Genomic DNA, 60948 nt, shown 5'->3' on the forward strand with positions numbered 1-60948 from the left:
CTATGTCCAGTTAAATGACCAGAGGAGTAAATGGAAAGCCCAAAAGAACGGCCTACCACAAGGTAGCCTGCTCGTCCCCTCCTTTTCAATATCTACACAAACGTCCAGCCACTACCCAAAGTAGTAGTACTGGAATGAAATGATAGAACACCTCACACACACATAGTTTCCTTTCGTGGCTGTTTACATTCGAGGGTCGCCGGTCCTCTCGAACGGAACAGTTTAACGTCATGCCCAGGACGAAAAGATATAGAGAACACCAACATGACAAATAACAGCAGGAAGGCATGGGCCACAATCCACCGTCTTGGGGGGAAAAAAATAGCTGATCAATAAGCCCCAAACGCGTTGCACTGTGACCCGTTTTGAGCTTGTACATCGGCTATTTTTGCTACAACAGCAATATGCAACGTGGCCCTCTGGAGTGAGAGTGGAAATATAGTGGAAATATAGTCTCCATCGTCAAAGTTGCCCACCCCCATTCTAAACACTACAACATGCAGAGGAGAAGTCATAACAGAACCATCTAAACACTACAACATGCAGAGGAGAAGTCATAACAGAACCATCTAAACACTACAACATGCAGAGGAGAAGTCATAACAGAACCATCTAAACACTACAGCATGCAGAAGAGAAGTCATAACAGAACCATCTAAACACTACAACATGCAGAGGAGAAGTCATAACAGAATCATCTAAACACTACAGCATGCAGAGGAGAAGTCATAACAGAACCATCTAAACACTACAACATGCAGAGGAGAAGTCATAACAGAACCATCTAAACACTACAACATGTAGAGGAGAAGTCATAACAGAACCATCTAAACACTACAGCATGCAGAGGAGAAGTCATAACAGAACCATCTAAACACTACAGCATGCAGAGGAGAAGTCATAACAGAACCATCTAAACACTACAACATGCAGAGGAGAAGTCATAACAGAACCATCTAAATACTACAACATGCAGAGGAGAAGTCATAACAGAACCATCTAAACACTACAACATGCAGAGGAGAAGTCATAACAGAACCATCTAAATACTACAACATGCAGAGGAGAAGTCATAACAGAACCATCTAAACACTACAACATGCAGAGGAGAAGTCATAACAGAACCATCTAAATACTACAGCATGCAGAGGAGAAGTCATAACAGAACCATCTAAACACTACAGCATGCAGAGGAGAAGTCATAACAGAACCATCTAAATACTACAACATGCAGAGGAGAAGTCATAACAGAACCATCAAAATACTACAGCATGCAGAGGAGAAGTCATAACAGAACCATCTAAACACTACAGCATGCAGAGGGGAAGTCATAACAGAACCATCTAAATACTACAGCATGCAGAGGAGAAGTCATAACAGAACCATCTAAACACTACAACATGCAGAGGGGAAGTCATAACAGAACCATCTAAATACTACGACATGCAGTCATAACAGAACCATCTAAACACTACAGCATGCAGAGGAGAAGTCATAACAGAACCATCTAAACAATACAACATGCAGAGGGGAAGTCATAACAGAACCATCTAAATACTACAACATGCAGTCATAACAGAACCATCTAAACACTACAGCATGCAGAGGAGAAGTCATAACAGAACCATCTAAACACTACAGCATGCAGAGGAGAAGTCATAACAGAACCATCTAAACACTACAGCATGCAGAGGAGAAGTCATAACAGAACCATCTAAACACTACAACATGCAGAGGAGAAGTCATAACAGAACCATCTAAACACTACAGCATGCAGAAGAGAAGTCATAACGGAACCATCTAAACACTACAACATGCAGAGGAGAAGTCATAACAGAACCATCTAAACACTACAGCATGCAGAGGAGAAGTCATAACAGAACCATCTAAACACTACAGCATGCAGAGGAGAAGTCATAACAGAACCATCTAAACACTACAGCATGCAGAGGAGAAGTCATAACAGAACCATCTAATCACTACAGCATGAAGAGGGGAAGTCATAACAGAACTATCTAAACACTACAGCATGCAGAGGAGAAGTCATAACAGAACCATCTAAACACTACAGCATGCAGAGGAGAAGTCATAACAGAACCATCTAAACACTACAGCATGCAGAGGGGAAGTCATAACAGAACCATCTAAACACTACAACATGCAGAGGAGAAGTCATAACAGAACCATCTAAATACTACAACATGCAGTCATAACAGAACCATCTAAACACTACAGCATGCAGTCATAACAGAACCATCTAAACACTACTCTGTTCACCTCTAGTCGATTATTTATTCAGCCACGGACCACCATTTGAGGCCATTTAGCCTCTCAGACCCATTTGAGCCACTGACCACCATTGTGAGCATAGAGTATATTATGAATAGAGAAAAGGCACCCAGAGGAAACCCTGAGGCCAAATGGACATAGTGGCCGAATGAAGGTATTGCAGCCTGGCCCCAAACACATGAACGCGCTGGTCCGTTGACTATCATTGTGCACGTTCACGACGGCAGCACGCTAGCTAGCTAACGAACACGCTAGTTCGTTAGCTAGCTAGCGTGCTGCCGTCGTGAACCAGAATGCTCTGTTCCTACTGTGTTGTGTTCATATATGTTACTAACTACATTATAAAACCATGATCCAGTAGCCCAATGGATACCGTCGATGGTAATAATGTGAACAACCGGGCCCGGGTTCACTTCCCAGTCGTTGACCGAGTTTATTTTCTTCTTAACAAACACAACTGTTTGTTTGCATCAAGGTCCTTTATTCATTCGGTATCTGAGCCACGGGACCACCATTTTTAGGCTCAAATACTGAATGAATAATGGACCTCGACGAGAAAAGCTAAAACAATTGTGTTAGTTTGGTAAGAAATGAAGCTAAACTCTCAGTCCTCGATGGGGACTCGAACCCGGGCCCTGGCCGTAGTCTACTAGGCGCCGACGGTAACCATTCAGCTACTCGAACACGGTTTTACAGAGTGGCACGAACATAATATATAAACATCACAACAAAGTTATCATAAAGTGATCACAGATGTTTGAACAACAACAACGTTAAGTATTAAATAACATTTAACGTACCTGCTTGCTGCGGACACGACGACGCCACGGCGGACATGGTGACGTGGCAAAATCAAAACAACACTGAGCAAAACCCCCCTCCACGCGTCTCTTCCGTATTTGAGGGGTTGGCGTCACTTCCTTCCGGGTGTGACGTGAGGCCACGCCCGCGAGTCTTTTGCCGCGTCTTTCTTGTAGTCATATATTATTGTAGTCCTCTACGTTACATCCGGGTCCCGTCCGCTTCTATAGCTACATATTATTATGATTCTGAACGCGTGAATCTTTTTATTTTTTACAATAACGTTATTTTTCAGAAAGGAAGCCATTGAGGGTTAAAATGTGTCTTAATGCTTCCAACTCGAGTATAATTATTATTAATGTAAACTGTAAAGTGTCCACGACAAAGAAAATGTATAGCTTCCTTGAGTAAGACCCGGAAGCGGGTTACGTCACGGCTTAAATAGTCAATACAGACATGAGTCCCTTTCCTGGCAGCGTCCTCAGTGGTCTAGCGGTCTAGACGCCCGACTTCTTAATACAACTTTATAGAACTTCACGGGTTCAAACCCCTTTGATGTTTTTCTCAATCATTGATTCACAATATACCAGAATGCACGTTTAATCATAATACATAAAGCAGACAGCCCTGTGATTAAACCTTCAGCATTACATTACACTGCAACCCCACTGTGGCTAATACCTTTTTATTCACAATGCCAAGTTATTGTACTCCTAATAATATATCATGGTGTAGTCTAGCTCTGGTTTGATTGATTGATTTAAATATTTTATTAATAGTTTGTAGAATTACAGTACATTTCAAGCACAAACTCAATACAAAGACTGTTAACTGTGAGTGGACGACCCAATTAAGCATTACACTTGTTTAAGAGGGTCCACATTGTTCAATTCATCAAAAGTCCACATTGTTCAATTCATCAAAAAACTACATTATTACAAACCTACATTATGTGGGATCCTTTAGCTTACAAACGGAGTGACATTTCTGGCCACAACGTGGGTGTCGCTGGGCTGTGGCGCTGCCAACTGACTTTTGTGTTTCCCTCTGCTTCATCACCTTTTAGTTCCTTTATTACAGCGAATCAAAGGTGTGTGAAATACTTCTGTAATTAATGACTTGCTGACTATCTCGCGATTTTAGCCTGGATTTAGTGTTCACGCCACATAGGCTATACATTGAAGACCACATAGGCTATAGCCTACATGAAGACCCGACTCCAGCAGCAGAACTGACAGGTAGGCTACAGTAGCCTACCAAAAAAAAGCCCTATCTTGACCACAGAAACGCCCCTAAAAGACACGGTATCCTACCGTCGGTATACGTGTAACATAGTGTGTATAAATTGGCAGATTTTATTTTTTATTTTGCACGTCACTTTCTGACTTTCCAAAGGAAACGTTTCAATGCCTTATTGCTGTGTTGTTGGTGATTTGTGGATTCGTTTTTAGATCAATCAGGGATCTGTTAATAACTTAATACTGTACTGCAGTCTGCAGTTGTTCCCAAATCCACATTTGTTGAGCCCCCATTAGACCCCCATTAGACACTACTTGATATGTATCAAACAAATTTGGCTAATAATAAATTAATTAACATAATTTCAAACATTAAACCATTTAAACTTCTTCACCTGAACTGAACCAGCTCGGTGAAATAACTCAGTACTCAAAACATGTTAATTTATATCAATTTTATTTATAACTGCCAATGTCATGTAAATGTACAACGCACAAAATGTATGTCACCATAACCAAACATGTATTTCTACTTGATAAACCTTATTTATTGGAAGACGGAGCACTTGCAGCATGTATAGATTTTGAGTCTAATTTTGTTCTAAATACCTGCAAATTGACAAATTGTACATAACTCCTGTACTGGACGCTTTATCGTATAAAGTAAAGAAAATAAAGAACCAGACCACGTGATTAGACAAAAAGTCTCTGCAAGCTGATAAAAAAAAACAAAAAAAAAACAGTTTCTTACCCAAACTTACAAGTGAAACTTCAGTAGTATTTAACCCATTCTGACCTGAGATCAGATTCATACGAGGTTTCCACATGGACACACACTGGTCTGATTAACCCATTCTGACCTGAGATCAGATTCATACGAGGTTTCCACATGGACACACACTGGTCTGATTAACACGGTTCTGAATGTGAAAATCTGACATAACATTTCTATGTTCCGCATCTAGAGCCATACTGTAAAATAGATTCCAGCCTCACAAGAACTATGCATAGCCTACATTTCACCTAGGCTGGTGGTGATTCACATTAAATGCCGGCAAAGCCATCCATCCTTTAATCACTTGAAACATGTGAAATTATCCTTTACAAATGTTCAAAAACAGCCTCACAATGCTGTGTTGTGAGTTTGTAGATCAGCCATTTTTACAATTGAACATTGTTGTGCGACTAAGTGTATATATTATGTAGGACTTAAGAGGTTAATTACAAAATGATGTAACAATAACTGAACGACTTCTACAAACATCTGTCAAAGGCATCACAAACTAGAAAATTCGCAATTTAAAAAAATTGCAGAGTGTGGTTGCCGCAGTGGCTTACATATGCCCCTCCCACTAGTATTGCCAGCCAATTACAATTTCAAGTCACGCCTTAGATCAGGGATGTCAAACTCAAATACACATTGGGCCAAAATAAAGAAATTGGTACAAGTCGAGGGCCGGACTGTGTTTCAACACACGGGCCATTTTTGGGGAGAGGGGTAGCTGAAAGTTGACCACAAGTTGATATACTTTCACTGCTGATTAATAGTGAAGAGAAGATGCATGCTTGCGCTTGCGGGCCCTCGATACGTGACAATGCACTCGCAGTGCATTGTGGTACTTGTAGTATTATGGTGGTCCGTGCAGTATACCAGAGGGCCAGTTCTAATACTAATTAAATATCATCCCGCGGGCCAAAGATAATTCATTCGCGGGCCTGATTTGGCCCCCGGGCCTTGAGTTTGACATATATGCCTTAGATCATGCGTAAGTAATTCGGAGGGGATTTAACCCCCGAAATTCATGTTTTTGCGACAAACGGTTACATTTCTCGCATTTGCGGCGCCCCCTATGGATGAAAATGGAATTGCTTTTAGAACTTGGTTGATTGAACCACCCCGGACATGTGATTGAAATGTGGGATGGATTGGACATTCCGTTCGTGATTTATGGCATTTTTTGTGATATAGGCCCCTCCTACTAACTTAGGAAGACGATTACGGCCGAACGATACGCACTTTAAAAATCCTGCAGTTCAGTTTTAATTGGATGGGTCCAGAGATCACGTGTGCCGATTTCTGTGAGATTTGGACAAAATCTGTAGGAGGAAAAGCAAAAAGTGTGTTTTGGACAAAATTCAAAATGGCGGAAAATCTATCATGGCGGAAATGGGCGTGGCCTATATGGGGAGATGCGTCATGACCCAAGGAATCCAGGGAAAAATAATTTAGATTTTACGACCTACGGTTCAAGAGTTATAAGCCAAAAGGTAAAGTGGGCTGTTATAGCGCCACCATGAGGCCGACTGATAACATTTTAGGGTTAAATAATTTTAGGGATAATGTTGAATTATCCCTAAAAGTTTTGTAACTATAGTGATTACAGTCTCCGAGGAACGAATACTTGAATGTGAATTTTTGCCTTTTCCCATTCATGTCAATGGGGAAATTTAATTCACTAATAAATTCATATCAATTAAACTATACAACATTTCTCTTAACAAAATACAAGCCCACGATTCCCGATTTTTTCGGTCAATTTGACATATGGCTCAAGTGCGTACAGCGTACAGTGTGGGAGGTATAAAGCGTCAAAATAAAGACTACTCCAGTGAAATAATAAAGTGTCACAGTTACAAGAGTCTGGTTGCCCATTCGGGCAACCACACTAATAAGAATAGAGATGGGGAGGGTGTGATGTTAACTTGTAGAATAGTCGAAAGGTTAGTAGCAACCAAATTCCAAAATGTGAGGACACTCGGACACTCCCACACCATATGAAAGAATGTACCTATGGCGTTTGACGTGCAGAAAGTGCAGTTGTGATTATTTAAAATCCGCATAGCACACAATCTATGGGGGGTTAAGTATGTCCTATGAACAAAATTTAGATGAATTTGTTGATGATCAGGATTCCTAGAAGACAGGACAACATTAGACCACACTGTATCCCAGCTCCAATCTGGATCTAGATTTGGTATGTCATTCCTCCATACAGTATCGACAAGCAAGGTCCCATAACTAGATTCTAATAAATAATCATACAATACGGAAACAAAACCTCTTGACCTAACATCACAGATAAGTCTATGCAAAGATGATGTTGAGATTGTTGAGAAACAGTGCTCTAGAGTCTAGAGCAGTGGTTCCCAAACGTTTTTATTTAGCTGGAGACCCAAAAGAGAAATTTGATGTCTCCCCGGCCCGGGAACCAAATTAGTGAAAAGTCACAATGCGATGTGTTGTGAGCTTGTAGATCTGTCTTTAAGGGACCAAGAAGTCACTAAGTGACTTTTGTCACTTATTGTTTTTTTTCCCTTCTTCTCCTTCTCCTTCTTCCACCAAAAATAGCAGTTCTACACACAATCTATGGACCATTATCTGAAATTCCAGTTCAAGAGAACTTTGTACGTGAAAACATGAACAGCGAACGCACTGTAGTAATGGATGACATGCCCAAAACGAGGACACACATGACTATCAAACACAGGAATGATTTTCCTGTTTACATTGTAGTCACTGCTTGTCTCTGTGTAGCTCAGTCAGTAGAGCTCTCACCCTTCGACCACAAGGTTGTGTTCAAATCCAGATACCGCCAACTCAGCTTGTCAGTCTTATATTTGTGCATATTGTTCTTATTCCGTATTGTCTTCTTTCTTGGTCCCGCCTTATCGCTGCTTGCAGCTATATTTTCCCCTATAATTGTCTCCACCTGGCCTGGGGCATGGGGAGAGAGTATGTTTTGCATTCCGTCCGTCCGTGTGTTGCGTCTGTCCGTCTGTTACCAGCTAATCTCCAGCCCCGTTAACCCGGTCGATGCCAAACTTTGCACACACACTCCCTAGATGCCAACGATGAACCTCTGGCCACATTTTTCAGAACGGCCTGTTATAGCGCCACCAGGAGGCCGACTTTTGTAAAACACATTTTATATTACTCCACCAGATTTTGTCCAAAATCCCACAAATCATTACACAGTATCTCTATAGCCATGTGCTCAAGACGGATCTGTCTGATATTTCATATTCCATCGTAATTGGCTAGCATTGGCTTTCAAAGTTTGCAGGATTGCCCCGTTTTGAACAAAAAGCCTCAAATCATGAATGCAGCGTGCAATTTACCCGAAATCCTTCACGCACTTTTCTACTAGGCTGAGGAATATATCCCACCCTTTTCCCATTGGTCATAGACCGGGAATTTCTTTCAAATGCAATTTAATCTTTTCTTACTGTAAAATGCAATACATTGTCTTTTTTGTGAGTATTGAGTTCCAAATCAAATTGACATTGCGTTTGTGTGAGCAGACTCACTAATGCCGTCTCCCAATATCTTACTAAAAATCTGCATTGTTCAAAACAAGTCCCTCCAAAGATCAACCTGGATTCAATGCAATCATGCTGGACCATTTTATCATTGCGTTGTTCTTCCTGGTCCCATATATTCATTAACAAAGTATGTGAAACTACAGTGGCGCATTGATAAGAAATTACTCAAAACACTGTAGATATTTAGCAATAGCACTTTATTGAACACAAACAACCCTAAGCCACAATACTGAATGACAAGACCAATTGGCTGCAGCAAACATTTTATAAAATAGATTCAGGTTTTTCATGTCACTAAATTCTCTTTTTTTTTCTTTTAATGTCAGAAAGACAGATGCGGGTTTTTCCAAAACAGTGAATGATCTTATACATATTTAACATTTTTGTAACAAATTATCATTCACGTGTTCACACAAAGGAATAACAAGGCAAAGTGCTTTCAGGATTGCATTGTTGGGAAAAAAGAAAAGAAGAAAAAAAAAAGAATAATAAATGAATGGCTTGACGTTTAGGTGAGCTAGTGGGTGAAGGAGAAACAGTGGGGTCCTGTCCTAGAGGTGGTGTGTGGGCATTGCCTGATCAAAAAACCTCAAGCCTTTCACCCATGTCCTGTACCCCTTGAGCGATGGGGGGGGGGGGAGGGGGGCAGACACCTATATAGCAGAATTTGGTTTGGAGTAGACGGATGACTTTCGAAGGCATACGGCTTGAGGGTCAGGGGACTCACCCTCATACAGGATAGGGAAATCTACCTCACGTATTTACCGCACGACAACCTGTGGTACAGCTGCAGGGCGAATGGCTAAGCCAGAAAACATGAAGCTGTAAACGTCCTAGTACGCTGTAGGGTGGTATACGTGAGATATATATATATATATATATATAGATATATACATATATACATACATATACACACACGCACTGTATTCAGTCAGTATACACACACAGCATATGCACAAGAGGAATTCTAAACAGATGGTAGTTTAAATAAAAGTAAAAGTAGTTATTTTCAAAAGATGGTTCTTGTGGCCATGCATTACCGAATGTTAAAGGGGAGAGACTATCATCAGAATCTGCATCATAGCATTGTCTGGCTTCACATTCCAGTGGTATTTCTGTTGTATAAATGCTTTTCATAAATATTTTTTTTTTCTCCACGTCAAATAGACATATACACAACATACAGCACAACCAAGCACACTTCATTATGTGTAACTACCATTGCTTATGATAGAACTGTATTCCCACACGGTGAATAGATTTGCTTTAAGTCAAAAACAGGTGGAGACAAACAATACACAAGGCTGCAAAACAAGGAGGTAGGAAAAAATGCTACTGAAAACAGCAAGTGATGCTAACATGATCGTTTATATAAATAATTCACCTATGCATCAGGCTTAAGGCTTAAGTCATACTTTGTGAAACGACAACAAATGAGCCTTTTAGCCTGGACTTCTTGAATGCACCCAAGCACATACAGTCTCTATCCTGGTCAACTGTTGAGAATAATTATGGTTACATCGAACAAAACGTTAATAGGTCAGGAAGAAAACGCACCAGACAGACACTTCCTATGTGGCTTTCACACATTGTCCTGACCCAGAAGACTAGGATGCCAAACTGGGGTGCTTAGCTGCAGTATCCAAGAAATATTACAGGGTGCTGTCGTCGGCCTTACAGAATTTGAATCGATTTGAGTCATTTGCCTGCATCCTTAGAACTGATCATGATTTAAATGGGCTAACTTAATTAGAGTAAGTTCCTTGGTCCTGTCGTCATCACAGGTCTACAGACCATGTTGCTGGTGATGGCATCGACTCCTTTACACACAGTAGACTAGTATATTTGCAGATTTGTAAATGAGGTAATTAGCGTTAGGCTAAATAGGGAACCCTGTCATTAACGAACATATGCCCACTCCATTCACTACCAGCAAAGCAAAAGGGGTTTCTAAAACCAATGGGCCAAGATTGTGAAAACAAAACTTAAAACATAACAACTTTGGAATGTTGGGTCGACAAGCCAACTTTTTGTGAAGGTGCACCAAGAAATTATTTGATTGTAACTCATCATATGCCCTGATCCAGAGTCCTTCTACTCATATAAAGGGCTCCTTGGTATTATTCCCCAGATAAGCCACTCAATGTAAAACAGGCAACAAATATCTATCGTTTTTTTCTTCCAAAATCTGTCATGAAGTAAGACTGCCTCAGTGGCAGACTTATGCCTGTTTCAGTCCAGTTGTAATAGGATTGTTAATAGCTTTGAGTCGCAATAAGGGATCAACATCAATGGTGAAGCGGAATAAACAGAAAGAAAAACAGCTAGGGTACTACATAATGTCAGAACATGCAGTATACATCCTTTCCTACAGTAAGCTATTCCTAATAGCACATTCAAGGGGGCTCCTAAAGGCTGTTCTATAATTGAAAGACCACCAGAGTCCAAAACAAGTATAAAACAGCCTTTAGTGACATTTTGTCTGATATGGCTCTGCTTGAGTATGATCAAGCTTGGTGTGAGACTACTTCCACTGTGGGTTCACAGAAAGAGCAAGTCAATAAGGTGCTCCGTCAGAAGATTGCTGCCTTAGTTCACCTGAATAAACACCTGGGTGTCATTCAGCTCAGAGGGTCTAGGGATATACATTGGGGGAAACATGTTTTGAACATTTCAGGGTTTCTGTTTTTTTTTCTTTTTCTTTGTAGTTTTTTTACTCCTTGCAAATATATGTTTTAGTTTTTTCTTTCCCAGACATGTCCTCTGCTGGTGAAAACAAACGGCACTTTCAAGGGGAATGTTACTCTAAAACCACAATCACAGGACCTCCAAGTAACAGATTCTGAGAACACATAGGCTATACAGTAGATATAAATCTCATGAGTTTCTTAACTGTACAAGCTTTAGGCTACACACTAAAAAGGGAGGGATACATAGGAACCCTTAATGCTCAACAACGAAAACAAATATATTATAAGGCATTTCATAATTCCTTTTATCCGCATACTTCACTGACAGCAGGTCTAAAATATTTGAGAAAACATTTCATTCAAGGAGGAAAAGGATGCATATACATCTACACATGCAAATGAACATGTCTATCAGCTATTAACCAGATTCAAGGAATTAGGTCTAAGTCCATAATACAATACCATCAAAGCCCATTTATTAAAATAAAACACGCGGCCTACTCAAAATCTATCTTCAACTTGTGCACAGTCCTTTCTCTGAGCAGGCAGCGTTAATAGTTGAATATCGATCACAGTTTTAATAATGTAATATCACACACTCCACTATCAAACGTCACTTCTCTGAACGCAAACACAAGGATTGTTTTGAATCCCCAATTTTCTACAGGAGAGTGACTTTTGGTGTTAACAAATAAGGGCATATTAAATATTGAGTTTAACTTTTCCAACTGAGGAAGCAATGATAAACAAAAGGTTATTGCACTTTTATCTTTTGTCTATTTAAAAACGAGGTCAGCGATAAAGATGATTCATGCCTAAATAATGCCGTAAGAAGACAACAAATGTTACACTACTTCTAGAGTATGATCACACTGTTATTAACACTGCACACAGCTAACTACTGCAACCCTACTTTAGTTTAATCAGTCTACCCTAATAACACAAAACAATCTCCACAATCAATTTGCAACACAGTCACGACAAACAGTTATCCTAAACATAATCACTTGTATCTTGTATGAATGTACCATGTGACAACTCGGGACTGCGTTGATAAATCTGTCTTTTGACTACCAAAAAGAGTTGAGAACAATCAGAATTCATATGCTCTGGTGTGAGACAATTGTCTTTCTACAGTTCATGTGTTGCGACAATCTAATCTCGTCTTCCCTCACTTCACACAAGTCTCATGCCTTTCTTCCCCTGCATGCCAAGACTTCACACAAGGCTCCTTAAAACTCCATGGTTTTTAGGAGCTTGGCTTAGCCTCGAGGTGCCATCTTTGGATTTGTGCTTTTTGTACACTATTAAATCCCTCACTCTTCCAATGTTTGATGTGCCCAAAAATCACATCAGGGTAACATGCCCTTCATTTTGCCACCCTAACGGAGCACTCGGCCACCACAGGCCAACCCATTGGAAATGCAGACTATTACAAGAGGGAATTATTTAGGCTCTTCGGACTCATGTCGCGTCGAGTCGAGTTCAGAGGGAATATGAGCCTGTCAACTGTAGTCTTGTACGTTCATTGTGTGTATATATTTGTTTCCCATTATAAGGCTTCCGGGAAGAACAAATGGAAGACCGTACCTTTCGGTAGTAACAAATAAAAGGCACCATATGCCACCACTGCGCTGGATATCACACTGGTTCTACTGGTGGGCGGGTTGGTGAATAAACATGGATGTGGGTGGGGAAAGGCGGTCAAACTAGCGTTAGCCGTACAGTAAAAATGTTTTACTTAACCCATTTTGACCTGGGAACGATTCTGCAAATGTCTTCTAAATCCTGACTGTTTTCTTGAAAAAGCTGTTTTTCTATGTCAGTCGTTCTCAAACACTTTCATGTCACTTTTCACGATTCTTCAAAAATAGCAGACCTACAAGCTCGTGGCGCGCCACTCGGTGGCGCGCTATGAGCTTGTAGATCTGCTATTTTTCAATAGCTAAAGCATAGCATAATGCCAACACCAAAAGGGGTTCCCGGCCCAAAATGGGTTAACGTGTAGAGGTAAGGTTACATAGCTACCATCATCTCCCTCTTTACACTGGGCTGTACCCTAATCATTATGACTTTGCCCTGGATTTACACTCATCTGCTTCGTATACACAGTACAATCCGTAGTGCTCATTTAACTTGTAGTGTCAAAAATGACCTGAAAGGCTCAATTTTACAGCTAAATTAAATTTACACCGGATTTCACCGTGACACAAAGACACGAAATGTGTTAAAAGAAAAGTAAAAAAAAAAGGATTACTATTCTCTTCAATATTAAACAGGGGACTTGTGCAACATGCATCTACAGAAAAAACACTCACGCACACTAGTAGAGAAATCTAAAACTACTGGCATCAGGAGAAGACAAAACGGGAAAATAATAATAAAATAAATCACAGAGAATCGATGTCAGCGTCGTCACACAAAGATCACTGATGAGGTAAAACCGCAGGTCCAATAAAAACGCAAGGTGCATTAAACTGCCCCCTTTGTAAGGTAGGAAACATTAGACATCTGCCGACACTAATCTAACACTTCTGCGTAGATACATTTCTGGTTTAGGCTGGTTTAAGCAATTACGCTACCCTTTACAAGATGGATCAAAGAATTAATTCTTTGTTAACATAGCCATACAAATGTCCTCACTCAATTTAATTTCTCAGAGGTACTCCACTTTTATTCTGTATTATTTGGCTCTGGACAGACCAAAGTTTGATTGTTTATCAGTGAATTATGACCGATTCTTTCACAGTGGCAAATATGGCAATATCCTAATCCTAAACCTCTCAGAACAATCTCTGCAACCATGGCAACCTTGAGCTATGTGCTACCTCATTGATTTGTGTGCTTTATGACACCCACAGATGCCTCTATATTCTGATTTATACTTTGTCACACAAAGGTGTTGCTCACCGAAAATAGCTGATCTATAAGCTTGCAACGCGTTGCAGATTCGCCAAATTGTGATCTTATAGATTAGCTTTTCCGCATGCAACAGTCATACAAGCATAAATTAAGCATTAGATCAAAATTAGCCAAGAATTTAGCAATCCAACAAAGTAGCATAACTCTGGGGGTGATGCAACTTATCAGGTACTGCCAGATATCACTTCCGTTTAAGCTTTTAAGGCAAAAGGCTCAACAGTGGATCAAAGAGTTGAATTGAAATTTGCCATTTATGAGCATTATTTCAAGTAAGAACCGAGACATCCATTGAGGCAACTCAATTTCATTTACACCATGCTTTAGTGGACATCTAAAATTATATTTTTCTCCCCTGGTAACACACATTATAAACCACATTGTTATACAAACAACCCTAGGGATTGCTTTGCCAATACCAAAAGGACTGACTATATTTCTCTGAAAGGTCCAATTATAAAACAGCTTTATAGTAACATTAAATCTTAACAGAATACTTGCGCTAAATGACTACTATCCCATGCAAATGTCTTCTTAGATTTTATTTCCTTTTTTTAAACTTAGTTTATTACCGTTATACCCGGCAATAAAGGACATGCAGCTCCAAACACAAAATAATCCTGACTATCTACTTAAGTTACTGACCAAGTTAATGTTTTATGTCTAAAGGCAAATAAAGGTTTCTATGGCACTAGATGGGTGTAGCTTAGGTGCATTTTTGTCAAATATAGGCTATAAAATGTGTGTGATGGCATCTACTGTAGTCCTTTTTTTATATCTTGTTTTCCGAACTGTAAGGCAATCTCAATGGAATGGATGAACACAAACTTTACTATATTTATCTGACCTCCTGTCATCGGTTTACCTTGTAGGCTACGTTTCACACAAAACAGAGGGGTAAAGAAATTAGTTAATATTACACAACAGTTGGCCTATACTCTCAACAGAAATGCCAAAACCTACCCAGACCCTAATCGCAGGAAGACTAATACACAACTAATATGCAAGATAATTATAGGTTTTTCCTTTTCCATGCTACCTGTATAATTACATCTACACAACACAAATGAAGAGCAATATTTTTAAAGTCAGGAGAAAGCAAATTGTCCTGCTCTAAACTGACCCTACATTCATTTCAGTCAGTAAATTCATGGCTCAGATTTGAAGGTCAGACTGTAAACTGCTTGAACATATGCATAAATCCATTGCTGCTTTACTAAGGGGGATCATCCCCCTTAACAAATTTTGGCAAAATAGGCCTCATTTGTGACCAAAGATTCACACATCTAACCCGCATTTAAATCTTCCATTGGCATCTATGCTATGATTTACTGAATTGGCCTAAATGGATGGCAGTGCAATATTTGTGCTGCACACGATTACACACTCTCTCTATTGCTACAATTGGACCGTTCACTGCTTTTCATTACTGACTCTGGATATACTGTATATGCTCCTTTTGTTTGATCCATTTTTACAACAAAACTGCGATCTACCTCCATGCACAAGTACTCATCTACCATTGGTACACACAAAGAAAAGCACATAAGAATACTGTGACACAAAAAAGTTCGGTTACAATTTGTATATTTGCAGGGGGGCAATGGCTCCATTTACTGGCCATACATGGACATCACAAGAGCAAGATCTCTGCCCATTCCGACCTGTCCGCGAACAGCTGACGGCAGAGGAAATATGTAGGCCATTTCTTTTAAATTATTTTTTGGAAGAGCCTGAGGTGTTGTATGACTTTCACCACTTTGCCGCTGCCTAAAGTCAGTGCCTGCCTTTATAATAGGAGGTTGGGTAATGTGACCTAGTGACATTGTTAGACTAGTCGCCCCAGAAAAACAAAACAAAATGTCTGGGTGCTTGCTACAGCTCCCCAAGTGCTTAGAGATGACACTTCTGTTTTGTCAATGATGCATTGTCAGTATACAGTTTAGTTGCAGCCTTTGCTTGTCTTTCGCAAATCTCTCTTCCGCTATTCGGCTGAAAAAACTCATGCATGTAAACATAAGTACATACATACATTTGCTCCATTTTACACACTTAGGACCTGAATGTACTAAAGTGCGTGCTTGACTATCTAATTAAGTGCTGTAGGATCAAGAAACTATATATCATGGACCATCCCATAAAAAAGACTAAATATTTTTTTCCATTAATATTTCTGATTTGATAAATGAGTTTTGTCTGCTGCATTAACACAGATCCTGAGACTACAAAAATGTATCTATTCCTACACAGATCATATAAAACATTAGAAATCCCTTTGTTCCACAAACCAATTTGACCCAGAGAACAAAGGTTGGGAAGGGGAATGGGGTCAAATAAGTCCATTTCATTTCAGTCAAGTTTCGTGATCATTTGAAATCGTGAACTAGAAATTTTAACTTTCTGAAAAACACTAAACTGTTATTTCACTGCTCTGAAATGGAGTTAATGCCAATCTTAAGAGTATCCAGTAAAGTACAACATGAAAGACTGTTTGCAGTATTTTCATGACAGTCTAGTTCCTCCTCTCTAACTCTAATCCAGTCAAACTCCAACTAACGCATGTAATTGTGCCATTTTGTCATGAGTTGATATGAAATATCTAGTCAGTGACAATGATCCTTAAAACTGTTGTTATGAACGCACCAATAGATGGCAACAAAGCGCAGAATGGCTAGGAATAATGTCCAAGTCATAAAAAGCTCTAGTGGTCTAATACAATCATCTTTAGTATGTTAGTACCAAACATCAGGTGAGGCGACGACAAAAGGAACGCCAATGAAACAATTATTTGGATTTTTGCTATTCCTGAAATAAATAAAAAAAGAAAACCGGTATTGGCCATAGTGGAGCGTCACCAAATTTCTCTCTCAAGTTTTCTCTTAGCCCTATATTCATTTTTAGTTGAGGGTTAGAAATTCACTCTGGTCTCTTATGACACCAGGACACATAACATTGCATTTATTTATTTATTTTTCCACTGGAAAACTCTGGTTCAACCGTGTTCAAAGCTGTCGCTAGGCTATCGAATAGTTGAAAGACATAAAGGAATCAAAGCTAACTAAAAGTCTCAGGACTGGTCATACTCTGCTATAAAGCATTCCAACTGAAATGATGATGCGTTACAGAAGGCAGGGATCAAAAGGCATTTCATGAGATGCCATGAAGGTGATCCAGTGCATTTGTATTGACACTGACAGTAAAATGCCCGCTGCACAGAGCCATTCGTTTAGTCTTTAGATCAGTTTTTTTATGAACTGACAAAAAAAAAATTAAATAATCAAAAACATTCCAGGGAAACAAAAGCCCTTGTGACAGTGATTGTCTATATAATAACGCTAAAATCAAAAAAGGCCAAAAAGAAAATATTGCTTGAAAACTGCCAAACCAAAAATAACTCTCCATCTTGTCAATTCTATCAGAGCTGACCACCAGAGAAGTCAAGATACAAGCTATTAGATGGAGAAAATTAGATCACCGGCTCCAAACACGGCATTAAGTATGAGCTTGTTAAAGTCAAAAACGCTGACACTTGGTTCAACTACAGACAACAAAGACGTTTTAAGAGACTTTAAAAAAAAAAGAACTTGATTGCTCTCTTTCGATATTTAGGCCATTCTAATTATGACATCTAATAATGGAAAAATAAAAATACTGTTCATTAAGTCAAGAGATGGGAAATAAATTGAAATGGCTTGTTCATTTATGTGCTCAGATATATGACGTTTGGATGAGGTGTTGTTGGCAGATATTACTAGTAAAGCCTCTTCATCTAAGAGATAAACAAGGCCTCAGTCAGTCACTATCCTACAGTAGTTCTCTTGTCCTACGGAGAGAACGTTAGGCCTACGGACCCTGGGTGAAGATGAAGCAGCTGCTAAACGAGTTGACGAGGTATATCAAAGATCTATTGTCTTTCTCTGTACAGTACAGTTCATCTCAAATAAATAATTTATAGCCATAGTAGTGTTGATCAACTTTGGTCATAACGTATATGCTTAGAAACATTCTAGCTTAACAAACACTTATGTAGCTTCTTTTTTTTTTTTTCGTTATGAAGAGTCAGCACTGAGAACAAAATCGATGTTAGAATGCCGACCCCAAACATGGATCTCCTTTGGAAGGAGACCAGCGTTACGTATTCAGCAGCATTAACGAATTCTCTTCTGTGGAAAAAAAGCGCTTTTCTAGGCCGTACATTAAAAGTATACTACGGAAATAACCTCTTTATGACCCTTTTCCAAATTTAGAAATTGTACTGTAGTACACTGGCATTGCACTCTCAAACAAATTTGTACTTTTCCCTTGTATGGTTCCTTCATAAAAATCTAGGCTAATGGACAAAAAGAAAAAGAAAAGAAAACCTCTTTGATCATTCTTTTTGGGGAGGCTATGCATTCCTCTACAAGGTCACAAAGTCTGATCCAAGATGATATGACTTTAAATACTTGAACGATATGGAACAAATGACAGACAAGGATATACAGGTCTCCATGCTATTAGTTGTCAGTTATATAATTATGCCAACGTGATTTTAAAGGGCTTAATGATTCGGGGGGAATGGCCAGATTGCCAGGCTGTTTCAGGCCGCCACAGCTCATTTTGAGTGACCTTGTAGAGCAAATCAGACTCTTAAGTATCGAGCACTACTGGGGACATGGAGGAATGGGATCTAATTGCATATTAGGTTTGACTGCACCTCAAGAGAAGACCAAACACTCACACGCGCGCACATACAAACACATACACACATACATACATACATAGAGAACAGACAGGTGGGGGTGGGTGCTCTCCTGGTCCTCTGGGCTGTGTTAAAGGGAGTCGCCCCCTGGTGGTGGTGACGGTGATAGCAGCTGACTGTTGGGGGTGGGGTGGACAGGGGGCTGGGACGGGGGTCGGGGGGGGGGACGGCCTCACTCAGACAGACACCCATCCAGGCCGACCGGCGCTCCGTGGCGGTCCTTGACGTAGCCGTTGTGGAGGCTGCCGTTGGGCATCAGCGGCACGCAGGCGGCCGTGATGCCGCAGTGCTTCAGCAGGTTGAGGCCCGGGGAGGGGGAGACGCTGGGCGACGAGCAGGAGCAGGAGGAAGGGTCCCCCCGCTGGGGGAAAGGCTTCATGGTGGAGAGGATCAGAGCCAGGCAGTCAGCCACGTCCTTGTTGGGGGCACAGGCCAGGGCTGGGGTGTGGCCTGTCACAACAGCACGCGGCAACAAAAACAACAAACAACAAACACAAATCAGCCAATCAGCGGTTTTTCCACAAGCAAGATTTTAATCCATTCTGACCTGAGATCAGATTCATACGAGGTTTCCACTGGACACACACTGGTCTGATTGACCCATTCTGACCTGAGATCAGATTCTAAAAATGTCAGTCGTTCTTCGATTTTTCAAAAATGGCAGACCTACAAGCTCGTATCGCGCCACTCGGTGGCGCGATATGAGCTTGTAGATCTGCTATTTTTCAATAGCTAAAGCACGACATGATGCCAACACCAAAATGGGTGCCCGGTCAGAATGGGTTAAGGTGTGACACAAAATGCGCACACATCCCACAATAAACTTGAACAACTTGAACCGCAGCATCCATGATCTGGGGGGGGGGGGGGGGACATTATCCAAAAATAGAAGCTCTACAAGCTCACGTGCACCCGTTTACAAGGTCGGGAGTGTTTACAAAAAGTATGTGGTAATCTACTATCATGCTGATGTAACTAAATACTACAGCTGTGGCGAGAGTGAATGACTGGAGCAGGAAAACAGAATGGAGGAGGCAGGATGTGTGGGTTCATCACCTTCCTCGTCCACAGCCAGCACGGTGGCTCCTCTGCTCAGCAGGGCCTGGACCACAGTAGCCAGGCCGTTGCGTGCTGCAAGGTGAAGGGGCCTGCAGGAACACATCAGAGACATGGATCAGGGTCAACATTCTGCCACTGCGGTGAAAATCCAACATCCAGCTGCTAGGTGCGATGGAATACCTAAATCTCTTTTTCTTTTCTTTACACATTTTCAACATCAACATCTCCAAAATAAAAACACACATTCCCAGGTTCTAAAAATAATGTAATCAAAGAAAAATATAAGCCCAACAAATAATCTGGCAATTTCATAGTTTTAGACTTTTAGATAATATTAGTAGGTGCTCACATTTGCAGTGTACTGTTGGTGGCATTAATGAGAGTTGGATTGTGGATCTCTCCCAAAATAAGCAGGGCACACATCTCATGGGCCTAGAAAACAAATCAAAAACAGACAAAATCAAAACAACAAACATTAATTGATGTTGGTTTCCATTCCTGAGAAAATGAGCATTCTGGATTCCATTACGTCTACTTGGTCGTCAAGAAGAAACTAAATGTTTTGCTCAGTTTCCTGCTGGTGTTTAGCTTTTCGTAGGGGGGCAGAGATTAAAATAGGGTGCATTTTGCATCCCAAAACACAGCTTATAGTTAAGGGACGCAATAAAACAAACAACGGGATGCACTACTGTACTCAGCATGTACAGTAAAAATACACAAAATCATGTCTTCTTCTGTTCTCTACATGAATATAACCACATTATAACCATATAAAATGAAATGAGAGTTAAATGCTGCAATTTGTAAAAAAAAATAACAAAATATGACTCTTAACGTCGCTGAAGTGGGACTCATCAAATGTCCCTGGGACCCATCTAAAAGACCATGCCTGCATCCCGGGACTTATTACATTGAAAACCTATTTACATCACTGGGGGGGTGAACAACAGTGATGCATATGATGATAACCTTGCTGCAGGCCAGGTGAAGGGCAGTGTTCTTGTTGTCGTCCAGCAGTGTCAGGTCAGCTTTGGCCCGGTGAAGTAAGATGGCTGGGTAGCAACACAAAGACATGTTATCTCCTGCAACCCTACACTTGACCACAGCATCCACAACGGTTCTATTAGCTCACCGACAACTGGGCTAGATTTAGTGCCTATGCATCCATGCGTGTCTTGATGAAGATGTGAATTTAGTGCAGGTTTGACTGATGCATGTGTGTATTTATGCAGGTATCTGCCCCCTCAAAAGGAGACCAATCACAGCTTCATAGACAAATTCAGAAACGGGTCTCATGGTCGCAGCAACTCACAGGTCTTCTACTACAATGCATGGTAGAGTGACTGATGTTAGTCTGCTCAAACGTTACTCTTTTACCTGCTTTTTACTAACACTAACTTTACAAAGATGCCCAGAACATCGCGATGAACCTGTGTAGTTTATAGCTGCTCCAACAGTAGTGGCAACATTCAACTTTGGAATGTCAAAAAGTACAACGCGGTGGCTGAGACCAGAGCCATAGAGTAATGGTTGAGACGAAGCACTCATCGAAGTCACTGAACGGCCCTGCGTACCACCTGCAGCAGCGCGACCCGTTAATAAAAATGAACTCCAAACTCCAACACTTTGAGAAGTGAGAAGAATTTCTTGACAGAAAGTAGCTCATAACATGTCTACGGTGGATTTTTATTAAACAAAAGCTTGGCAGATTGAAAGAGGATAATTCAAGCTTTGCCTACAGCTGCAATGTTTGTGAGTTTAATGTCGTTTAATACAAGCAGATTGCAAATGCAAATTGGATGAATGGGGAGTCAATGGAGGGTATTGCAACTCTAGATTCATCCCATTATAAAAAAAATCTAGAGTTGCAAATTGCGGCTAGGGCATTGGTTAAGACTGACGTTATGTATCTTTCAGGACCTTTCACTGCTCCGTCTCAACCATTACTCTATGGCTCTGGTCTCAGCCACAGCGGTGTATTTTTTGACATTCCGTTTCTCTCCAAAGTTGAATGTTGCCACTACTGTTGGAGCAGCCATTAAACTACACAGGTTCATCCCGATGTTCTGGGCATCTTTGTAAAGTTAGTATTAGTAAAAAGCAGGTAAAAGAGTAACGTTTGAGCAGACCAACATCAGTCACTCTACCATTCAATGTAGTCGAAGAGTATGTCGTCTCCGTCTACAGGAAATACGTTTGCTGCGACCATGAGACCCGTTTATTAATTAGTCTATACGAAACAGTGCCATTTCTGTGTGGACATACCCACGGTGCCACTCTGCCCCTTGTCAGCTGCAACCATTAGGGCAGAGCGTCCACTTTGGTCCACTGCATTGATCTCTGCTCCATGGCGAAGAACCAGCTGAAGTCCTGCCACGTCCTCAGCAAACGCTGCCGCATGGAGCGGGGTCCTGCGGGCAACGCAGGCAACTCATGAGCTCAGCATTACAACATCTGGAGGTATTGTTAACACAAAAACTTCATTCCGCCAATTAGAATCCAACCGGCAACTTCTCCTGGTGGAACGCTCCGTCTTTATTATTGATATCAAACGGGATCGCTGATTTCTTTTTTTTTTGCTTGGCCTTTCCGTCTTCAGTGATCCTAGACCGCACCGCACACTGCCGTTCACTTCTTGTATACATGCTGACTAAAAAGCTGAATAACTCCATGGTCTCCATGGTTTTGACAAAACACTGATGTTCGGAGGTCTCTTCTGATTATCCGGTGATCCTGATTGGAACATTGGCGTTTTCTAGAGCAAGGATGGCCTCATTTTAGCTCGCTAGAATTGACGCTAGTATTTTAGCATCTAAAATGGACACCCAAACCAAGTAGATCTTGGTCGACAGTTAAGCGTTGGCACTTGCATCCACCAGGTGGCAGAAATATGAAATATGAAGATCACAAGAGTAAGTGCTGGAAACATTACTGAATATTTCAATGGGCAAAAGCTATGGATCAGTGATCTTTTTTTATGCACTGGGGAGGAGGAAGGTCATTGACCGTGCCCTGGTGCTGGGAGACTGGTGCAACGCACAGGTCCTGGACCTGGTGAGAGCAGGAATGGACAGGAATGGACCTGGTGAGACGTAGGAGAGGCCCGGACAGGAGTCAACCCACAGAGCCTAGTCCGTCCACGTGGCAGTTCCTTTCACTCCCAGTTCTGGCAAAGTAGTTCCGGAGCATCGGATTGTGTGGCCCCGTCTTTCCCTAATGGGACTGATCGAGGGTAGTTACTGGGACGTAAGTCGGGACTTGATCACCCCCGGCCGGGTCACTTGAGTGAGGGGTTTGATGTTGAGATACCCGAAACCCAGATGACCTTAGGGATACATCACTGAGGATACGTCCCAGGTGCATCCATGTTATGTATTTTTGTTTCAGTTGTTCTAGTGACTCATAGGAATAGGCTACGTGACAACCAGGAATAGTCTGGTGACCACCGGAGAGACGGGTGGCAGCCGGAATGTAGACGGCACCCGGGAGCAGTTTGGGTTGGCGCCCCAGGCTGTGTCTTCCGTGAGGAGGAAGCCCAACAAACCCACGGTGAGGCCTTTAGGAGGCTAAGGTACTCCATAGACTCACCTTCCTTTGGCATCTCTGGTGTTTATCATGTGGACCCCCGCCGATTCTAGCAGTCTCTCTGCAGCACCGCAGTGGCCGTTCATCCTGCAACGCAGAGGATTAAGGTTGTTTATTCTGCAAAAATAATAAGCTCACAACCCATAACAACAGGGACCTATGTAGTATAGAGCTCTTGGGGGCCGCAGTCAATGAAGTCGATATGGTTTAAGTACTCACAGAGCACAGTGCAGTGGGGTGAAAGGGTTGCCCTCCCCGTGGACAAGTGTTTTGTGTTCAAGTAAAACCTCCAAACAGTCTTCATGCCCTGCGAAAGAAGTCAAACAGGCATAAGAAAAGCACAAGTGACATTCACATTTATTGCATTGTAAGAAGAGCCTGAATGCAATTGTCCAAATCAAGCCTGGGACAACCTTTGTAAGCGGCCCAGTGTAACGGGGTGTAGTCTTTGTTGTCCAGCAGTTTGTCTAGGGGGTCACTGGCCATGACGGCCTGTACCATGTTGGCCAGGATCTCCGTGTGTCCTCTGGAGGCGGCGTAGTGCAGAGGGGAGCTACCCTGGGCATCCCGACACAGAGCAGACGCCTTGTGCTCCAGCAAGGCCGTCACACAGTCATCGCGACCCAACACCGCCTGGAGTAGGAACCCAACCCATGTTCATGAATATGCTTTGTTCCGTCAAAATAAACAAATAAAGTAAAGTAAACTGGGCCGATTTCAATTTCATACTGGTGTCAGCTTCTGCTGCACATATAATAAAATTGGAACGATACAATTTCATACTGAAGATCACAGCTTATAAGAAGGTACTGGCAGGAGACACTGATGTGGAAAGTTGGGATGCGACATCGATTTTTGATTAGTGTTCTAATTCATTTTTTAAATTAGATAGCAGTCGAGAATGCGAGAGTCTATCCCGGTTACAATGCGCTAGACCTCTGCGAGATGGATTGCAGAGGTGGAACCGCATGACTTGCCGCACTCAAGCCCTGCTACTCATATGCCGAGTTGGCAGGCCTGGTTTCGAACCCATGACCTTGTGGTCCAAAGGCATGAGCTCTACCAACTGAGCTACCCAGACACCAATACCAGTATGACTAAACATTGTATTGGCCTATTCAAAAACATATTCAAACGTACTTACTGTTTTCCAAAATAGCCGGTGGAGGACATGAATGTTACATACTGTAGTGTAACTTTAATTGAAAATAAATAAAATAATAAAGAAATACTAAAATTTGATAATTATTTTGATGAATGCCTCTGATTGATCGATTTGCTAAATCTATTATATACTACACAATAGCATTCAAGGAAGACCTGTATATTTGTTCCACATAATATCTAACTTTTGACCATTGCACTTATAATTACTTGAACTTAAGTCACTTTGTATAACAGTGGAAGTTTAATTGTCACCCATGCTTATACAAAATAATATCTCACTTTATAAGGGCTTAATTATAATAACAATTGTAATTAAGCTTTGTACGAGACATTGAGGCCCTGCTGGAATGATAAATAGTGAGGTGTAGCTCTGAAACTCACCCCTCTGTGCAGGGCGGTGCTGCCCCTCTTGTCCTTAGCATCTGGTGAGGCTCCCTTCTCCAGCAGGAGATGGACACAGTCAGTGTGACCTCCCAAGACAGCTAGCATCAATGGAGTCCTGATGGAGACAGGAAAACCTTTTTAAATAAACCTTTTTTCCATCATTAAAAAAACGTTACGGTCACTTCATTTTCAGGAAACTTCCATCAACATTGACAGAAAACTACTCACTGGCCAAATGTGTCGGTGACATTGGTGAGGTCCCCCTCCTCTCCATTCTCAATCATCATGAGCAGGCAGTCTGTGTGACCACTGGCAGCTGGAAAGACACAGAAACATACCAGGACCTTTTCATGTTTGTCAAAACCCCAAAATGTAAGATGTAATTATAGTTTTCGCTAGAAACAAACAAGAATGGGAAAAACAGTCACAGGATGGAAGACAAAAACTTGAAATGTCATGTATAAAAGCTATGCGTTTGGGTAGATTCCAGGTAACCGTGACGGAGGCACATCCTCGTTTCATTTGATTTACATTTCTGATTTTATTTTCCACTGTAATGTGCAAGAATATTTTCTCCAAAACATGAAATAAGACACTCGTCACCTCCGTATTAAAATTGTCCATCTTTGTCCAACTCTGAGAGCATTACAAATATGACATAACACTGGAGGATTGTACTGCATAGATATGGGGGAAATAGCCGCTATGTTTTGACACAGTGGTTCTAATTACGGGTCTCGGGCGGTCTCATCCAGAATTCATAGAGCCTTAGTTTACCTGCGACGTGAAGAGGAGTCCACATGAGCCGGTTGTCATTGAGGAGACAGGACGCCCCCTGGGCCAGCAGGACCTCCACACAGCGGACGTAGCCTCGCTGGGCCGCCACGTAGAGCACGGAGCGGCCCGCGGCGTCCTGCACGTCCACGTAGGCCGCGGTCTCCGTTAGCACGCGCAGCGCCTGCCAGTGGCCCTTATCAGCCTGTGAGGGAATGGCATAGTCTTAACTCAGAGATTGTACAATTGTTAAGGAGGAGACCCTGTAAGGGGTCCATGTTGCTCCATGTCTTACACGCTCTTGAGTTACAAAAGCATAAAGGATTTGTATCGGACGCTATAAACGCAGACTCACAGCGAGATGCAGCGGACTGACGGGGATACTGCTCTCAATGTCTCCTAGGGCGTTAAATGACATCTCCAGGAGCTAAACAAGAAAAGAAAAAGATTACATCTCAGTATGAGTGAGCTGTGACTCGAGCAAAGCGTGCACACGTGTTTTAGTGGTGAAACTCACCAGCTCCAGGTTCTGTTTGTTGCCGTGGTAAGCTGCATAGTGAACTGCACTGTAACCCTTCGAGTTGACCATTGATGGATCGGCACCATTATCCAGAAGGTGTTCCAAGCAACTGTTAACAAAATCGATGAATGTAAGTGCACAGGGAAAGAAGAACACAGGGTGCTCGTACAAATAATATAACGATTTCACTCCAAATTAGTCGTCATGATAATGAATTTCCCATCTTTTTCAGCCAAGTAGTATCAGTGGTGACCGACTACTGACCCCTCCCTAACCCATTCTGACCGGGCACCCATTTTGGTGTCAGCATCATGTTATGCTTTAGCTATTTAAAAATAGCAGATCTACAAGCTCATATCGCGCCACCGAGTGGCGCGATACGAGCTTGTAGGTCTGCTATTTTTGAAAAATCAAAGAACGACTGACATTTTTTAGAATCTGATCTCAGGTCAGAATGGGTTTAATCAGACCAGTGTGTGTCCGGCGGAAACCTCGTATGAATCTGATCTCAGGTCAGAATGGGCTAATGGTTGGGGCTTGGGGAATGCTGCAGAGAACCACGTCTCTGCTGATACAAGTGAAGTCACCAGTCACTTATTTTCCACCCGACAGCTAAGGTTAACAAATAGTGCCCTCCCACTGGTGAACACGGCCAGTTGTGTTTGTTGGAGCGCCCGGCCAAGGTGGAAGCACCACGGAGGATCACATGAAGACAGAAGAAAACAAACAAAGTAACAGTAAAGTAACTCACAAGTATGACTCTTTCGCTCCGTCCTCATCACTCTGATGGCTTCCAGAAAAATGACGGTCAGCTCTGCAAAAAGGAAGGAAAATCATTCTTCTAAAAAGGACCGTTTACCCAAAAGCCTGGTTGAACCAACATTTACAATAATTAACTTTCAAGTGGGGGATGAACATTATAATTTATTTTAAATACAAAAGTAAATTTGTATTTCCTTTTTCCTTCTATACCCAGTGTATGTTTGGCAGAAACTGCTCACATAAATCATGACTTTTCATTCTTTGCTATACTACCACCACCACCACCAGTACACAGACGACTATGACAATATTAGCACACCAACATTCCACACTGGAAGCATCACGAGGGACTGGACCTGCACTTTAACTTTCTAAAAATGTAGTCATGTAAACACTTAATGTAATCAAATTACATTCATTAGATTAGCCTCATGATCTGAATTGATGCACAGTGGTAGTAGGCCTGTCACAATCACTACATAATCATCTAAATGCAATTAGAGATAATCGCAATACTTTAAGGTTTCTATATTGAAAAAGGTTCATACATATTCATACAGCATATCCATTTCCGCTTTTTCAATACGAATTAACAGAAATGTTTATATGGTCTGTGTTCAATGCCAAAACGGGGGGTCGTTCGAAACGGTTGAGAAGTTACCGTGTGGGGGTCCCTCTACTGTACCCTCTACTGTACTGTCAATGTACTGGCACACCCGAAATCACTATATATACAGTTAATATGTGCGTGTGTGTGTTAGGTTGCGCATAGGTGGTGAAAAACAACCATGCTGTTTTCGTGCTCAGACGCACGTGGTTGCACCACTCAAAAAAACAACTGAGCTATAGCTTGCATTGTGAGCTAGTAGATGTCTGCTGAGCTAGTAGAAGATATGGCCTAAGTTGTTACGTAATCATATATAATATAACTTTGTAATAGCTGGTGGATATTGACATTCAAACTACAGTGCTGAAATTAATACATTATTCAGACTATGATTTAACCCATTTAGGTGGGAACCCCTTTTGGTGTTTTAAACATTATGTTCTAATTTAGCTATTGAAAAATAGCAGACATACAAGCTCGTAGCGCAGAGCTTGTAGGTCTGCTATTTCTTTTTATCGTGAAAATATTTATTTCAGAAAACTGGAGGATTTAGAAGATTTTTCTTTTATTTCGACGTCAGGCCTAAATGGGTTCATCCTGACTACGTGTGTGAGTGTACCACAGAGAGGGCGGGGCAGAGTGAGCACAGAGTGCTGAGAGAGAGCCTACCTGCAGAAGGCTTGTGAGGCAGCAGAATAGTGCAGGGGAGTACAGCCTGTCTGGTCAGGCTCATTGACCTCAGCGCCAGCGCTCACCAGGGTCACAGTGCACTGGTACCTCCCATTAGCAGCCGTATAGTGCAACGGTGTCCTACGGGGGACAAAATACAAAGTGACCTCAGACACATGCTAGTGAACTTAGACAATTTTTTTTATTTTTATATAAGGGCGTCATTAGGCTAGGCTAAAATACAGATATCTCATGAGTCAGAATCTCTTGAAACAGCAGGCCACTTACCTTCCCATATTATCCCTCTTATTCAAGTCGGTACCACTACTTAAGAGCAAGTTCAGACATTCAACATTTCTGCAAAGAGATATAAACAAGATGCAATTCTGTTAAAAATTAAAATCAGTACCACGTTCTATCAGACTATATTGGGTACTTGAGTTCTTGTTTGGTCAGTCTAACAGGTCATTTGGGGGGTGTGTGTGTGTGTGTGTGTCTCACCCTCCAGAGGCAGCAGCGTGTAGACAGGTCCTTCCAAAGTTGTCAGGGGTGTTTATGTCAAACCCAGCTGACAGTACATGCTCCTTACTCATAGATGAAACTATACTATACAGCTGACCTGCACGTGGGGGGGGGGAAAGACCACTGTGAGTGTGAGAGAAGACTATGTCCAAGTGTACAGAAGCTGACAGATCAAATGAATTACTGTTGTAACACACAATCGCAGCAGGGTCACAAACCTGAAGAGAGTAATTTGCGACAACAGTCTGAAAACCCGTAGAGCACAGCTAAGTGCAAGGGAAACATTCCGTGGATCCCACGTCTGTAGAGATGAAGATAAATCAAATGTTACTGTAACCAGGTCATCTATCAGAACCTTGAAGCAATTAAACTGTTCACTGTAAAGAATATACACCAATACATTTCATAGTAACTAATAACGCATCAGTTATCATGTTGAATTCAGTGATGAACGCCCAATATTCATTGCCAGCAATGACAGTGAATATTGTTCCCATGGTGTACCTGACTATCAACCTTACTGTATGTGACCTTAGTCGGTCAGCTCTCGTTTTCTATCAATATGAAAACATTTGGAAGAACCATATTGACAACTAATAATAATAATGTATGCGGTTCGAGTTTTCTGTTACTCTTCTTTTTTACTTATTTTATTATTATTATTATTGTGTTATTTTCTTAGTTTACTGTCCGACAGTTTTGTCAGGTCTATTATTATTATTTCTTTTTTTTATAAACAAATAGGGTAGGCAATTACAAGCTTTTAGCTTCAGCCTACACCTTTTCGGGTCACTCAAGTGTCTGTATAATGTATTATGTATTGTTATACATGTGAAAGGTTCGAAATAGAAATAGATAAAATATAAACATTTGGAAGAAAGCAACTGGAGCGCACTGCCCTCCTGCCCCTGTGCCCACCTGGCTGTGTCTGCTCCGTTGGTCATCAGAGTGCTGATCAGCAACTCATGGCCGTACTTAGCAGCAACGTGGAGAGGGGTATTGCCATAGTTATCCACACAATCAATCTCCCCACCTGGCGGAGAGAGAGCAAGGAAGCACAGAGACAATCAAAAAGCCGGTTGAGAGGCAAGATAAGCCTAATAACATATACATGTACACATGGTTACCATTTTGAATGAGGATCTGAGAGCGTGTGAAGCGTCCATGAATGGCTGCCATGTGCAAAGGGCTCTTCCCTTCTTTACTCTGAGGAGGGTAAACAAAAACAAAAAAAAGGACAAATCAGTCTCGGGTGCATTGTTACATTTAACAGGGTAGTGACCTTTAAGAGATCAACATGGCAAATTACCATCACGTGAGTCAGCTCACCTGCTGGTTGACATCTGCCCCGTTGTTGACCAATAGCTCCAGGCAGAGAGCACCATTGGTGGAGACGGCAGCCAGGTGCAGAGGGGTGTAGCCACTGCGGTTGGGCTGGTTGACGTTAGCCCCATGGTTGACCAGCTCGGTAGCCACAGCCTCCTGCCCCATGTAGCAGGCCACGTGCAGCGCCGTGTTCCCAAAGCCATTGGGCTCATCGATCTTACACGGGGGGAAAAAAAAACACAGTAGTGAACATGACATCCGTGTACCTCGTTATGGTGTGTGGGGGGTGTTTAATCATTAGATCTATTGCATCCCTGTGGCATTAAATGGAATTCGGCCAATAGATAAGTCGCAAGGACATGTGCAAGTTTGACATAACCCTTCCTTTTGCGTTTTGTCTGCCTGACTGCTGAGAACTTTGCTAGAAAGATCACCGTCAGAGACATCGATACAGAATTCATTCCAACAATAACAATGTCAATCATGCATCGGCCACATGAGCACTCACCTCTATCCCTAGCCTCAGGAGGTACTTGACAATTTCGATGTGACCACTGGCAGCCGCAGCATGGAGAGGCGTGTAGCCCTGTTTGTCCTTGCAGCTCTTGTCAGCGCTGCGAGAAACAAGTAACTTCACGACCTCCACATGCCCTGCAGGAGATGAGAACACACACACACTTCTTTGAGAACTGTGAGAAATGTACAGTATATTAAGCTGGAGTTACACTTCATAAAATGCTGCAGCTGCACTGTAATGCGTGAGCTTGTAGATCTGCTATTTTCGTATGTGTGACACATGTGCAACAACTAAGACGGGTATTACTTGTCAGACGTCACAGAGCAAGAAGTCAACAGAAATCAGAGAGGATTTACAGACAGAAGGATCACAATAAAGTAATTGTCCGGTTGGCCGGCCGGGAATGCAACAAGGGATTGGCCTCATTGAAATCTATTTCAATAAGGATCCTATGCCACAGAGAAGAAAGGTGCTTACCCAAGTAGGCTGCACAGTGGATGGGCTGTCTCTCCCTCTTGTCAATGGCACTCAGGTTGGCCCCTTTATTCAGCAGTAGCTTCACCATCTACACCATAAAGGAATGATAAATACGACATTGTAGTCGTGATGGACAAACGTTTCTATATTCCAATGGAAAAATGTCATGTGAAGACAAATTGAACGCTGGTTTAAGTCTTCTCACCTCCTGGAACCCACTCTGAGCAGCGTGATGCAGGGCAGTTCGACCAGTGCGATCTGCCATGTTCAGGTTGCTCAACTGGGTTAGCAGTGCCTCTGCACAGCGCGTGGCGCGGTTGGCAGTAGCCACATGCAGAGGTGTCTGCCAGAACTTGTCCCGTGCATTTGCCTCTGCTCCACGCCGCAGCAACAGACCCACTGCCCTCTGGGGAGGTAGAAGCAATAGAAAAGGGACTTGAGGGGGAAAAAAAGGTATACACCTGCACGGCACCTTCACATTTCCTGCAGTGCAGCACTCACGCATATATGCAGTCAACACATTATTGTTGTGAATAGATAACACAATCTACACATAAAAAACTACTATTAGATATTTTTTTTTAAAGAGAATGTAAGACTGATATTCATAGCATACTTCATTCCGGGAGGCAGCCGCCCTGTGCAACGGAGTCAACCACACATGGTCTTTAGCATTTACGCTGGCACCTGTCAGACAGAGTAAACACATAATATGGCAACTTGGCAAGAAGACTCGCAAATAAGCAACAGAACATACAACACTGCAAACTTAAAGGTGCCATTACTCATTGGAGTAATACATGTGGTATAGCGAGTACTGATCTCATGTTTGTTTACACATGAGTCAACCAGAAGGCATGCAGCTCACATAAGATACCTGATTCAATGAGAAGGTCCATTATATGGACGTCACCCACACAGGCAGCAGCATGAAGCGGCGTACGGCGCTCTTGGTCCTGATAATAAGGAACGTTACGATGGATCAACCCCATGACATTTTATTTGCAGCTCTCCAATGTTATGAGGTTCGTTCTTACTGGTGGTGATCACATTTCCCAACTAATAAATAACAACAACAGTGCTACGGCATTTCCATACATTACATACCAGTGCATTGACATCCTCCTTTTTGTGCAATAATAATTGGACTTCTTCAGCATTTCGATTGAAGATGGCCTGGACCAGTGGAGGCTGCAGACACAGTGATGATGGCTATGTTAATGTTAGCTGCGTTAAAGTACAGCAATGACGCCGTTCGGCTGCGTCTTCATAAATTCATATAAACCGGGGGGTCTGTGCTGGACGTTTGGCATCTGTATGCCGCGAAATGCGAAAACAAGTTACATTTTGCGATTGCGTCCTTATCTCTTTCCAGCAAATAGTCTGATCCCTGGGCTGAGGCCTACACCAGGGGGCCGAGCTAAACTACGTCAGCCAGTGGAATGGATCCGGCTATAATCTGCTATCATCCTGGCCCTGACCCAGGCCAGGGCCTGCGCTACGCCGCCGCTGCTGCTAGAACAGACACAATGTTCTAGCATCGTCGGTCGCAATATAACACGTTTCCACGATGCAAAATATTCGTACGCGTAAGCTTGACACTGATTTGGGTACCGACAAAAGAAATACGAAATAGATATTTCACGCAAGCGAGCAGTTATTTGCCAGCAAATAGTCTACGCCTGACGTGATGGAGCGCATTCTCTAGTAGTCTAAAAGCAAGCAGCAACCCACCTGGTCTGTAATGTTATGTACTCCCATCTCCCTAAACTCAGCCAGGACGGAGCTCCTTCATGAGGATCAAACTGAGAGGTATGTTGTGACGCGCTGCTGTCTGTGTATCCACTTTTGTCAGACTACACCCATTACTGAATCACTGTAGAATTCCGTGCTGCTCTGCTGGGATCTTGGTCAGTGTTGTTGTCCGTATCCAATGTCTGTCTGATGATGATGCGCAGGCTACGACTCTACAATGGTCCGCCTGCAGGCGTGGCGGGCTGGTTTTTCCCTCTCGTCCGGTGAATTGGCGACATCGTGTGGCAACTTTTAGAATAACTCTATGGTTGTAATCCAATAATCGATTTAGAGGATTGCTTGATTGAAAATTGTATTCACATCACAGACTCATTATTGTAGAATGGGTACATTTAAAAGAAACTACAGGTCAATACAAAAAACTGATAAAACCAGAAAAAGCACTAACTTGACTTTACATCAGGGTCCCCCATTTTCAATTCATCGGAACATTTAAAGACGTACAAATATACACTACCACACAAAAAAGAAATCATCATAGCCTATACAGTTTAAAAAAAACGTAATAAAAAGGGGGGGGGGGGGGGGGGGTCGGGGACAAAGGGAAAACGTGTACATTATGGAAAAAGGGGAAGTGTAAAGGTCGATGAAGCGATGCTTAATTAATCTTATTAGTGTCTTGGTCTAAAAGTGACACATCCCACAGCCACAAATCAGATTTTAACCAATTCAAAGATTTATTAAGATATTTTTTTTGTTTTATGTAATATATATTTCGAATTATCCTCCCACACAGTAGGGGCAGCATAGTAGACGGTGTTAGGAACAAACCAAATAACCATCGTTTGGAGAAAGGAACCATTGTAGCCTGGCTGGCTGGCTCGGCTCACCGTCACCGCCGCCCGGTGTTTTTTTTTAGCCGAAGGTCGACTTGTTACAGACTTGGCGAACACTCAAGACGTAATGCAGATATCGTACATTCGACCTAATCCTTTTTTACAGCAATGGAATGAAATAAGGGATTCGGCAACTTAACAGGACGCGTCGCGGCCCGACAGGTCGCGTTTGTTGGAACTTGTTGTTTTGGAATCTAAACGTTAGCAGCAGCTAGCGGGTAGAAGGGTCACCGCGGCGTTACGTTGGACTGTCATCTGTTACTGTATGTCATCTAATTTACTAGTGCATGTCAACGTAGCTTAACGTAATCTGTTCATGTCGGTCACCTTAGTTGATCTTAAACTGTTGCTGTAAATCACATAGCTTAACTTAAAACTTTACTGTGTGTCAACTTGTACGTTTATTTAAGCTATTATGCCACTTGTTACAGTTATGTATGTCTCCTAGTTTCATTGTATCTTTACTGAATGTCACCTAGTTCGACTTAAACTGTTAGGTGTTATGTCTCCTAGTCTAGCTTAATTTGATCTTTACTGAATGTCACCTAGTTCAACTTAAACTGTTAGTTGTTATGTCTCTTAGCTTAATTTGATCTTTACTGAATGTCACCCTAGTTTAACTTAATCTGTGCCAATGCCATCTATTCTAGTCTATTACTTTATGCCATTTATTGCCATCTAGTTTAACTTAAACTGTTGTTACAATATGTCACCTAGTTTAATTTAAACTATCAGTGTATGGCAACTAGTAGTTTAACTTAATCTGTTATTGTATGTCAACTATTTAACTTCAACTGTTTCTGACCGTTATGTCACTTAGTTCATGTTATATTTTTTTTCACAGACCCTGGTATCCCACAACTTCCTGAAGACGGGAACCTGTGGTGGTTTTGATGGCAGTCTCGACCAGTGCCAGGCGGTTACCGATGGGTGTGAGGACATTAAGCGAGTTTCTGGAGATTGCCACAGTGGGCAGCCCTCGATGCAGTCGGCCAGTGTGTACCAGAGAACGCTTGAGACAAAACATCAGGTGAGTTTTTCCAATAGATCTTCTCAGTGAAACACTAAATTAATTGTGATTTTGTGACTGCAATGGTAGATGCTGGTCTTGTCGGTAACGCCAACCAACCTCCTGGAGGTCCCCAACACCATGTGCCATACCTGGGGTGGTAGTAGCTCTGGTCCATAGCCTTCTACTGCTTCGATTCTGCCCTCGAAGCAGTAGAAGGCTATGGAACAGAGCTAGGGTGGTAGGACTTTTCTTTTGCTGCCCCAAGCCTATGGAATGTACTCACCCCATTACCTCAGAGAAGCCCACACCCAGCTCCATATTGTTTATTAGTAACAGTTTTTCCTAATAAAGTCGATTTTCTTTCGGTTACATTGTTTTCAAGAGTGTTGCACACAAACGTCAGTAGCATTTAGGAATGTGAATTATCGATTAACGCATTAATAGTTAATTGATACGTTTTGATAAGGTTATCGATCGATTAACCGGTTATTCACTAGCATTGCAAAGTTATATACAAGAAAACCTAAAATCCATTTCCTGTTCCAAGTGTGTCTTATGTAACTATTTCCAGCAAGGGGATAATAATTATTTTGGTCAGTAGATCTTCTTGAGCTGGTCAAAATAGCTCGAAAGTCGAAAAAGTGTGAGCACCCTGATTTGTAGGGTGGTCCTGCTTCTTATATATTATAGAGTCTATAGACGTGTTGGGCAGCCATTATTAGCGTCGTGTGAGCCTCTTATGGCCCCTTCCGGGGGCCATAAGAAACTCTTAAGTGGTGGAAGTACTAGTAGCATATGAGAGGGTGTCACATTACATGCCATTCACACATACAGTAGTATACAGCTGGCTGTTACTCAGAAAATACCAGCATGCTTTGAAACAGCCAGGGACCTTCTATTCCCTGCTGGACCTGTATGTTATCTATGCCTTTGACTGAGGTTAAGGGAGCTGGAATGTAATGGGTTGTTTTTTTTGTCATGGGGATGGTGTGGTACTGGTTCCAGAACATGGTTTATTTGACTTTTCCTGTTCACTTTAGACACTTGTCGTCATGTGGCGTTCTGATGACCAGAACTCCCAGAGTGCTTTGCCTTCAGGACTGGGACACGATGACATCTGCTCCTCAAAGCAGAAGCTTTATGGGCTTCACCAACAAAAGGAAGGGGTATTCGGAGCGTAGGATACTTGGGTAATTGCCACAGTGCAGGTCTATAACAGCTGCTGTTCTTGAAATAACATTAAGAATATACTGAGTCTTACTGTTCTGCACCTCTCTATATTGACTGTGATAGGTACTCCATGCAGGAGATGTATGATGTGGTGAACAATGTGGATGATTACAAGCTCTTTGTGCCATGGTGCAAGAAGTCTACGACCACCATGAGAAGACAAGGCCACTCCAAAGCAAGCCTTGAAGTGGGTTTCCCACCAGTGGTAGAAAGATACACATCTATGATCACTAGTGTCCGGCCCCATCTAGTCAAAGTAAGTGTCATTGTTAGTATCTGTGAATTAATACCTCATGTGTGTTGTGTTCTGTTAATACAGAGTTTCTCATTGACATAATGCAGTATTAAGAGTTTGTGCTTTTGGTATATTCAGGCAGTATGTACGGATGGAAAACTCTTCAATCACCTGGAGACGATATGGCGCTTCAGCCCTGGCATTCCTGGCTATCCGCGGACTTGCACTGTGGACTTTTCTGTGAGTAGGCTAGATTAATTGTGCTTGCTTGAAGTATCTCTGTCTGTTATTTGTCCTGTTTACAAAAGTATTATTAAAGCTATTATCTCCCTTCTGTCATTTTATACTAAATATTGATTCTATTCGATGAATTATGTCCCATCTTAAACAGATCTCCTTCGAGTTCCGCTCCTTGATCCACGCCCAGTTAGCCACTGCCTTCTTTGACATGGTGGTACAGACAAATGTCGCTGCCTTCCATCAACGAGCCGGCAAGCTTTACGGCACAGAGACTAGTATCCCTCGGGAGTTGATGTTCCATGAGGCGCACCATACGTGAGGGTTGCCACTGCATGTCCTCCTCTAGCCTTACATCATACCGACCGCTATCCCCCTCGTACACATTTTGTCTGCATGACTCCGCTGCTCAGACGGCCCCTCCTCACATTCACACTCTCCACCATCACCACCTGGATGCCACAGAAGAACGTCATGAAAATGAAGACGCACAGTAGGACAACCCAAACGTGAGCATTATGCGGAGGATAACTATGGTTAAGCTTATTTTTGCATCAGCCTATATATATATCACGTAACATAGCGAATTGTTGATACTCCCCTTCCTTTCAGTCTGTATAGTTTCCATCTACCTCCACTCCAGGGACCATCTTTGGAAGAGGAACCTTTTGTTTATGTTAAACATATGGCATCATAGAACATCATAATTCCAATGGCAGTGAGTTATCTATTGTTGATCTGATGAATGGACAGTACAGTGGTAGTGTACAAAATTTAATTTGACAATAGGCACGGTGACCCTTTTAAAGCTTTGTGCTGATAGGGATGGGTGTTTGGCCGGTGACTACTGTAGGTTCAAGGATTTACTATTCAACATGCCATTGTAAGGGATTTACATGCCAATCGCTTATCAGTTTAGGTTGTCAACTCACATTTTCTGTTTTGGTTCAGTACTGGCCGTCACTTATAAAAAAATGAACTGAGTGGTGCAACCAACCCCCCCCCCTCTCTCTCTCTCATTAGCAGGCAACAGTGCAGCACTCTCTCTCTCTGTTTCTGGCACAACAGGGCCCCTACTGGTACTAATAGTCATACTCAACCAACACACACATAGGTGAACACGGACATTGCTGGTTGTAGGAGTGGTTGCACCACTCAAAAACATTCAAATAGAATGTCTGAATTTATTAGATTTTTAAGTGGTAGTTTTAATATATTGTCTCATTGGCAATGGAGTCAATGCAAACTGGTAAAGGAAAATCATTTTATCCATGTATCCATCCATTCAAGTTTGCAGCATTGGTGCTGGGATTAAGTTACTTATTTGGTTTACCGGATATACACATTATATGTGCCAAAAATGACAATTCTCCTTTCATCCCACCAACCGTGTGCTGTGAGAATATTATTCAAGTGTTGCTTTTTGCAGAGGGAAAGGGGGTCATTTTCAATTTAATAGGTTGCAATTGTGCTTCAATTGACCTAAAAGCTTTAATTTGACTGCATTAGGCTGTGAAGACGAGCTTTGGATATTGAGACTTGGTCTGATTGCAGTAATGTCTTATTTTACAGCCCAGCACATTATTATCTATCGTTGAAACTATAATCTAGTAGATGGAACAATCGTCACTGGAATTATTTTCAAACAATTGTAAACCACCTGGTATGTAATGGACCTAGTGGTGGAGTATTTCTAAAATAAAATGGGACTTCTCAACAGTGATGGCTGCTTACCTGTGTATGTAGATAAACTTGACCACTTAAACACTATAGACTTAGTAAACTGGACCTGAGTTGGCTCTGTACTAACGCTTTTATCCCTCTACACCAAAAATCTTCGCCAAAATAGCTCACAAATCTACAAGCTCACAATTGGTCGCGTCGTGACACCTAGATCTGTTCATTTTTGGTTAATGTTAATGTGGTTAAAGTTGTTTAACCATTGTTTAATTTATCAATCTCTGGAAAATGGTCTTCCTTTAAATTGGATACAGTAATTCAAATTCATCTAAATGCATCACTGTACTGTACTGTATTCTCAATCTGTACTGTAGTAAGAGATTCTGAAAGGAACCTTCCCAATGCTGTTTTATGTAAGCAGGGTTACATTTGAGTCAAGAACACAAGCAGAAAGTAAACGTAAAGTGAAACCCTAGTCCGATTTTGTAGTTTGTGTGTGGCAGGCAGCAATGTAGTTAATTACATTAATGATGGGTGTGTTGGATATTGGTCTGCCCAAGTACAAGTATGGACAGTATGCTAGGTGCACATTGGTACACCTAAATCTAACTCACCCATGACCCATTATTAATTTAATTAGCTGCACCTGTGGTGCTTACATCAGGTGTACTAGAAGGTCAGTCTTAGCCCATGTTTTTACGCTTTATGTAGTTTTAACCTGAATCTGAAACGAAAGCTGTAAAATAAGACTAGGTTTTCATTCCCATTTAACCATACTTTCTATCATGCACACTGACAGTAAATGGCTGGTATACATTATGGGCTGTAAAATAAAATATTGATCACAAAAGCATAATAGCCTACCCCAAAGGTTTTTTTTTGCTTCATTTTTGTTTTTGAATTGTTATGCAACTTGATTTATTTATGAAGCATGAATGTAATTGAGTAGAGGTGAACATATTTATTTGAATGGTGCTGTAAATGATTTGGTTAAAACAAAGTGTATTGTTAAAAAGTTTAAGCTCAACAATAAAGAGTGTTCAGTCTCCGCTAGTCTCCAGCTCTAGTAACAGGAAATTCATCCAATCAGAAGAGGGGAAACCCACAAAGATCACACATCAGCCTGTGGTCCAGTTCCAAGTTAGTTTTCCAATTTCCATGTATCCTCCATGAGTTCTCTCTTCTGATTGGATGAAATTGGTATCCTGACATGAAAAAGCACTTTTTGTATAGTGCAGGAGATTGGATACATATAGAGCTATCTCTCATTTTGTTCTAACAAAAACAAATCAAACACCACCTTAAGTATTGTGTGACTGCTTCTTAATGATATGTATATTTCTTTATACTACAAAAGGGACTAAGGGAGTAATTGTATTTGACATTTCTGAGGACATGAGGTAAAGGACAACGAAAGAGGTCTTTAACTATGGTCTCCCTCATAATAGCGGATTTGTTGTATGATATGAGCCTAATTTATACTTGGTTGTAGGACCTTGTGCTCGCTGAAACTGATTTACAAGTAAAACAATGTGAGCAACATAGTTATGCGACAAAGGATAACTAAGCCATTACTCCAAGCCTGACTATCAGAACCGAGCTCATGTTCTGTATGTTCAAGGCTACACAAATGAAGGGGCAGTGTATTTTTATAAGTGCATGTACAATATGGGAGTGGCACTTTCTGTGAATCACTATGAAATGTTAAGATTTACTCAAGGCTTGTATGCTGTTATTTAAATTGAATATATTGTACAATACAATGTTTCAGTCTGTTATACAATATAAAAGCATATGATTGAAAAGTTTGGCTTGGTAATTTTTGCAATAATGCTTGGATGGTGTATACGCATTTCCCTGCAAAACATTTTGCCATTGTAGCAGGTTTTTCATGTGCCAAATTTTTAATCCAAGGCAAGCCCATACATATATACATTATATCATACACATCCTAATACATATCATTGAGCAATTATAATCCAACTAGGAAGGATGAAGACATGATCACTCAGCATAGAAAGTACAATAATGTAATCATTTCATAATACAATTAATTTTGATTCAGAATCACATTTAAATAAACATGTAAAATGCATGTGTGAGCCTCTATGTAAATGATTATTTCTGTGCACATGTTTGAATGCATCATTAATGTAAAATTAGCCAAATTGTACACAATTTGTAAGAACTACTTATTGAAGGACCAGCTCAGTGGCCTTGTGATTAGAGTGTCCGCCCTAAGACTGGGAGGTCGGGGTTCGATCCCCGGCCGGGTCATACCAAAGACTCTAAAAATGGGACCCAGTGCCTCCCTGCTTGACACTCAGCATCAAGGGTTGGATTGGGGGTAAGTCCCTGCGATATACTAGCGTCATGTCCAGGGGGTGTACTTGTACATCAAGCTGCCTCACGCTACAGAAACGAGATAGGCTCCTGCCCTATGGGCCTCATGGCTTGGCAAGGCTACTTACTTATTGAAGGAACACTGTCAGTATCTGCAATATCACACATGCAATAATTGCATCAATGGGAGACACTTGTGGGTTACCAGAGAGAGTGGGAGATGCAACCCTTTCCAAGGGCAGCCGAAGCACAAGAAACCAGAGTGGGGTAATGGTATGTGGGCCAGATATTAATAACATCACATGGGACAGGCCGGTACTTGGGCCATCTTCCCATTTGATCATGCCAATTGACATAAAATTCAGGTCTCCGCTCTTTTGTTTGTGGTGAGTTTATTAAAGGTAAATGTAAAAACAATTGCACAATGTACAGTAGCTGATGAAATTGTGGAAGTGGTTACCATCTCAGACTAGTACCAAAATGGTACTGGTGACAACGCCATTGTGTGACTATAGTGCCCTGCACCCCACTAAACTGTTCAAATCTGTGTGCTCAAACAAATGGCTTCAAATAGGGTTCACAGCCAGTGAGTGAGCTCATGTAACACAGGTCATGTCTTCTGGGGTTGTAACTTTATCCAAAGCTAAATTTGTACTTCGTCACACGACTGTGTCGCATGCCAGAAATAACTTATTTTCAAGGGTAAAAATGTGCAGCACTGCTCGTGCTGCCTTTTTCCACTTCACAGTATTTACACCCAATATAAGTCTTAACTAGATAAAGTGCCAATCGGCACAGGTCTCCACCAGGATTCTTCCTCAGCCTAGTGGGAATATGCGTGCACAGTTTCATCGCAATCGGACGCTGCGTTGAGGAGTTGTGGCCATTTGCTACTCCTGAAAACTGTAGGAGCCAATCGTGGCCAATCAGGATGGAATATGAGAAATCAACCAAAGCTGTCTTGATCACATGACTATGGAGATCATGTGTAGCGATTTGCGTGAAATGTGGATAAAATCTGAAGGAGTAATAATAGAAAATGTGTTTTACATATGTGGGCCTCCTGGTGGCGCTATAAAGAGCAGATGTGAAAAATTCCAGACAAAGGTTTTTCCTTGGCCTCTAGGGAGTTGGCATACAAAGTTATCCACAGATGCAGTTAGAGGTAAAAACACTTTTCGGCCAGTTATAGCGCCACCTTGAGGCTGAGTTGAAATTGTTCATGTGGCATTTCGTCCTGGGCCTAGTGGGAATGTGGGTGCACAATTTCACGGAAATCACGCGATGTGTTCATGATTTGCAGCATTTTGTTTGAAACTGAGCACTCCTGTGAACTTTGGAAGCCAATCTTAGCCAATCAGGATGGAGTCTGAGAAATCTGAAAGACCGGTTTCGTTGAATGGCTCTAGAGAGACTGTGTACCAATTTGCGTGATGTTTGGACAAAATGTGTAGGTGTACTGTGCAAAAACTTTTTTTGCACAAAGCGGCCTCCTGGTGGCGCTATAACAGGCCGTTCTGGAAAGTTTGGGGCAGAGGTTCATCGTTGGCATCCAGGGAGTGTGTGTGCAAAATTTGGCATCGACCGGGTTAACGGTGGCCGAGATTAGCTCCTCACGGACGGACGGACGGACACAGGGACGGACGGAGTGCAAAACATACTCTCCCCCAAGGCCTTCGGCCTGGTGGAGACAAAAATCTCAGAACAGACCAAAGACAAACTGTCTTTTCTGCGTGTAGGTGTGTTGCATAGGTATCGCACCTGGCATCGGCATTTTAGACAATGACGACTTTTCTATACCTTGAAGAAAATGAGACTATGCGTGTACCGTTAATAAAAACTTTTATTTTTCCTTGTTTATGTTTTCCTGTATTTCCTCCGTCAAGAACTTCTTGCACATTTGAACCATCCAGTCCCAGTCCCAATGTTTTTTTTCCTCCTTCCTTCTGATGAATCCATCTGCAACAAATTCCCTCAGCTATCATGTAGGCCTACAGTAGAACCTTTATCCTCTATGATCAAAATAACTATTTATTCTAAAGCCCAACCACATGGAACAGTAACAGAATATTATAAACACAGAACCAATAAAGCTGCTAGGGAGAAGGAAGCAAGGCATGGTGATGCAAAAGATTTACCAACTTAACATGGAAAAGAAATTTGAGTTGCGGCAGGATGAAAGGTTCAGCTTAAACTACACAAAATGGAGTGTGGACAAAGCAGGGAGCTACAGCATGGGTGAAGCGGCGGCTACAGATGTAGGGCTCAATTTATACTTGGTTGCGCGCGGACGTCTCCGGCTGAAAATAGCTGATCTACAAGTTCACACGCAAGCTTGTACATGCCATTTCTGGTGCTTAACACGCGCACGCAACTAAGGATAATGCAGGCTTAGTAAGAGCAAGCTTGAAACATTCAAATTAAACACCTGCAATAAACAGCACCAGCTAAGGCCAGAGCTAGGCAAGAAATCACTATATATACAAGATAGCTGCAATATAGGTTTGTTCATTGTTTTCAAAACAGCAAAAAATTTAACATTTCCCAGTGATAACTGAGGCTGGACATTACACAGATGGTTTAATCTAGGTAATTATTGTGTTTGGTTATACAAGCAACTGGTTTGAGTAGCGCTCATACATTCAAGCTATACATATATATATACCTATGTACACAAAGTATAAATAAAACCACAAAATGAGTTCCCACCAAAGACTACAGTATAGGTTTATACATATTTAAACACCCAAATCCTCCATAAAAGTCACACTAAATCAACTGGGTACTACTGATACAAATTAGGGAATCCAATTTATCAAGTGGAGTAGTAGTCAGTAGTAACTGAAGCGCTTTCGTCTGGAGATTAAATAACCACACCAAAATAAGACGGGACCTCAACAAATAAGATCGGCTCCGGGCTGCGAACTTTTATTCAAGCTTGCTCTTAAGCCTTCACTGTTAGCAAATTATATCATCCCTCTAACATTCTGTTGCTGTACAGTTATGCTTATTCTGATGGCTTTTTGGAGCACCCATTGAGGTCGAGACCCACTGAAGATTTGAACAGGTAAACTGAGAAAAGTAGGGGAAATAGTTTCTATTTTTAAAGGAAAGTCATTTTGATCATAGAGGTGATAGGTCATGAAAAAATAATTATACAGTAAAGTCGGAGAGAAGCAGGATAGATCAAAGATTTAAAGGGGCAATATCTTTTAACTTATTTTAATTATGCTGAATGGGTAAATTGTTAAGTGGGGAGACCTAAAATGGAGTGTTCATACTGGGAGTGATGCACTGGGTGAGATAATGTCTGGGGAAATTGCATAGAAGAACCTATGTTATCAGTTTTACATAAAAAATAAATAGATTTGTGGGGAATAATCTACAAGACAGAAAAACCACAGTATGAGCCAAAAGCAGCAACAGTCTGAATCAGATGATTAGTAACTTGTTCTGTAGCTTTTAACTTGATGATACCATTGAAGTGTCATTCACCCCCCCCCCCCCAGATTCCCTTTGAATGCCATTGCTGCCTCCAATTTGTATTTTCCATCCAGTGCCCAAAGAGAAGACACTACACTGAACATCAGGAACAAATCTTAGTAATAATGTCTGACCTTTTCATAGTACATTGAGTGAGCCTAAGCCTATTAGGGTTAAAGTGTGTATGGCCATAGTTAGGGGGCGTGTTGTGGAAAACTATGTGAAACCAACAAACTTTAACACCACCAGCATGAATGTTTGAAAGGCCCTTTTTAAATTGAGATTAAAAGCGTACTGTCTCTTTGAATCCCATTTCCCTGGGGTTGGGAAGGACAGGGGTCATCTTTTGTCTGATGTGTGATGCTTCTTCCTTATCTCCCTTTACACTAACCCCCCACACCCATCGACCTGTTCTTCAACCTGACTTAACCCCCACCAACCCCATCAATCCATCAGTGCTCATGGACTTGGGACGCTCCAAGGGGAATCCCAGGGCTCTGCTCCACACCAACTGGGCGAGCACACCCAGGGCTCGGGAGACGCCAAACAGCACAGTGTAGTAATTCATCTCAGACATTCCATAGTACTGCATAGACGGGGACAGAGAGATGGGCAGGTCAGGATGAGAAGAAAATATTGTTTTTCTTTTTTTCCCCTAAAAAGTATAAAAATAAACAGCTAGCTTGTTTAAATGATCCATTAAGTCTCACCACCACCAGTTCTCACCTGCAGCAGTACTCCACTGTGGGCATCCACGTTGGGCCAAGGGTTCTTTGCCTTGCCTTGCTCCAGCAGGACATTGGGAACAATCTTATAGAGCTGAGCCACCATCTTGAACAGGGGGTCGTTGGGCAGGTGCTTCAGGGCAAACTCCCGCTGACAGGTGTAACGTGGGTCAGTCTTCCTTAAGACAGCATGGCCGTAGCCTGGCACAACCTGCGTCAGATAGATGGGGGGGGGGGGAATTGAGCACAAATCATATTGGCTGTGATAACAGGGTATTCTACATAAACCAAGACAGGGTAACAGATACGTCCCATTATGAAGCTTAGGGTGCGTTCGGAAATGCGCCCTGAACGCACTGGTGTGCTCTCTTGTCGTTCGTTTATTCAGTGCACTCGGTGCGTTGTCGTTCGAAAATCCAGTGCGCTGCGCACCGGGTGTGCAGAGTGCCCGCACTGAGCGACTCTACCCTGAAGCTGGGGGTGTCCGGTGTGAATGCGTCACAGCTGTGGTCGTTCGTAAATAAGGCACACTGAACGCACTCTGTGACGTCACCGCCCACCACTCAACAAAGTTGAGTGTGGTGAGCATTTCCGAACACACCCTTAATGTCAGTTTATGCTTTGGGTTTCAACTACAAGTGTCAAAGTATGTAATGTCTCATGCATCTCCGTGGTAACAGAGCGTCTTTCCCAACAAATCAAAGAGTAAACAACATTTCATGACGGCGCCTATAACGATTCATAGTGAGACACGAATTACGACTAGGCTGTAATGTTTCATAGTAGAATCTGATACTTTACCCTGCCAGACTTGAGTGTGTTCCAGATGTAATCCCTCATCTTCTCATCAGACACCTCTCCACCGAGCTCTTTCTGCAGAGCTGTCAGCCACACTAGCACCTCCTGCAGGATGCAGAAGGGATTCCACATCAGAGCAAAGTTAAGACATTATGCCGATTGACTAAGCTGTTTTTTACACCCATAGTTTGGGTGTGAAGGATTTTTCCAAAACTCCCACTTTAATAGTCTAGAATAAGGCATTCTAATGACATACAGCAAGCTTTGGTCCCATGCAAGTCTGCATCTGAGCAGACAAAAGAAAAACGATTACTGAATCAGACTACTAACGTGGGAAGTTTGGAAATTTCCTTTACACCCAAAATATGGGTGTAAACAGCTTAGTGAATCGGCCCCTAGAAACCAAATACATTATCATCCTCAATCAATACTGTCACATTAGATCCAACGTTTGTCCCGTTTTTTTTTTAGAACTAACCTGATTGGCAAGACCATGCAGTGGACCGGCCAGGCCATTCATAGCTGCACTGAAGGACAGGTAGGGGTCAGACAGGGCACTGCCTACCAGGTGGCTTGTGTGGGCACTGACATTGCCTCCCTCATGGTCACTGAGACAGGGGATTAGAGGTTGGTTAAGGCAATGCAAATCCCTAAACAAATCTCTGTATTCAGAACAAAAGACATTGTTTTCAGAGCGACCCAACATTGAACTTTATTATAGTACCACATACATAATATGGGCACTAGAGGGCAGTGTTTAGTCAACCTGTCAGCTATGGCTCACTGATGTGGGGCATGGTGGGGGCTGGGCTTGCAGCCAAGCCTCCGGGCAAGCAGACTGTGTCTGAAGGGTGCATTGTTGGTTTTGTTCACCGATTCAGAAAGTGTCAAGTAGTACTAATGTGGCCTTACACCCTCCTGGAGTATCATTCAATATATGCTCTTACAGTTGTATTCCCTCCCCGTTTGCTGTCAAACCACTGAGGTGGAAATGTGTTTCCTTCAAAGTTCATGTAAGTTCCTAACATACCAGGCAAGCAACCTTGAGGCGGGAAGTCTGATGTTGTGGTGGAGTAGAATAGTAGATGAGGGGCTGAGATGAGCAACTACTGTCTGAATACATACACTGTAGGTTCTTGAAGCAAATGTCCCACCAACTGTGCCGTGTTTCCCCTATATGCACAGTTTTTTGTAGAGATTTTCAAGCGAAAGCCCCACCAGTGTCTCAACACCAAGCGTGAACACTGAACACTATTTGATTTTGCTGTCAATGTCACCAATTTGTGCTGGCGTCATGTTCGCCTTATCTGTAATGCTGCATACTGTCAGTGCAAAGACACCTTATGTATTTATATTGTCTTTAACGTTTCAATGTGTTCTTGTTGCTTCTGCAAATTCCTGCATTCACTACTGTACTGTATATACTATATGCATTTAACAGCTGCTAAGTAAGTAAGTACATTTTATTTATAGAGCACCTTTTACGTACAAGAGTCACAAAGTGCTTCACAGCAATAAAATCAAAACATGTCAATAAAAAAAACAATAAAGCAAGGAGACAGAACAATCGGCACTGGTGAAAATCAAGAAATCCATACAGGACTATGTTACATAGGACTGTCTGAAACGGTGGGTCTTTAAAAAATGTTTTCTTTTAAGGTCCACGGAGGCGTGCCACCGCTCCAGATCCGTGAGCGCCACTGCTTAATTTTGATGAAAATTATTATTACTATACGAGTTGTGAGCAAGATTCAGTGCCGCCGTTACAACTTCCTCCTAGGGGAAACACTGGGTGCCTCCCTCTGTATTTCACTCGCTGAAGATACAACATTTAAAGGACAACTTTAGTTTTTTTCAACCAAGGTTCATGTTTTAGGTTGTTATTAGAGAAAGTAAAAGATGTGTTAATTCTTTTTTCATTTGCTGCTTTCTTTCGTTTTAGGGATTTTAGCTCTTTTTGACAGGGGGGCGGGGGCATTCGTGCATGGGGCTAAATATGTATTTTTTTACAAAATGTTATGGTGATTTATTTTTTTATTATTTACTATAGTCCTAATAAACTCCAGGAAATTACATCTGGCCACAGAAGATCACAGGATCTACTGAATATGAAGGTAGCCTACTGGGGGAAGGCTTATACTGTGTGTATAGGCTCAATATGTCAGTTTGTCACATTCAATAGATCCTGTGATCTTTTGTGGCCAAATGTAATTTCTTGGGGTCTAGTAGGACTATAGTAAATAATAAAATAATAAATCACCATACAATTCTGTAAAAAAATACATATTTAGCCCCATGCTCGAATGCCCCCGCCCCCCTGTCAAAAACAGCTAAAATCCCTAAAACTAAAGAAAGCAGAAAATGAAAGAAAATTTACATTCACCTTTTAGTTTCTCTAATAACAACCTAAAACATGAACCTTGGTTGAAAAAAACTAAAGTTGTCCTTTAAGATTAATCTATGTCAAACTGTGGAAACAGTGTCCAAGTGCCATAGTATTAACGGAATAGTGATAATGTTCTGTACTGTATCAGTACTAGTGAAGGACCTCTTGAAGGGACAGGTCCCACAGGTCCAGGATGCCTGAAAAACCTGTAATTCAACATTCTCCAGTTCCCTGCCCACCAAATGGCACAAAAATAGAGTGCCTTATTTCTCAAGCAGGCAAAATGTCACTGGCCTTCTTTCGTAACACATGGAGCTGGTTAGAACAGGTTCACTTATTGAGGGTATTGCAAGCTATTCAATGTTGCTTGTCGTCTTGCTCAAACTGAGGTACTGCATGTTAGGAACTTGTGTCATACCTGTGGATGGTGAGGTAGAGTCTCATGAGCTCAGTGAACTGGGCGTCTGGGTAACCGAGCATGTTGGTGAAATTGTGGGACCAGTCTAGGTTGGAGTCGATTGCTCCAATGCTGCTGCCTTCTCGGTACAGGTTGCGGTAGATCTTGGCGGCGACGCAGGGCAACTTGGCGATCAAATCCATGGAATCTTCATAGACAAACTAGGGGAACCAGGATGTTTAGAAATACATTTTTAACAGAATTTCTATAACTAATTCTGCTTGGTTTATTACCGGTCCTTTCAGACGGGGAGCGAGTGACGCAGGCGTTGTTGACTGGATCAGCAATAGGTCTGGTAGGGTGCAGTAGCGTAAAAAAAATCTAGTCGTCCGCGGGCACAAAACTAGCACATGCACGGCAATTTCACGGGACCGTGCCCATTAAAATAATGCGTAAAAATAATAAATTGCGTAATCGCCCCTGAACTTCTTCCAAAATAAACACACGCTTCTTATTGAAAATTAAACTATTACTCAGACGCTCCCCGTCTTTAATAAATATGGCAAAGGGGTGTAACCAGCAAGAAGGAACAAATACAGACTGAATCATTACAAAGGAATGCATTAAAAATCCAAGATGGAATGGGTTCTGTACCTCCCAGTACTTCGCCTTGTTGACACCCTCGGAATAGGCCCGGGCAAAGCTGCTCTCGCTGTTCAGAGCCGTGATAGCGGCACTGAACTGAGACATGGGGTGCAGGTTTGTGGGGAAGTTATCCAGCATGGTGACAACGTGAGAAGGGAGAGCTGCTCTCTTGGCCCATTCTTTTGACACCCAGTTCACCTAGAGCACAGACAGGACACATAACCAGGTCAGCTGGTGGAATGTCCATGATTGAGTAATCCACCCATTATGCTAAAGGTCTTTCCATGACCATAGTAAATACTGATTTTTGCAGCTCCATTGTTGCCTTCTCACCTGCTCCTCGGTGGGCACCTGCCCTGTGACAAGCAGCCAGAATAGGCCCTCGGGCAGTGGCTCCTGACCTCCTGGAGCTTTGGGCAACAGTTCTTGGCATTCTGGAATGCTGTAGCCCCGGAAACGGATTCCCTGTACGCCAATGTGAACAGAGGAAAAGCATCACATGGTCATTTCATGTGGCAGTACACCAGCAAGACATGTGACGAATGAGGCCACCGACACTAAAAGCAGTTATTCTTCAACCTCTAACAACAGAATGCAATCTAGATAATCAATCCAAGAGCAATTTAGCTAAGTGCCTACTGCGTATACAGTCCTATTATCTCCCAGGGGTGAGGAGTGTTCAAAATAAAAAAGTATTTGCGACTGAAAACATAGCATGTGTGATTTTTCCTGTTGGATTTCAGTATTGCTATACACACCTCATCAGGATCCAGCACTGAAGTCTCATACACCAGACCCTTCATTCCCCTCATCCCACCATAGACCTACAAATTAAAACAGAAGAATTATAATCCATCTAGGCTACAGTAGAACGCTTCAGTGGTGGAAAAAGTACTTGCATATTTTACTTAACCATATCAATACTGCAATGTAAATATACTGTAGAAATGTAAATACATTTACTTGAGTAAAAGTACAAATGTATTGAAAAAATGTCTAAGTACCAAAAGTAGAAAGTACTCATTGTGCAGAATGTCCCATTTCACAAGTTTTCAAATTTATATATATAAAAAAAGAGAAATGAAAATAGATCTATCAAGATGCGATGCATTGTGAGCTTGTAGATGAGTCCTGACCAAATAACAGTTTGATGTGAAATATCCACAAGAGATATTTTCAGATTGCTCAGTCATTTGTATTGATCCCACTATGTTGAGACCTGTACAATGAAGAAACAAAAATACAAAACATACCCAGGCCAGTACCCACATGCTTAACTGCATTGTATGCAGTGAGGGACACCAATTACTCAAAAGATAATTGCATGCTGTACTGTAGCCTGTAGGTCTACGTACTAAAAATATCCACATGACTACGGCCATGAAGTTGACCAAAAACAATTCCAGAGTTTAAGTGGAAAAAGGATAAGCTGACTGTGTGCGCTCGCGCGACTGTGCGTGCTCGCTCTAGTTTGGGAGCTTAAAACATCTCAGTTAGCCAGTCACACTCAACATTGCAACGTCATATTGTGACTCAGGAATTGAAATCTGACATAATAAATGTTAAGACAGGCCAAGACAGGGGGTAGACAATAGACATATATATTGATTTTAAACAAACACCAAAGTAAGTTAAAGTAAAGACAAGTTACCATGTCAACAGTAATCTGTCCGATGTTGGTTTTGCCATACTGCTGTTTGAAGTTCTTGATCCTGGTCTGTTCTTTGGGGATAAGGTCTGACAGAACATCCTTCAGATTCTGGACAAATATAGAAATTGAACACATGTTAGACCCGTTTATTCCCTTCTTTTAAACACCACACACACTTGGGTCACATTCTCACCAGATACTTCGGTAGACTCGGATGCGTATGGGCGGGGAAATTGAGGTTCTTGCATATTTAATTGGCTGCGGTTTGCCTTCACACTGTCATTCTCAGCAATTGGAAACGCAGCAGGGGGGACCTTTATCAATGTGTTCCATTCATAAACTAGCCTACACAGTGAAATCTATGGTGATAAAATTACACTAATAACGTGCATGTGTCGTGCCGTCTGGGACCCCCTCTCTCTCTACGCACGCAGCCGCCACACACTATTCTTTTGGGCATGGAGGCACAGCGCTGCATGAGCGCACTGATATAACTCCCCAGTCCCCACACAGTGACAGCACTCCATGTTTACGGCACGCACAGACACACAGACAGACAGACAGAATATTCTGTAGGCTATAATAGGCTACACTGCAGTGTTTTTATGTGTTTTCTTAAGCAATTGATTAATGTACACGTCCTCATTTCGATCAGGGCTTCAGTCTCCTCATTCGACCACGTCTATCCACAGTAACGGGACATCTTTGCGCTGCGTAAAATATGCCTTCTCCGTCTCCCGTGTTCAGCTCCTCACCCGCCACATTGTTTGCTTCATTTCCTTTATTTACTGCGGATTGCATTCACACCTGCACCGAATCGTAGTCAAGTGCGATTGGAAGCGAAGCGGAAGCGTTTTTGGGCGGAGTAAAATGCGGTTCTTTGCTGCGCATTAGGATTCGAATGAGCCTTCACACCTGCCAAACGAAGCGCACTTTCTGAAAATGCGCAGCAGGATTCGTTTTAATCGCAGCAACGCTCTCTGGTGAGAATGTGACCTTACACACGCTTTATATTAATTGCTGGCTTAAGCTTTACTTTATTCTAAACAAATGAAAGGCCCAGGGTGTTGTTGTGTTAATATATTTGTCAAAAGAGAGGGGGAAAGGAAGGGTGCCTTACTAAAATGATAATCGCATTAAGCACAAACAAAAGACTGACAAAGAACTCACAGTACTCGTTGATGCGCTGGCATGTCTGCTGGCAGCCACAAGGACACTAGTGGCACTCTGAAATATAGACAAAACAAGTTTAAAGCTTTGGTAATAAAGGGACAGAACAAAGATACCGGTTGTAATTTCAAGCCAATAGCCTACAGTTAAAAAGAACATCTCTAAACCACCTTGGATTGTCAGAGTCACAACATCCTTATAGCCTTCAGAGATACTCCATCATAGGAACATCATGGTAAATATTTATTCAGATATAGAGCTTAGCTAGTGTTCCCCACAACACTGATGCAATATGCAACAAATGGACATTGCAAACTGTAGACATGGTGACTGGTCAGGCCACTAGAGTAAGCCACATTTATTTACTCATGTTAGCAGGACCATTTCCTGGACAAACACTATGATTATGGGGAAATGATGGTGCTCAATATACGTGATCCATACAATGCTGCCATGAAAGAACTGCACATTATTAACTGTAATGACATCTATTGGTGTCCACTTTCACCAAACTAGGTGAAAAGTCAAACAGGGCTATAGTCAAACAGATCTGCGAATAATTAGTATGTCCTGTTGAAAAGCACTTTAGTCATTCATGTTCACACTAGGAATAACTTCATTTACAGTTTTAAGTTTGTATCTGGAAGTTGAACCCAATTTGTAGCTTTGAATCTTTTGCAGCTGAGCAGCTACAAACGTCGGATTTGCTTCGTCGCTTCATGAGGATAAAGGAGAACTCGCCGGTTTTCTGACTCGTTTAGTGCATTTTAGTTTTACTTCACCTTCATTTAAATTGCATTGAAATGAGAGAGAGAGGATAGTTGTTTAGAGTTTACACTAGAAGTAGGAATGCTAAAGTTTAAAAATACCAAAGTACCGAAACAATGTAATTAATTAGTAAACAATATCCTGAATTGGTAGGCCTACTATCATTGGTATTCACACTCAACTTTTTATCAATATCTAGCTGACCATTTAATTGCACAAAATAATTTGGTAAACTGGGTTGGTAAAATGGCGAGTTGGTAAACTGGCGAGTTCTCCGGATACCCTTCATGACACTTGCTTCCATTGAAAGGTAGACTGTATCTTTGCATCTGCCCCCACTGGCCAATGAAGCAATTTAATGTCAAAGTCAAAATGTTACAGGATTACAGGAATGAAAGTTATGAAACTCATTTCAGGGATGTGTTAAACTCAAAGAGGTACATTCAGTACAGAGTCAGTCACCTTTTTGCGAGGGCAAGTTAACGGATATGAATGCTAGGTGCTCCGATCGACCGGCCACCTATGTAAATTGGCTGATTTTCATTCCGAATGATCGGTGATCAGCAATTTGCCCGATCCAAAAAAGAATACCTGATCTTTAATGATGATGAGCAGCACAGTATAAAACTGTGGTTCTAATGGCACCAACCTGCTCATCCTGAGCAATTAGGTGTTCAGAGTATTGCTCAAGGACTCTTCGACACCAATTCTGGGGGAGCCAAGGATCGAACTGGGAACCTTGCAGATCTCCATCTGGCTCATGCTGCTCTACCGGCCACTCCAACCCTGAGCCACTGCCGCCCCCATTGTCAATCAATCAATGGTCCATTATTGTCTCTGAGACAGCTCGAACTAAGCTTAATGTGCATGGTATGTTAAGACTTGTGTAATTTGCGTTATTTTGTCATGTTCCTTATGTATGGTGTTGTTAACCAATCATGGGCTTGCACCAAACTTCAACTGCACTGCAACTCTCGAGTCTCAACAGCAACATTGTAATAAGATTGTAGTGTAGTATCTAATTAGCCCGAAGGGACAGCAGAGAGCTGATTGTCAGCTGTTGTATGTACAGTGTCTTTAAAGCATCTGGTCAATATTTGACTTTGACGACATCAGTATTATGCAGCCAATGTGTCGAAATGTGAAATGCAATGTGTTGACTCACTGGCCTTCACTGACTTTGCACGTTCTGTGATGGTGGAATACAAAATAAAAAGAATCGCCATTGTCAGCCTCTAAGTCCTTCATTCTCTCTGGCTTATGGCAGCTCAGACTGAGTTGAATGTGAAGGAAAATAAAATACTTTTTATTTTACTTCATTAAGGGACTGTAATCCCATAAATCTTATGTCTAAGCTTAAAGGGTAAGATCACTTTTGTAGAGGTATGGGCTGTTATTTTTTTTACCTTGCCAGTTGCCATGATGTAACTCCAAAAGTGGACAAGAAGCTCCAATGATTAGAGATTTGATACATTTGGATTTTATATTAAAAATATGCTGCTCATTGACTTACAGGGTACGCTGAAACAGCTCTCAAAGTTACTTTTTTGAGTGGTGCAACCACTCCTATAGACAGCTGTGTGTGGCTGCACTGGCTGGGTCCCTGGGTCTGTGCCTGGCTGTGTCAGAGCACGAAAATAGCGTTTGTTCACCAGTTCAGTTAACATTTTTATTTAAAGAAATACAAAAACAAAGTATGAGTTTTGGTGATGCTCTATATTGTCTGAATCAAATTTGTTTGTTTACATACTAAAAGAGTGACTTTGAGAGCCGTTTCAGCGTACATCATGTAAGTCAATGAGGAGCATATTTTGAACTAGAAAAAGTGCCCTTCTGGGCACAGGTCTCCACCAGGATAGGAATGTAGGATATTGCAGCTTGCCTTCATCTGGTGGTTGGATAAAAGGGCAACAAAAGTAAAAAAATCTGAAGGAGTAATAATAGAAAATGTGTTTTACATATGTCGGCCTCCTGGTGGCGCTATAAAGAGCAGATATAAAAAATTCCAGGCAAAGGTTTTTCCTTGGCCTCTAGGGAGTTGGCATACAAAGTTATCCACAGATCGTGCAGTTAGAGGTAAAAACACTTTTCGGCCAGTTATAGCACCACCTTGAGGCTGAGTTGAAATTGTTCATGTGGCATTTCGTCCTCGGCCTAGTGGGAATGTGGGTGCACAATTTCACGGAAATCACGCGATGTGTTCATGATTTGCAGCATTTTGTTTGAAACTGAGCACTCCTGTGAACTTTGGAAGCCAATCTTAACCAATCAGGATGGAGTGTGAGAAATCTGAAAGACCGGTTTGGTTGAATGGCTCTAGAGAGATGGTGTACCAATTTGCGTGATGTTTGGACAAAATCTGTAGGTGTACTGTGCAAAAACTTGTTTTGCACAAAGCGGCCTCCTGGTGGCGCTATAACAGGCCGTTCTGGAAAGTTTGGGGCAGAGGTTCATCGTTGGCATCCAGGGAGTGTGTGTGCAAATTTTGGCATCGACCGGGTTAACGGTGGCCGAGATTAGCTGCTCACGGACACACACACACACGGACGGACGGACGGACACACACACGGACGGAGTGCAAAACACTCTCCCCCCATGCCTTCGGCCTGGTGGAGACAATTATCAATTTATATTCTAATCACTGGAGCAATTATTTATAAATTTGTCCATATTTAAAATTACATCATGTCAAGGCAACTACACAACCCACACCTCTACAAAAGTGGTCTTACCCTTTAAGCTGAGGACGTTCTTCTTAAACTAAGGCATGTCCCTAAGACATATATTTGTTTCTAAATGTGGTGTATCAATCATGGACTTTGTTAGTTTATTATCACTAACAAAATAATGAAAAATGATACACAAGGGATTAAAGTACTAGAATGTGAGGGAGAATGCCCCAGAATTCTCCAAGGTTGGCATTATCCGAACTTACACCAAACCAGCTTGCACCGGTTTGGCTTCTTCCACTCTATAGCTTGGTGAGATGTATATCCCCGTTATCCCATGACCTGGACAGACTAGTGCCGTGTGGATATTAAAACTCATTCAATGCCACAGGGCGCCTTTTGACGCCTTTCCCCAAAAAATCTGGAATTGTGGTCCCTTGCCCACTGTCAGCGACCCAGCATGCACTGTGACTGCCCTATAACTTATTTAAAGAGTGAGTTTAGTATCGGTCCAGTAGTTTGAGTGCTCTGCTCAGCTGTGGAGAATAACACACACCCCCCTGATTGCAATACACTCCACCCTCCTAGCGGAGATAGTTATACAATTCGATACTTTGACAAAATATATGACACAGAGAGTATGAATGAATACCAAAAGCCATTTAAAAACACATGAAATAAGTTCCTTCCACCAAACACCATCGTTATGATTAATAATCGTGATTAACAAATTCAGCAAAATAATCAGAATTATCAAAATCATGCAGCCCTACTCTCACAGCTAGAGGTTGGAATCGTGGTGAAAAAGTCATGAGGGATTCATGAAATTACTCACCCTGAGATTCCTAGTTTAGACACCCTTTAAGACAGAAAGAGCAGCGAATTCAGAAACTGCAGTCCTTAAATTTGACATAGTCTGACTTAGTTGTAATGTTTACCAAGCACAATTACTGAACAAGGCTTAAGTGAAACTGAAACCCCAACGTATCTCATTCAGCTATAATGACTTAGATGATTATCTAATATCTATAGTGAATTTAATGAAGAATAAAACTTTAAAAGGGAAAGTATAGTTCCAGGAGTGAGAAGTGTTAACTTTTTAATGAATAGATGGATTCAACTGATTAAATGCAACATTCAAATGTGTCAATCCACAGCACAGAGCACAAAATATGGATGAGGGCCTTGGCTTTATTCCTGGACTAAAAGAAAACATCCCATTTCTTTAAATGAATGAAACACTGTATGAATAACCACAATTGAATATGGACGTCTTCACCATCAATTTCATCACACAACAATTTGCTTGCATTTCCCCAAATTTTGAAATACAGAAAATGAGACGTCAATACGTGGCGACTGTGGCTCAAGAGGTAGAGCAGGTCGTCCAATGATCCATGGGTCGGCGGTTCGAATCCCGGCTCCTCCTCCTGTCTACATGTCGAAGTGTCCTTGGGCAAGACACTGAACCCCAAATTGCTCCCGATGTGCTGGTTGGTACCTTGCATGGCTTCCGCTGCAATCGGTGTATGAATGTGTGTGTGAATGGGTGAATGTAATGCACAATCTATGTAAAGCGCCTTGGATAAAGGAGCTATATAAATGCACCATTTACCATTTTTACAGTACATGACGCTGCTTGTGAGCTTGAGGACCCAAGTTAGAACCCAACTTTTGTCTTACATGTCTCCTCTCTCTCTCTGCCCTTGGTTTCCTGCCTCTTTGCACCGTCCTATCTGACAAAAAAAATCCATATAGCAGATGTCATGTCACAGATGACACCAAAACAAGATGCTTGTGATAAAAATAGAATACAGTCCTACTGTAGCTCAAATAGTACTGGGATCAAAGTGTCAGGATACTGTTGACACATACAATACAGAAAGACAGTTTGACATGTAGTCATCTACCTGCACTACAGATTGATGATTGGGCAAAAAATAAAGATACCGTAACTAGCCATTATTAACCCATATGCCTATTATTAACCCAAATTACTTCAGCGATAAAAGGTCTGTCTAGTATACAGAGGATGAGGTTGGCATCTGCTACTGGCATCCAGGAATGATGTCAAAAGCAAAATGGGAGGAACCTGCAATTGAGCCTACTGCTGCCAATCCACTGAAACATGACTCCCCTCAGTCCCCTGTCAAACTAGAGACACTGTCAATGAACATTGGAGTGGCTTCTGGGCCATGAAAGACGTCTGTCTTTTCTCCCACTAGGTGCAGACTGCAGATCACATTTGGCAAGTAGTGTTGAGTAGATTATGCTCTTGGTAGTAAAACAAAGCCATGGTTTCAGTCATCGTAGTTACAGATTGTCTACTACACAGCTGAAAGATTATGTAATACTGATTTTAAATATAGAGCACGGGTAACCGCCAGTCACTCCTGACCACCTGTGTGATGGGACCGGGGTAAGGGTGAGATTACGGCACGGCACTCACATAAGTGCAAAGGCATCACCATGAACCCCAAATTAAGAAAAACTAACTGCGCACATGATAAAACATAACATTTTGGCTAAAACAATATGGAAAATATACAGTCAGACACGGCATGTCTCTGTGGGGCAAAGTATAACCAAAGAAAAGACCCTAGACCGTAGGTGCGGGTGCCGATTATAATTTCTACCCTGCAGCTTCATAATGCAAGCAGTCGACTCCAATAAAATCGGCTCAACCTTTCCAAAAGGAAACCAAGAAAAGGGAAAGGAAGGTGTGCGAGTATCACAAATACTATACATTTTCCTCAAGATCAAAATATGTGAGTCACGTGTCTTTGTTGTTGCAATACTTCATCTCATGCCGTGTTCACAAGGGCAGATGCAAAGATACAGTTGAGTCTACCATTGATTTTCATGGAAGCCAGCAACATGAAGATGCCTCCGACATTTGTAGCTGCTGCAAACAGCTACGGTACATAAAAGTTGAGCTGGCATGAACTTCAGAAACAAAGATACAAATATGCTGTGAATCTTTGCATCTGCCCATGTGAACACAGCATTAGGCATTCAACTCATAATATTTTCCAAATATTATTTGGTAATAGAACGGATTTGGTCATTTACTATGGGCCGTTAGGTAATAAAAACAACATAAGGGGGGGAGGCATGTACATAACAGGCATCCGTTATGTTCAAAGAAGCAAAGTGTTGAGTCACTGATTCTGACAGGCTAGTCTGGTGGGAGGCACAAGTTGACGGTCATTTACTAAATTACTATGGGCCGTTAGGTAATACATACAACATACTTCTGATTCTGAACAGATTACAGTCGATAGTCTGGGAAAGGATAACAATGAATAAGCGTTCTGACTCAGTGAGCACTGATATGGTATGTACACACCAAGCGTCTGTAAGCGTTCAGGGAAGCAAAGTGTTGAGTCACTGATTCTGACTGAACTATATACAGTAGCCGCAATTTGCAACTCTAGATTTTTATAATGGGATGAATCTAGAGTTGCCATACCCTCCATTGACTCCCCATTCATCCAATTTGCATCTGCGATCTGCTTGTATTAAACAAGGTTAAACTTGCCAACATTGCAGCTGTAGGCCAAGCTTATCATCCTCTTTCAAACTGCAAAGCTTTTGTTTCATAAAAATCCACCAAAGACATATGAGCTACTTTCTGTCAAGAAATTCCATGCTGTGATATTTTCTTTACGTGGAGTTTATTATCACTAGTTTTTATTTAACGGTCGTGCTGCTGCCTTTTCTATTATGTGAAACTTCGACACTTGGAAAAATAATGACCTGTCCTGCACAGAATTTCTTGACAGAAAGTAGCTCATAACATGTCTACGGTGGATTTTTATTAAACAAAAGCTTTGCAGTTTGAAAGAGGATAATTAAAGCTTCCCTTACAGCTGCAATGTTGGTGAGTTTAACGTCGTTTAATACAAGCAGATGGCAGTTGCAAATTGGATGAATGGGGAGTCAATGGAGGCCAGGGTATTGCAACTCTAGATTCAACCCATTAGAAAGAGTTATATATTATAGATAGTTATATTATATAGAGTTGCAAATTGCGGCTATACATACTGTAAAGTCATAGTCTGGTGAGATGCACAAATCAGTGTTGTGAATGTGAGTTTAAGACAGTCTTGGGTTAGGGTCACTGGAGTATGACATTGAGTTACATGCATTCAGGCCAAGAAAGCTCACCACTATCACTCATTATTACTCAAGTAGGATCCAAACAGGTCAATACGTACTTAATGAGCCTTTGAATTATGATCAGTATACATGCAGCTAGACGTTATGGGAAACATTTGCATTTGGTCTCTAATGGGTGATATGAACCCAGCCGTGCAAGAAACAAAAATATTTGGGAAATGAATCCATTACATTAACAGGTCATAAACGAATTATTGTACGTTATCATCAAATTAACAGAATGAGAGATAACGTTATCACCATCATTTTTTTCCACGTGAAGGTCAAGGCAGGGGAGTGGGTGCTAGGTAACGTTATTGTTTGACAGGAGTAGTAGTTCTATGACTATGGCACATGACAGACTGTAGCCTAAGCGTTGCATAACAATACACACAGGAGGACATTTAGTTATCAACGTTTAGTTATCATTCACGACGATAGACCAGTCAGTGACATGAACCCAGACTATGACAATGCCAGCGGCCAGACAGGCTAACAAATACCAAGCGAATGTAAGACAACCTGGACAAGCGGTATTACAGCCGTACAAGTTAAACTCTGTCGCCTTTTACCAAAGAAAAGAAGAAATACAATAAATACAAGGTAAATTCTATAAACTGCTCTCGCTGTTGTAGAGCTATAAGCCCTTTAATCAGGGGCGTATATTGCTGACACACAATGTGCTTGACAGGGCTAACATTAGCTAGCATGTGAGCTAACGTTCGTCAGCCCCCGAAAATGGCCTGATCTACAAGCTCACGGAGCTTCGCGGGAGCGACGCCCCGTGAGCTTGTAGATCAGGCTATCTTCCGTCAAGCGACGCCGCCGTACGACGAAGCAAAACGGGGAGGCTTTAGCCCGGCTAAGCTATATAGCTAACTTCCACGGCGACAAGGGGTTGCCAAATATAAAGTGACAATAGCCCCTACGGGGCGTCCTCTTACCTTTGAATTAAGGAGTTTCGGCGCTAGCCGGCTGAGAGACAGAAAGGACATGGTGCGTGCGTCGGTGTCGGTTCCTGTGGTTGAATTAAGTCAGAAAGCCAGTGCCAGTGCGCCGCGGAGCTGCTTGAAGGTGCCCCTCCAGAAAGCAGAAGGTTGAAGAGAGGGATCGGGGCCCGCAAGTAGCGCCGATTTTGATTGGGCGACGCCGGCGTGCGTGCTCGGCGCGTAAGGTCGACCTGATTGGACGGCTGATTATGGGGAGAATGTTGATTGGAGGTCAGCTAAACTGTAGTGCAGTTTTATCTCAGACTTCACTGGAGATCAGAGTAGGCCTTTTACTGTAACTGTCTGTAGTTACGTTCAAGAGCTAGTGTGTGTGTAAGCGACAAGCGT

At 41.9% G+C, this 60948-nt stretch overlaps 3 protein-coding genes across 5 annotated transcripts; 1 reads left to right on the forward strand and 2 right to left on the reverse strand.

The window, feature by feature from the left end:
- Window positions 1-8897: 8897 nt before the first annotated feature.
- ankrd52a (ankyrin repeat domain 52a) lies at window positions 8898-33291 on the reverse strand. Its single transcript, XM_083770239.1, has 28 exons — window positions 33105-33291; window positions 32478-32561; window positions 32248-32326; window positions 31987-32057; window positions 31576-31776; window positions 31371-31458; window positions 30885-31027; window positions 30380-30592; window positions 30178-30256; window positions 29969-30083; window positions 29269-29351; window positions 29030-29147; window positions 28817-28885; window positions 28529-28669; window positions 27242-27304; window positions 26488-26599; window positions 26326-26397; window positions 25974-26175; window positions 25425-25512; window positions 25194-25311; window positions 24059-24278; window positions 23865-23952; window positions 23649-23732; window positions 22326-22471; window positions 21030-21112; window positions 20410-20492; window positions 20058-20149; window positions 8898-19451 (listed from the first exon to the last, which is right to left on the reverse strand). Exons 1-28 carry the CDS (start codon window positions 33129-33131, stop codon window positions 19174-19176), a joined length of 3240 nt encoding a protein of 1079 aa, XP_083626365.1. The 5' UTR covers window positions 33132-33291; the 3' UTR covers window positions 8898-19173.
- Window positions 33292-34002: 711 nt separating this feature from the next.
- coq10a (coenzyme Q10A) lies at window positions 34003-41953 on the forward strand. Of its 3 annotated transcripts, XR_014569521.1 has the most exons (8): window positions 34003-34284; window positions 34866-35051; window positions 36074-36223; window positions 36327-36519; window positions 36637-36738; window positions 36890-37244; window positions 37348-39468; window positions 39561-41953. XR_014569521.1 is itself a non-coding variant. In XM_083769407.1 (6 exons), the coding sequence occupies exons 2-6, from the start codon at window positions 34915-34917 to the stop codon at window positions 37055-37057; spliced, it is 750 nt and encodes a 249-aa protein (XP_083625533.1). In that variant the 5' UTR covers window positions 34003-34284; window positions 34866-34914; the 3' UTR covers window positions 37058-41952. The 3 variants fall into 3 exon arrangements, 1 of the variants encoding a protein (XP_083625533.1); XR_014569522.1 differs by having other exon boundaries at window positions 36890-39468; window positions 39561-41952; XM_083769407.1 differs by having other exon boundaries at window positions 36890-41952.
- A 630-nt stretch (window positions 41954-42583) lies between these two features.
- cs (citrate synthase) lies at window positions 42584-60713 on the reverse strand. The gene is made up of 11 exons (XM_083769326.1): window positions 60556-60713; window positions 52014-52070; window positions 50844-50951; window positions 49951-50016; window positions 49526-49657; window positions 49202-49390; window positions 48569-48768; window positions 46243-46372; window positions 45768-45869; window positions 44968-45177; window positions 42584-44827 (listed from the first exon to the last, which is right to left on the reverse strand). Exons 1-11 carry the CDS (start codon window positions 60604-60606, stop codon window positions 44657-44659), a joined length of 1416 nt encoding a protein of 471 aa, XP_083625452.1. The 5' UTR covers window positions 60607-60713; the 3' UTR covers window positions 42584-44656.
- Window positions 60714-60948: the final 235 nt, after the last annotated feature.

This window comes from Protomyctophum parallelum (assembly GCF_964188405.1).
Source record: "Protomyctophum parallelum genome assembly, chromosome: 7".
Classification (NCBI taxonomy): domain Eukaryota; kingdom Metazoa; phylum Chordata; class Actinopteri; order Myctophiformes; family Myctophidae; genus Protomyctophum; species Protomyctophum parallelum.

Excerpts from the sequence above, each read along its gene's own strand:
- cs (XM_083769326.1), bottom strand. The coding sequence starts at position 60,606 with ATGTCCTTTCTGTCTCTCAGCCGGCTAGCGCCGAAACTCCTTAATTCA. Across the intron at positions 49,391-49,525 it reads AGGTGCCCACCGAGGAGCAG|GTGAACTGGGTGTCAAAAGA; the intron begins GTGAGAAGGCAA and ends TCTGTGCTCTAG. Across the intron at positions 48,769-49,201 it reads ACAAGGCGAAGTACTGGGAG|TTTGTCTATGAAGATTCCAT; the intron begins GTACAGAACCCA and ends TGGTTCCCCTAG.
- coq10a (XM_083769407.1), top strand. The coding sequence starts at position 34,915 with ATGGCAGTCTCGACCAGTGCCAGGCGGTTACCGATGGGTGTGAGGACA. Across the intron at positions 35,052-36,073 it reads CGCTTGAGACAAAACATCAG|ACACTTGTCGTCATGTGGCG; the intron begins GTGAGTTTTTCC and ends TGTTCACTTTAG. Across the intron at positions 36,224-36,326 it reads TCGGAGCGTAGGATACTTGG|GTACTCCATGCAGGAGATGT; the intron begins GTAATTGCCACA and ends TGACTGTGATAG.
- ankrd52a (XM_083770239.1), bottom strand. The coding sequence starts at position 33,131 with ATGGGAGTACATAACATTACAGACCAG. Across the intron at positions 28,670-28,816 it reads AAGAGGGATAATATGGGAAG|GACACCGTTGCACTATACGG; the intron begins GTAAGTGGCCTG and ends TGTCCCCCGTAG. Across the intron at positions 23,733-23,864 it reads ACCCCACTGCACTGTGCTCT|GATGAACGGCCACTGCGGTG; the intron begins GTGAGTACTTAA and ends TCTGCGTTGCAG.